This window comes from Dermacentor variabilis, chromosome 9 (genome assembly GCF_050947875.1).
Source record: "Dermacentor variabilis isolate Ectoservices chromosome 9, ASM5094787v1, whole genome shotgun sequence".
Lineage (NCBI taxonomy): Eukaryota > Metazoa > Arthropoda > Arachnida > Ixodida > Ixodidae > Dermacentor > Dermacentor variabilis.
The window spans coordinates 43,022,797-43,094,885 of NC_134576.1; the positions used below are offsets into that span (position 1 = coordinate 43,022,797).

Genomic DNA, 72,089 nt, shown 5'->3' on the forward strand with positions numbered 1-72,089 from the left:
ATGTTTGCCTTTAGCCGTGTCCCCTAAGACAATCTGTTCATTGTCTTAAATAAATCAATAAAGAAAGAAAGAAAGAAAGAAAGAAAATGCGATGCTGACCACAAAATACTTTCACATTTCCCAAAAAATATTTCACGACACCTTTATGACTTGCTTTAGACTTCTGGTTTCTCTTTCTTCCTCATTAATAATGAACTTCCTGCAAGGCACACACTAGTGTCTCATAAAGGGCTTAGGGCTTTTTTAGGACACCTATTTATGCTAAAAAAATGTGCGTGCATGAATTTTTTATTCTCTGAAACACAGGTGCCTTAGGAAAAGCACATAGCAGCTCCCAAAGTGTGGCTCTCACTAAGATGTCTAAAGCAGAACAAGCTGATAAGATTACAGACACACAGCCTCCGACCATGGCAGAATAGCTAAGAGTGTGCACTATTTAAAAAGAAAGTCGTTGACTGTGCCAATTAAAAATGTCCAATTATATACTGTACTAAACCGGAAAAGTAACTGGTTTTATTCTAGAGCAAGGCCGCATGACTCAAAACTCGCAAGGACCAAAATCAAGTTCTCTCGGAGCCACACACCTGCACTTCAGTGAAAAACACTACACATCATGCTTGCAACAGAGCAGTTGCATGTTTAATGTCACTACACTGCCTGCTATTCTCAGCAAATTTTATGTGGCAAATACAGAAGGCTGCTCTTGTTTAGAGAGATTGAACAAAATATCTGGTCACTGACGTAGGTGCTCTCACAGAGATGAACTTAGGCAATTTTTTTTTTACAAAATTAAATATGTGGCTGCTTGTGCAGCTCTAGCTGGCGAGAAAGGGCGCAAAAAGAGAGGGTCACTATATTTATGATCCTCAAACGAAGTGAGACGCTTTTGAAACTATACACGGATGTCTACACACTCTGAGGAAGAAAGCCATTCTCATTCAAGTTTTCCAATATATGGACCAAAGCCTTCAACCTTTCGTTGTTACATTGGATAATAAGTGGCTATGTCTACATTTTAATCCTGACAAGTCAGGTTACAATGATGTCAATAGCCTTGGCCACTTAATATACAGCTCACTGAAGTCTGTAGAGGGGGACATTATTTGTATTGGCCTAGCACAAAGCCTTGAGTGATGTTTGCACCACTATTGCTACATTAAAATAACCTTTGTTTGAAGGTTAACCCTGGTGTGTGGATGTGGGAGCAATTATTCGGAAAGGCTGAAAAGAAAGCACATGTTGAATTATGGATGCTGTCAATAACAGTCTCGACGCTGGTAGTTTGAGCACCACTTCTGATGATTGCATGCCATCCTTATGCGTTCCCGAAAGATTCAATACTCCCACATAATTTTTTAAAAATTTCATTGGCTCTGCCAGTGGTTTGTAACACATATCATGCCAAGAGACAAAAGTATCATTTTTCTCATCATATGGCTTTGTTTTAATTGTGGCACCAGTACAACATAGAGTCTGAACTTAGGTGTAGGTTGCTAAAAATCTGTTCATGAACTCTAGGCGACCTAAGGGCCATATGTTGTGCAGCTATGTTCTAGAACAAAATATATACAGTCAAACTCGGCCTATATCGAACTTGCGAAAAATGCCCATGAGTTCGATATAGGGCATAATTCGATATAAACATGCTAAAAAATTGGATGTCATAAAAGCACATAACATTTATAAAATCACTTTACTGATGAAACTAGCTTAGCTTTGCATAAAATAGTTCTGTATTTTCTTCTGCTTGGGCAATTTCGCTACCTGCGACGCACGTACTTCGCCACATTGTCTGAAGAGTCGGATCAGCTAAGGCCGCAATCTTCCGCATTCGCGCATAAGCACCGGACTAGTGCGAGTGTACCAATCACCTCGGAGGATGTGGGCAAAGAACCATCGTTGCTTTCCCCATTGTGCCCACTTTCACTTGTGCTCGGTACAATGTCGGCAATGTAGTCTTCGTCTTTGAGCGGCTCTCCCGTGGTCGCTACACCATTATCTGCACTCAAAGACTGGTCGACTGTTGATTCGTCAACGGCTTCTGGAAATACGGACAGCTCGCTCCAAACTTCGGCGACATTGGCAACGGCTTCATCGCACTCATCAGTATTCAGAGTCATTAATGGGCACGCGGAAGCCATTCTGAAGCAATTTCGGATGAACCACTTGTACATAGCCGCGTGTACGCGTCGGGTGCCACGGGCACCGGGTCATGAGTTTGTACGCTTTAGCCCTAATCTCCCCCTCATTCTTCAAGATCGTGCTGAGAGTGCTCCTCGGAATCTTGCACGCTGTGGGGACATTCGACCTCTCACCGCGGTTGACCCAGTTTATGATTTCAAGCTTCACGGCGAAACGCAAATTCTGCCACTTCATCACGGCAACACTGCGGGAGAAGGCCTACAAGGCACAAACACGGTGAACCAGAAAAGTAGTGAGGCAACTCGCACTTGTGCCATCTTGCACGACGAGGGCGCAAGAGCCTCTCATTAGCTGTCCGAACAAGCGCTGCGGGCAAACCAAGATCATTTTTTCTAGGGGGGTGTCGACGGCTCGCCCCACGCTGCGCGGTCAGAGTGAAGAGAGTGGTTGGTTGGAACTGCGCCACTGGGGGGAAAGCCAGCTTCTGGTGGCAATTTCGCGCCGCTTGTCCTTCGATATATCGGGAGCCACTGCAATTTTTGTTCGATGTAAGCATAATTTTTGTTATATATGTTTACTTTAACTATACCGTTCGGAAATTTTTCGATATACAGAATAATTCAATGTAAACGGGTTCGATATAGTCGGGTTCGACTGTATACAGTACAGCATTTCAGTTTAGCTTTTCCAAGCTTATGATCCTTCAGTTTGACGCCCCTACTAGAAGCTTACACAGATTCTATAACCAAGTTTTCATGCATTGAACACAAGTAAACAGACTGTTTATCATTTAAGACAATGCATTTCTTCGGGATTCTTGCGCTCATGACACAACGCTCCATAGCAGGAACCACCTCCACAAAATGCAGAAATTTGACTTGCAGAAATGCAGAAATTTTCTCAATGACTTGAGAAAGATTTGTTCACAATTCTGATTTCATTGTGAAAACCTCCAGACAGACTTGTACGTCATGACTATTTCCACTTGTTGAGCAATTACGCCTTTAAAAAAATTCGATTATGCGACCAAAAATACCGTTAGCTTGTGCATAAGAGTTATTTCTCTTAGACTTATCAAGATGAGCTGCGCAGAACGTAAATGGCCCGACCATCATTTTTTGAAATTATGTTCTGTCCGCTTTCTCAACCCCTTTGCCTATGTGCAGTACAGACCCTACAGAGCAAACATTTTTCCGTAGGGAGTAGCCTTTCATGAGAGTCTTAAAAGAAGACCCTAAAGTGCGATGGATGGGTTCCACACATCTTGACGCCCAAAGCTTTCAGAGAGCTTGCAAAATCGCAAACTTGTTGGCAATCTGAGACTGTGGCTATATGGTGCCATTGACATATCGTCCAAGTGTACCATTCATAGATTCAAATGGAGAAAGGGAGTAACCCCACAAAGGACCCCAGTTTATGGCACTGTCAACAACATGCACAAGGAGGTGAGCATTATATGTCATGTACTCGATACCGTACAATTCCTGGTACTCAAGAAGAAATTTTTTCATATCTCTCCTAATTGTGGCGAGCTGCTGAACGCAGATGCAAGGGCCAAGAAGGTAATGGATGATCTCAACAAATTTCAACCAATGATTGTAATGTCTTTCTGGAATGCGGTCTTTTAATACGACTGGGGAGTAAAACAGCAGCCAGTTCCTCCAATCAGCAGCCTTCCATTCCTTTATGTCCATTAAAGACCTCGGCAGCCCCGAGTGCTCCCATGTGGGGGTGAGACTCAGAAGACATTCGTCTGCATCAGCAAGATGTCGGTGTAGATGAAATCGGTGGCACTGTGTGGACTTCAGCCACATAAACATTAATGCCCGAACAAAACCAGAACACACGGCATGCGTGTAGTCCACTACAAAGCCCTCACCAAATGAAAAATGTGAAAGAAGTTTCAGCACACTTGCTCATTTGATGCCACAACTAGGGGCCTGCATCGCCTTGGCCTTACGAGCATGGTGCAAAAATGACTCATGCGTTCTGAGCTTGTTTGTAGAAGCACTTGGCGGATATACACGACAAAATCCATTTCCTTTTGGAACAACCTGCCCAGAGTCCTCACACCATGCACAACCATGAGCACCGTTGAACTGTGTCATGCTAGTTAGTTGACATCTGGCAACACTGTCTACTGTACAGGGACCAGGAAATGCCTTTGACGGGTGCGATATACCACTGCTGTCCCTCTAAACAACTCCAGTGGATGATAGTTCATTCATTGTTTCCACAAACGGTATTAAAAAGGTGTTCATTGATGGTTTCCCTCTGCCAAACCACAGCCAACAAAAGAGTTTGCACACGTTCTTTGTATGGAAGCTCATTCACCATCAAAAGAAGAGGCCACATGCTCGCATTAGAACTTTCAAAGAGGGGCACACCGTCAGTATTAAATGTCAGTGTAATGTCATTCAGTGTCACAGGCAACTTGTTGTGCTGATAGCTTTTTGTGATGTCGCACACATCAAAGGAAGTGCCTGTTCTACTGCACTGCAGCTTTCCTGACTCTAGCACATATTGAATTTGGCCCTTCAGGTCCATTACAAGAAAAAATGAGCTTTTCAGTAACCTGCCACTTGCATGGTTCACATTGCACAAACTGCAGACCACATCATTTCCTGGTAATTCTGGTAGTTCACCAATATACCAGAGCACACACTACAGTAGAAGTGCTTAGCATACTGCTTTTCGGCTCCAGCAAAGTGTCGAAAAAAAGTATACTTTGATGATGGCTATGCCACACCTTTTGGCAAGTGAGCACTAAAAAGCTGGAGTAGGCTCTCGGTGGCTTCTTTTGAGCAGCCATGGCGCAAGCTGTGCGCCATGACCATTAGGAGGCTTTCAGCTTTCGTAAGCTTGGCTTCAGGAAACAGGTCTTCATCCTAAGCAGAGAGGAATGGTAGTAAACATTGGTTGTGTTAGAAAAAGTACAACAGTACAATCATACACTTGTAGATGCCTGTTTTGTTGCCTACACAAAAAGCTGACAGGAAATCCTGCCATGACAAGGGCTTCATGAGTAATTTTCTGGCGCAGGCTTTATACTGGCTAACCTGTTACTTAACCTGGCAACCAACTTTAATGCACCATTTTAAGCTACCCCTTTTACATTGCGAACCTGCCTCAAGATAATGCAGATGCCAACTCTGCATGGTGAACACCAGATGGCCACCAAAGAAACCTCTTTAAAGTAGTCATTGTACTTGCAGCACAGTGAGACCGAGCGCTGTCTTGCCATGAAATGTGTGCTTTGGGACAGCAAATATTTTTAACATGTACTTTTGGAGCACTATTCATCATCATCAACCTGGCTTTACCCACTGCAGGGCGAAGGCCTCTCCCATATTTCTCCAACTACCCCGGTCATCTGCCAATTGTGGCCATGTTGTCCCTGCAAACTTCTTAATCTCATCCAGCCACCTAACTTTCTGCCGCTCCCTGCCACGCTTCGCTTCTCTTGGATTTCAGTGCATAACCCTTGGGCCCAAACAACGAAACGTTCCTTTCCTTCGAGCGCTTCCTAACCTTACGTGAGGCCTCCTTGCAGCGAAAGACCGATGGAGGAAGCAAGCGTACTCTGAAAGCGCCCTTCACCCGCCCTCACGTAAGGAGCGGTTGCCGCATGCCTGGGTTCGAGATTATCTCTTAAAAGCTTTACGCGAACACCATTATTCAATAAGAATATGTCGTATCGTCGCACAATCTTTAAATTGAAGAGCTAATATAGAGACGCGTGGACGCTTTCTTCTAGTTTTGTTTACTAAACTTTAAAAAAGTAACACATTACGGTGCAAAACTTGATGTGCTCCATCAACGCTGGCACGCCGGCGTCGTGCAACGCCTAGCGACGACTAGCAACGCTTTGATGCCGCACGCGTGACTGAAACGAACATGCCTGGCAAGACATACCGTGCTGGCGCTTCTCCGCAGGTGGGCGACAGCGCGCATGCGCAAGCAAACGTCACGTGGTTAAGGAGTGAGGTGAAGCGCTCGTTCAGGGCCAGGAGCGGAGTAAGGAAGCATGAAGGTAGCTTTGGAGCTACCTTATGCTGAGGAAGCACCAAGGAAGCCTTCACCGAGGGCCCCTCAGTAAGGAAGCTTTCAGAGTGACATAAGGCAGCCTCACCGCAATGAAGGCTTCCTTACCTCAATAAGGAAGATTTCATTGTTTGGCCCTTAGTGACCATCGGTTATGTTCCCTGCTCAATACATGCCCTGCCCATACGCATTTATTTTTCTTGATTTCAACTACGATGTCATTAACTCGCGTTTGTTCTCTCACCCAGTCTGCTCTCTTCTTATCACTTAACGTTACACCCATAATTTTTCTTTCCATAGCTCATAGCGTCGTCCTCAGTTCAAGTAGAACCCTTTTCGTAAGCCTCCAGGTTTGCCCCGTACGTGAGTACTGGTAAGACACAGCTGTTATACACTTTTCTCTAGACGGATAACGGCAACCTGCTGTTCATGATCGGAGAATGCCTGCCAAATGCACCCCCGCCCATTTTTATTCTTCTGAAGTTTCCAGTCTCATGATCCGGATCCGCGGTCACTACCTGCCCTAAGTAGATGTATTCCCTTACCGCTTCCAGTGCCTCGCTACCTATCGTAATCTGCTATTCTTTTCCAAGACTGTTAAACAGTACTTTAGTTTTCTGCAGATTAATGTTTACACCCAGCCTTGTATTTTGCCTGTCCAGGTCAGTGAGCATGCATTGCAATTGGTCCCCTGAGTTACTAAGCAAGGCAATATCATCAGCGAATCGCAAGTTACTAAGGTATTCTCCATTAACTCTTATCCCCAATTTTTCCCAATCCAGCAACTATTAGCACTATTAAGTTACAACAAATGTTCAAGGAAGATTTGTGAACTTCATTTGCAAATGACACAAAAAAGCTGGCTTTCGCCCTATCATACTGCGTTACAGCACAGGGTCTCACTCCTGTGTTCTGTTTCGATGTCGATGTCGCAGGCGCCCTTACCTGCAGCAGCGGTTGGTGTTCGCGGCTGGAATCGAGCATCGTCTGCGCGCCGCCGTTGGCAGAGTGCGCCCGTGACGCCAGCAGAGACGAGGTGCCATCTCGCCGCGGGCCCACGGATGCGGGGTGGCCCTCTTCCGCACGACTGCAGGGGAGGCATTCACCAGCAGGGCTCGCCACAAGTGTTGCTCCATGAATGCCGGCGAATGTCCTAGACAGCGGTGCGGGCCGTTGGGTGCCAGCAGCAGTTGACGGCGACGTTGGCCGCGGCTTAGACGTACGCAGGGGGCTTTGGAAGGACTCCGTCGCCATCTTGTCTTGTCTTGTGTCCCAGACAGTGGCGCGTACTCAGTATGGGGGATTGGCCAAGAAGCAGGCGGTTTTCCGTAAGGTTAGAAGCATACAGAAACTAGATTTGAATAGTGGAGCGTGGGACGATAGAACTGTAATTTAGACTTGCAGTGAAAATATTGTTAAGATTTTTGATCAAATATTTTAACGTAAAGATATGAAATAATAGAAACTACGGATAATTGTACAAATTTCTGCAAGGTACTCTATTTGTCTCTCTAATAAAATTGTAAACTTCAAGAAAAGCATCCCTGTGGCTGGATCCCAGTGAAGTCGCCCCAAAAGAAAGAATGTTTGTCGAGGTTAGCGATAGGCCAAGTTTGGTAAATGAGTATTCTAATATTTTTCTTTGTCTTAGAAAGCGGAGGCATGAGAGAAAATAATGTTCGATAGTTTCAGGTGCACTGCAAAAAGAACATAGAGGGGACATAGCGAGACCAGGCCTGTGTAAGTAAAAATTTACAGGAGGTGTACGACATCTCAGTTTTGTAAAAGATACTTCCAATTGCCTTGAAGGACACCAATTACTATTCCGTGGGAAGCCAAGATGGTGGAATTCAGAATACGGTGTTAGCATGGATATTGCAGAATTTTGAGATATAGCGAAATTTCGGTACCTAGCCGCGGTGACATAAGCTGATGTCGGCAAAACATATGATAGAGCCGTTCAGGGATGCTCGTGCAAGTGAATCGGCCATTTCATTCAAGTGAAAACCATGACTTCCCGGTACTCAAAGCCAACATACTTTTCGTAAGTACGGAGGCACCATCGAACGGAATGTTCTTTGAATTGCTGAATTTAAAGATGCAGTTAGTGCTGTGCATACAGATAGCGAGTCTGTCACGATAACAGCTAATGGGTCTTTTTGGAGGAGTTTTCGTAATGCTAATATAATCGCTAATAATTCTGCCTGAAATATCGGTGTGAAGTCGGGAAGGCGAAGGGAGTAGGACCATTGAAGAGATTCAGAGAGGATCCCCACTCATGCCTTCTCATTGCAAAGAGAAGCGTCAGTAGCTATTACGTTGTCAGTGGTTAGCTGTTGTAGATGGCCGTGTAAGATATTAATTAAATCTCGCCTTGGTAATAGTTTAGCATTATTAGGAAATATGTCCTCGAACTCAATTTTGAGGTCTGTAAAGGCATCATTTGAATGGTAAACTTGGCATATGGATACATCCAATTTTTGCAACTGTGCTTGTACGAATACTATCTGGGGACTGTGGATTCTCGACCACGATACTCGGAAAAACTCAGCAGGTTTGGTGATAAAAGCATATTGCGTACGTCTTTTTAAATTGTCATAAATTTTTAAAAATGTCTGAACCGTAAGTAAACGGAATCTGCAATCCAGGGTGGGTATATGAGCTTCCTGATATAAAACAGCGTTGGCAACAAATCTAGGTAGCCCAAGGCATGACCGTAGAGCTTCTCTTTCTAAAAGTATAAGAGGTTTTATTTTGTAAGCGGGGCCACCGGAAAATATCACGCAGCCGAATTCCAATATGGGCCGAACATACATTTTATAAATCATCTGTAAGGTATGCCTGCGTAGTCCGGAGCGACGGTGGCTGAGCCGGCGGAGCATAGCTACGGCTCGTTCTGCCTTTGTTTTAATGTGTTCAATGTGGCTGCGCCAGGTGAGTTTGCCATCGCAAATGACATCAAGGTACTTGACTTCCTCAACTTGAGGAATGATTTCCTGTCGGTATTGTAAAGATATAAGCACCTGTGCAGTTAATGGGAATACTAATACCGCACTTTTGCTAATATTTAACGACATGCATAACCCCTCTAGCCATGTCTCCAGCATTCCTAAGTAATTCTACAATGACTGTTGTAGTGAATGTATATTATTTGCGGACGTAAAAAATGCGATATCGTCCGCGTAAACATAAACATGTACTTCCGGACATAAAGGAATTGTGCTTAGCAAAATGTTAAATAATATAGGGGAAAGAACGGAACCCTGCGGTACACCTCTTGTCTGCTTGTGTTTGGACGTCGAAATACCGTGTTGGTAACAATAAAACTCTCTATCTCTTATAAATTCATAGATCCAAGCGGTTATATATTTTGGGAAATTCGTAGACTGAAGTTTATCGAGTAGAATACAATGTTCTACAGAGTCGTATGCTTTTGTTACATCTAGCGCCACCAAAGCTGCGTACTCTCATTTGCGGCGAGCAAGTTGAACGCAGCTCTCTAAGTCTACATGGGCGCACCATATGAAGTGGCCGGGACGAAATCCAATCTGGCAAGGACTGAGAAGGGTGTCATCCTGCATAAAATTTGTTATGCGGCCGTGAAGAACTCTTTCTATTAATTTGACGACATTGGAAGAAAGAGAAATTGGACTTATGTTGTCTAAGTCAAGTCCAGCTGATTTTTTCTTTAACAGTGGGATAATTTTAGCTACTCTCCACTCTCTTGGAACCCATGCATTCTTGAGAGAGAAATTTATTATGTTTAGGAGGTCCTGAGGCGCATAATCAAATAAAATTTTTAGCATTCCTGCTGTAATTCCATCTGGACCGGGGGCTGACGCTGGCAACGAACTAATAATGCGTTCAATCTCTGTTGCTGTTACTGTTTCAAAGTCGTCTGCCAAGGGAGGTTTCCTTGGGCCTAAGGGCTATTTATGTTTGAAACGTCGCGCAAGTCCTTGAGCAATTTTCTCAAGTGATTCTGATACTTCGTTTGTTGATAGAACGACAGAATCGACATTCACGGGCGCCGGTATAACTTTACGAGATCTAAGAAATTTAAACAGGGCCTTTTTATTGCAAGACTTCGAAAGGTATGTGTAGTGCTTGGAATCATAATCCTCCTTAGCTTTTGAGACTGTTCGTTTAAATGTAGTAGCTATATATGTATAATCAGCCCAAATAACAGGACTTTGGTTGAATAAGAGTTTCTTCACGCTGCTTTTCTACGTCTAAAATCTCGCTCGCAGTCAAAATTCCACCAGGGACAATATGATCCACCCTTAGTAGAATACACAACAAATTGAGCTTTCTTTGATGGCTGTTTTAGAATGGAACATAGGCTCATTGCTTTAATATCCCTCTCCATGCCCTCCTGGGCGTGTAAAGTTGATTTTAATGCATTTTTAAATTTTTCGTAATTAACAAAATTCCGCACATTACTATCTAAACTAGTTAACGGATGAGCAGTTCAAAAAGTATAGGGAGGTGATCACTCTTAGCTCCGGAGTCTACAGTCATCCAAGAGGTGACAGACATGCTCGAGGTAGCAAACGTAAGATCTAGGGCAGATCGCGACTGACCCCGAACGAAAGTATGTGCTCTCGAATTTAAGCAAGAGAACTGATTCGTTAAGACCCAATCGCACAAGCGTTTGCCACAAGTGTCCGTTTGGAAACCCCACGATACATGATGAGAATTAAAATCTCCCACCAGTAGGATGTTCTTCTGACTGCGTGCAATAGAGGTATCCAGATAGCGGGTATCTTGTACTGCAGCGGGGAAGTACGTGTTAATTATATAAAAAGGTGTGCAACCAGGGAGGATTATATCCAGTGCTAAGATTTCACAGTCTGGGGACATTATCTGGTATGTTATAGTAGCTCTATGACAGATTTTTGATGAGACAAACAAAACTAAATCGCCGCCTCGGGAAAGGCGATCCAATCGAAAACATCGGAATTTTTTTTGGATGAAAAGCCTGACCAGCATCAAGCCAAGTTTCCTGTAAAACAATGATATCTGGAGAATATTTAGAAATAAGATATAATAAATCTGTTGCAGCGGAAAGTATGGAGCGACAGTTCCACTGAATTACTGTTAAAGTTCCTATGGTGAATAAATCTGAGCAGTAGAAACTGCTTGGTCTAAAACGCTCTCTTTTAAGAAGTTCTTCTTAGTAGAAACCCCGCTATCTTACTTTTTTGCCTTGGACTTGGTGGGAGCTCTAGGTTTTTTCTCTCTCGGTGACCTTGTTCGTTTAAGAGATCGGGGGTCCATATCTACAACTTGATTTTTCATCCCATCTGTGTCAGAAAGACAGATTTGGTCGATTTTCCTAGAAGTTGATGGCTTTGGTGAATCATTATTTGTGGATGACTGCGCGGTCAATATTTCAATTGGTCGACTCCGCGGCAGATCTGACACCTGGTCCTCAATATTTGCTTTATTAGTTAGTTGAAGCCATGGAGCTAGTTGTGAGGACAGCACCTGAACAAGGGAGTCGGTGAGATTTGTCATGATGCGCTCCATTGCTTTCTCCAGCGCCTTTTCTACGGAAGCTGCCACAGCCTCAGAGATAGAGCTTTCCATACACATCATTTGACGGGCCGTTATACCCGCATACCCCTGAGTCCTACTCTGAATTTCTCCAATGGACTCACGACGAGAGCATCGACGTCTATCAATTATTTCAAGGATTTGAACTTTTCTTGACCTTGCAGGGCAATTAGGCTCATCTGCGGGGTGGGGACCACTGCAAAGGCACAGAACTCATTTCAGGAAGAACAGTCATTTGAGTGATGGCCTTCTCCACAAATTCGGCATCGTGTGTTGGATCTGCAGCCTTTTATGGAGTGCCCGAACCGCCAGCACTTTAGACACTGAAGTGCGCGAGGTGATAGACTCTCAACTCGGTACATTAGTGGCCATGCCTTGATTTCCGATGGGCGGTTCATTCCAGCGAAAGTAGCAATGACTGTTTCAGTGGGCATGCGCTTATTGTCAACGACACGGCTGCAACGATACACAGAAATCACACCTGCCGCTGAAAATATTTCCAAAATTTCTGCCGGACATAGACTTATGTCGACACCGCGGACTAGGCCTTTGGTACATGCAAGGTGATGAGGAATGAAACTGCTCACCGGATGTGTCGCGAAAACATTGCACTTCAGTAAATCTTGAACACAAGCATGGTCTGACGAGCAGCAAAGAATCCCCCCTCAGCCGAACTGTCGAACCTCGGTGATTTGTTGAAAATTGGCCGAGACCATCCGGAGTTCGGTTTGAATTGCTTTGGGATTCTTCATCGAATCACAGCGCCATCACTCGGAACAAAAGCCTCAGGTACGCTGCTCGTCCAACTGCATAAGAAAAGCTCCACCAGCAAATCAGAGTTAGGAACAGAAGCCGACGAGGAGGAAGCCTCCTGGCCTGGCGATGAGAGTGACAGTGCAAAGAAACAGGAAATTACTCTGGAAGGTTAGCAGATATTGAAAGAAAAGGTCAAAAACAAATACGTAAAAGACACAGATTAAATGAAAATTGGAGGACGCTTAAGCTTCGCCTTCAAGAGTGGAACGCGACAGCGTTCCCGTCGACCCGCCAAGGGGTATTGGGCTACGGCGCAGCGACTACGCGCCCCGCATCGGACGCAGTGAGCGTCGAGCAACGCAGCGTTCGGCGCGACAACGAAATGTGCGCCTCAGCAAGCGACGCACGCCTGAGCCTTAGAAACAGCTCGTTTCTAAGGTAACAAGGCGTTCACTAGAGGCGCTTTTGTACCGCTTTGAAGCATCGAACTCGTGGCTCACTGGTAATAAAGAAAAAAAAACTCGTGGCTCAGTGGTAACGTCTCCGTCTCACACTCCGGAGACCCTGGTTCGATTCCCACCGAGCCCATCTTGGAAGTTGCTTTTTATGTATGAAGTGCCTGCCATGATTTATCGCTCACGGCCAACGCCGCGGACGCCGACACCGACGCCGACGACACCGGCTTTTCTGCGACACGAGCTCCTTAACGCTATCGCGTTAAAACCGCCAGCTACTTGACCAGAACAAGTGTTCGGGAGCTCAGGAGCCAGGCCACCTCGAACTGCGTGACCACTTCTATGGCTCGCGGGCATGGGCGACACGAGCTTTGCCTTAAGCCCGATATTTTGCGGGTTCGTATAGTATTCGAATAGCGCGAGACACGGGACAAGGAAGCAGTAAATTAGTCGTCTGCTTTCTTGTCACGCGTGTCTGCTGCTGTTGAAGTACTATGAGTCTGCGCAACCTAGCCGAAATAAAACGGTACTTGCTGCATCGCAGTTTTGAATAATTTAATTTAAATGAACTGTAGCGTATTGAAGCCGTCGTACAAGTTAATGAAAAAGACGAAAGAATAATGTGGAGTTCATTTTCTCAAGTTGATTGTAACCTCTTCGACAGTTCACCTTTCAGTAATTCTCACTGCTCACTGACATACTAGTCTAGTTATTGCCAAATCTTCTGTGTTTTTTTACACTGCGGTTATCATATTTAAATAAGTTTCTATAGCTGCCTACGGGGGTTGCCCGATTCTTGGTCTATCCCCCTTACTGGCTACGAAGAATGAAGAGGTTCGCCACCACCACCATCATCATCATAATCAACATCATCATCAAGATAACTACGTACAGCCCTCTCATTTTTAGGTCACTTTCCATTGTAGGTACGTGCGAAGTTTTAAAGCCGCATAATCATTATCATTGTCATAAGTAGTGCATGCCTCAGTATACAGACAGCGCCAATGATCTCAGCGTCAGCACATGCTCACGATGGATGCAAAGCTTATCAGCGCTTGCACGCAATCGTCTGATGCTGCATTCAAAGCGTGCGTTGAGTCAGCTCACCCACGAAGCAACTACCGAGTGCAAGAGTGCAAAGCGTGTCTTCAACACGGCTAATATATATCTGCACTTTTTTACGGAGTGCAGCATTTTTCATTCTCGGTTGGACTATTCAGCGTCCACTGCCTCCAGCACGCCCTTCATTTTCAATTTGTGCAGAAGTAAAATAACTGCTAGATTCCGTGTCTCCTGAAGTCGCATGGAGGCATGACGATAACTGTGGTATGACGCCGATGCAGTGACGATGTAATCAGCAAGAAGGAATGATATCGATAGAACGACAATAGCATATAACGACTATCCGATATGACTACGGCGCTTGCACCTTTTTTAAGTGCAAGCGCTGTGAGCAAATCGAAACTTGATTCGTGATGCGGCAATATAACTATTACCGCGTTGTTTGACGCGGGGTTTACTGATTGCTCAGACATAAAGCGGTTACAACTTACCTGCTTTATGCTTGGGCAAAGTGCTACAAATCATGTGGTTGTGCCCGAAATAGCGGCTTCATTTCAACTTGTTGAGGATTCAAGTAAAATAGATTACATTTCTCCTGAACTCGCACATGGGCCTGGAGGCATCACGAGAACTCTAGTATGACGCCGGTGCAGTGACAATGTACGGAAGAAGAAGGAACTCTATCGATAGAACGACAAAGGCATATAACGTATTAATGGCAATATATTACATGACGACGGCATGGCGACAACGCTAGCATATTATAAATACAAGCTCTGTGAGCAAACTGAAAGTCTATTCGTGAAGCGGCAATGTAACTAACGCAGGTTTGCAAATTGCACGGACCTACGGCGGTTACAATTTACCTGCTTTATGCCTTGCCAAAGGGTTGCAAATCATGTGAATGGGACGGAAATAGCGGCTCACGCATGTTTTTTTTGCTTTCTTTAAGCCTAGGCTGCTTTGTATATTTTCCACGTTTCCTACGTAAGTGGGCTACCACGGATGTGAATCACGGTCTCGCCATTTATTTTATCCAGACTGCGCGCATAGCTTGTTCCGTAGCCTCACATTCACTCACCGCACGAGTCCTGCCATATTCATGGGCAACATTCCTGATACTGTTGTCCCGTTGTAGTGATGGTGAGAACCCACAGTTGCACAGCGCAAATCCCGAAAAATGTTTATTAGGAGAACGTCTGCCCATGACAGCTATGTACGCACACACGTTGATCGTCGAAATATGATCTGCGGGTCAAGCGCGTCTATTTTTATACATAACTTGTTGAAGGTTCCAGCATAATCGTGGTGCTGCCATGGCTTCCAGAAAGTACAACACTATTCGCCTCGCGAATACAATTTCATTACAAAAAGTTCGGTGCAAACATAGCCAACAGGTAGCATCAAAAATGAGTTTAAAATCATGCAGCCACGCGTACTGCGCTGAGTTGTAACTTTATTTATTTATTTATTTATTTAGCTTAATTATAAGGCCCGAAGGCATTACAAGGAGTGGTAAATAAAAATAGTTGCAGATTAAAAGGGAGAAAGAATACAGTTATAACAAGTTAGGAAAGACATATTAGCAAAAGGCTTCATGAATGGCACTCTTGAAGCTGCCGATGTTTGTGAGCGGAAGTAATGCGGTCCCCGAAAATATGACAGACGAGTACACATGTCAATGCCCCCCTTTTAAAGAGCACTTTCCCGATGCTGCGAATAACTGAAGAGTTAAAAGCCAGAGCCCTGGTGGTAAAAAGAAGAAAATGTGGGCTTTCCCGTAATTGAGAGTATATGTAGTCATGAAATGGCTACCGGGAAAGCAGATTGGTTCGAGTAATTATTACGATCACTCACGAACATTTACGGCGCACCGAACACTGCCGGCCTGGTCGCGCAGCGTGGCGCCATCTCTCGAAGAGGCGGCGCAAAATCCACGCCGGGCAACTTGCGGACTGCTGGCTTTGAAAAGGGCACAGGCAACACAGCGCCAACAGATGACAATCAAGTGTATGGTGCACTGTATCTGCATTCTGAACGTCGCTATTGGAAATGACAAATTAAACTTCAGCGTACAAGAAGTTAGAACTTGAGGGATATTGTGAACTGCCATTAGGAAGAAATCGGAAACAGTATCTTTTTTTAACTTGTTTGGCAGTAACTAGCGTATGTAATGCGGTCCTGTAGAAGAGGTTGGGGGCGAGAGACCGCGTTTTCCTCAGGTTATACTGGTTGCCCGGAAGCTTTCGTTTCGTTCTCGCCCAATTCTCGTCCCGTTCTCGTCATGAGTGGCCGGATAACGGCTCTGATTTTGGCTCAAGTTGTCTTGAAGGTTGCCGACAACTGGAACTAAGAGCATTTGATGCTTGAACTTACAAAGCAGTAAGAAAATGCAGTCGCAAATGTCTTAGCGTGCGTAGAATGGCTTTGGACGCACCACGTGGACATCACGACGCTCTCAGCGACCTCGTCATTGCGTATTGCCGACTGGCATTATTCATAAGCAGAACACTCTTCCGCAACCGAATTTCGCGAAATTTCATATTGCGTTCGAAACACACTGTTTAAAATACGTACAAAGCTGGTTATTCTACAGCCATGCCTTGCCGTCATCAGATGCGTGAGCTAGGAGTCCGCTCAAACAAGAGGTAGCAGTACGTGCCATAGCCCCTTTCGAAGGCAATCAGCGCTAGCAAGGCGTATAGCGGTGGCGCATATGTGACGTCATGGTCCAGTTGCGGGCTAAATTACCCATCGCGACTTGCATTCTCCATCAGGTACTTTATGCGTTGCATATTGCAATCACTCAGTTCAGCCCTTGGGCGCGGTCGGGCAGCCACCATTGAGGGTATGAGCCATTGTTCATTGCAGCGCGTCTCATATGTGTGTCTATTCTCTTTTAAGTTTGCTATGTTTCTTATTAGGTTCCTTCAATTTTTATGCGTTGCATATTGCAATCACTCAGTTCAGCCCTTGGGCGCGGCCGGGCAGCCACCATTGACCTTTAGCGCAACCACGTGACGTGACGTCACGACAGCCGGAGGAAAAGCTGGGCCCCAACTCGCGCAATATGCAACGCATTCTTGGCTTAACCAAGCTAAGCCTGGCCATTTTTTCTTCCGCTTTTTCCTAAATAGTTTCTTCGAAAGTCTTTTAGACGAGCGAAAAACAATTTCGCCACTTCAATCTGATAGTTGCAAATGACTGCAAGCAACGCGTCCTCATGGCCGCTCGACAGGCACTTCTAACGCGCCGTAGGATCATTCGTATAAGGACATTTACTGCGCTGTTTTTTACGTGCGCTCTGCAGCACATCTAAGAACAGCGCAAGAAACTTAACGCGCTGCCGCGATTTTTTAACGCATGTGGCAGTGCGGCAGCAGTGATAACCCACTGCTTCCTGCCTTCTTGCCCTGTCAGAGGTAAGTGGAATAAGGGCTTTTGCCACGTAAGGCCAACTGCTGAATAGGGGGGAAAGCTGAATTACTATGCTGCTCAACCATCCAGCACAGCAATCAGATTTTAGCGCAACGCTAACACTGCAGCCGACTTGCGAAAGTTTCTGTGCTTGTAGTTTTAACCAGTCCCTAAAAACTCTTCACCAAGCTTGCGTCCTTATGGTATTTTTTTTTATTTCAGCTTTTCTAAAAGCCGATTCTTGCGCTACTTACGCACCTTGCAATCCAATTTTTACTGTATACCGTACGGAACATAAACTTCCACGGCTTCTTTCGTTGGAAAAGCAAGCCATGAGCCGCGTTGGCACTGTATACCACCACAGCAAGCTACTGCAAGTGACTGTAGACTAACTGCTTGTGCAGAAACCCGTGCATACAGCATTGAGTCCTTCAAGCAGACGAAACCGCACCAAAGCATTAGTGTGTATTTTCTAGTGACATGCCCGAAAATGCTCTTAAAGGCATGCAGAACCGACATGACTTATGTGACGCCCTGCATCGCGCTACCGATTTTTATGGTTTCTTAGCGGTCTGCCTGGGGATATAATGCATGAAATCTCCCGAAGAAGAGCCAAAAAAACTTCAAGAGACAAAGCCAGCGGTACGAGTGGGGTCACTCGCGCCAGTTGACGAGCGATAACCGAAGGCGACATAAGTCGTCAACGGAGTTAACCATAGGAAAAAAAGTTACGCTTCTCTGCTTTCGTTTGTTAAAGATTTTGTTAATTTGTGGATAACAGTTTCGAGTTCAACATATTTGTCAAACGCCGAAGCTCGAACGGATTTCCACCGATCGCTTAGTGGATAAATAGCGAAGGCTAACTGCAGCGTTACTCTATCTGCGATACGCACACATTGTCATTGTAGCCCGTGGAGGGACACAGAATTAAATGAAGTTTTCTTGCTGTGAAAGCGTGCAATCACGCAAAGGAAGAAGACGTAACAGTTGTCACAATGATGAGCACACCGATCTACGCGGGCTGCGCCCAAACAAGCATGCTGCACCATAACACACACACAGTAAGTTCTGACGCGGGGGAAAAATTATTGACCTGTTCAGTATACATATGCCCGACATAAACTAACGTGAAACCTAAAAATACCAACCAGGATCGTCGGACGTACTTCTACAGAAATACTGCAGCCTCCGTATAACGTACCTGTATATCAAGTTGAAGGGAGGAGTCGGACATACCTGAAGAGATAGCCTTTTTTATTAACGTGTGTGAAAAATTTCGTCCTAAACTAAACAGAATATTGCCCTAATATTTCGGCCTCAATATATCATTGGCCTCTACGCTGGCCGCGAGTGGGTGGAAAGGGGTGGATCCAACGAGGCAACGCCGGCAAAAAGTGTCACGGAAAAGGTGTTGACACACCTCGCCCTGCCTTCTGCCTGTGCACCCAAAAGAAAAGGACTTGGCAGGTGCTTCCGGCGGCATGCTTCGGCTTCCAGTATACTCCGGAACACTTGATGTCGAGGACCACGGCCAGACTCGATTCCTTCCCAACGAAGCGCGAATTCGTGGTACGTCTTGCAGACGCCACAATGTGTCCATGGGCTGTTCTCGGCGAGAGATGAATCGGGGCTGTCACGCGCCCCAGCCGAAGAACCACATGATGGTGGTGAGGTCTCGCCTGCAAAAGGAAGCGGGGCTTCTGTGTGTCCGGTTATAACTTACATCGACGTGTTTTGCTTGGCCGAATTCACAAGCCATGATGATTGAAGTATGATCTCGAACATCTTAGAGCACATAGTTCATGGTCTACAGCGCGAAGATGCACATTCTACAGAAAGGGGAAAAAAACATTTATACGCCGAGCATGGCCCACAAAATCTGCACAGAGAAAGGACACGCAAACACATTTTCTCGCGTGCCACTGGACCTATGCTTACGATGAGGTTTTTTTCAAACCCTCTAAAGTAACTTCTCTTTTATCGCTGTTCGCACGTTATAAAAAAAGAGAAAATTCGGGAGAGGAGCCCGGTTGGCGAATGTAGCGTTTCTCAGCGTTCGCACGCACCCTACGTGCCATGCATTTCGCAGGCCACGCACCCGATTCGCAGTGGCTGCGCTAGAAGAAGCCGCATGTTAATCGGGAAGCGCGAAAGAGAAAGCCCACTGTAGTACACGCCCAATACTTAACTCGTTTCGACAGTGGAAATACGTTGTGCTTCTCTGTTAATTTAATGCTATAGGCATTACCATTGATAGTAAACGTGAAATAGGTTTCACCACTGCCACGAAAGTGCGCATAATCAAAGCACGCGCAGCGTACCACCCAAGCCAGCAAAGCAACGCGTCGGCCCCGCGACAGCTTCGACAGAGGGAGACAGCGCATGCGCCACAGACAGCTGAAGCGATCGTTCAATGGAGACTAGAAGCTTTGACAAGATACGCGATGGTTACGATCTCGAAACGGAGAGGAGAGAGAAGGAGCACGTCGAAACACCCTCTCACACCTCGACACACGGCTAGTAGAGGGAAAGGAGGTGACAGCCCCTGCGTGCACGAACGGTAGAGTCAGCACCCCTCTCGGAGACGTTTCAGTGGTCGCGGCCAAAAACGCGAGAAATTTCTGGAAGATTCGCAGGCTTTGTTCATGCTTTGGGAGCACAACTCCATCAGAAAGTTCCAGAAACGAGGTAAAGGCAATAAAAGCGCCGTGCTGGAATCAGTGGAGATCAGACCGCGCCGGTGAAAAGATGTAACGCGAAGGCCGGCCGTCTACAGAAGGAGATACCCCGGCAAGCTAGCCGATGAATTCATGCGGCGTCTGCATTTCTGGAATAAGTCCGTTCTTAGAGATCTGCCTCTAGTTACGCCGAGGACATCTAGCAGCACGGATAAATACGAGCGGACATTGCTACTCCTCTTCATTCTGCATTGTACGTGAACTCTCAGTGCTTGTCGTTGATTATTTTCTATAGTTTTGTGAACACCCTACTGAATTGCATTCCGATGTGCCTATAGTCGAGGTGTGCATGTGCGAATGTAACCACCTCATTTCAAGAATGTATTTCCTTCAGTTTCGACAACTTTGGTTTGTGACTTGGTCTTTGGACTGCAACCAGCGTTTCCTGGCGCCCCAGAAGGCCTATTAAACGTCCGTGCTTTGGTAGTGTTATTTTCGGATGCTGATATGACGGCATCTTAATTTGACCCCGCCTTGGCGCCTCGTTCACGGTGTGTATGACAACCACTTGTTACATTTCTTTTGTAAATGAGCTAAAACATTCAGGCCGTATGCGAGCGATTTAGGTAGTAGCCGTCATAAAGTTCCCTACGTAATTTACTTATGGGAACTCTGGCAATATGGGTCTCAGGGAGCAGCAATAATGGCTTTTCAGCCAGCAGGAGTATCAACATTGGCAAATACATTTGCTAGAATTTCGTCCTTCTCGCTTGCAACGAATTTGTAAATGAGGAAATTAGTCATTAAACAAAATATTGCCTGATAGGTCCAACCATCTTCAATGATGACGTGGGCGCACTGACCCTTGTTGCCTGCTGCAATTAAACAAGATAGCATTGCCCCAGATCTCAATCCAATAAATGCAGCACAAGTGTATAAAATACAGCCACAAGAACGTTTGAAGCGCCCAGCACACAATAACCACTTTACGTGCTATGCCTTACTCCCATGCTAGCTGAACGATCCCCGCGCCCCAGTTCTCTCTAATAATTAAGAAAAAAGTTACCGGCGATTACGATACTCCCTAAAACAAAATTTGAGCGCAACCCTCTGCGTGTTTTGATTCCGTGATTTCAAATTTTCCAAGCTTCCAAAATCTTCTGGTACCACTGGGATCAGCGGAATATATTTCTAAACATCAAGGGGATTCTACGGGACCGAACTTCGGTGAGCCGCAGTTCTAAGACCAACGAGAGCCCTATTCGTTCGGCCACGCCGACGGTAGGGTTAGCCCTAACACCGAACGCTGGCGCGCGGGAGCTCGGAGACCCGAAAGCAGCCACCGTTTCTACGGTGAGCTGTGGGGGCGACCCAGCCCAGAACGCTACGATCGCGGGAAACCCAGGCACCATTGCCCACCAACCCACCGACACTGAAACCATGGAAGTCGTATCCGAGAGTCACCCGAGACCCCTGCCTGACGATACCTTGCCTGGGCCGTCTCCCGTCCTCTCGGAGCAGCTCCACAATCAAGAATCTCAGTGGCAAACGGTCGTTTCCTTTCATCGGAAACGCCATCTTCAAAAACAACAATCCACTGGTGAGCAAGACCCAGTCGGGCAAACCCCGCCATCGAAAGCCACACCGTTAGGGCTAGCTCTAACCCAGGCGCCAGCCGCCGCCGCGAAAGCCACGTCGCAAGCTACCTGCGAAGAGCGCGGAGCCGGAACACCTATTTCTGAAGACGCGGCTGCAAGGAGCAGGCCTCGCCGACGCGCGCCTCCACTCCCGCGCACTGACATGAAAATCATTATCCGCCCGATTCCGGGCCTCATTGTTCGAAAACTACAGACCCACCAGGTGGCCAAGGCGATCGTCCAAGCCACCGGAGGTGCGCCGACCTGCAAGGGGGATGATTTCATCGTCCGCCTGCGACACGGCTCGAACATCATCATCGTGAGCACCCCTCACGAGGCCACGGCGGCCACCCTCATGAAAATTGTAAGCCTCACCTTTCACGGACGATCACACCCTGTGAAGGTGTATCTCTCAACACCCGAGGGCCTGCTTAAAGGTGTCGTACACGGCATCGACGCAGGCACCGCCGAAGAAGAGCTTATGGCGAATCTTCGGGTCCGCACACATGGAGTCCGCATCGTGCGGGCCCGTATGCTCGAACAATCCCAGACAGCCCTACTCCACTTCGAAGGACCTCAGGTGCCTAGATTTGTGTATTACTACGGAGGGGAGATGCCTTGCCGAGACTACCAGCCGACAAGGCAGTTCTGCTCCATCTGTAGAATCACCGGACACCGACCAGACGTCTGCCCCAACCCAACGGTTCGTGCGTGCAACGTTTGCAACCACATTAACCCAGGCGCCGGACACACTTGTGTTCCGAAGTGCGCCCTGTGCGGAGGGGCCCATCTCACGGCCGCAACAGAGTGCAACAACAAGCTCAAGCGCATTCCACCCAGATGGAAGCCTACCTCCACGACCACACCCAAAACCCAACGACAGCCCGCCCGGTCACTCAGTCGACCAAGGCGGCTGACCTTCGCCCGCGATGGTTCAGCTCCAAGCGGGAAGACTCCGACTACTCGGAGTCTCCGAGCATCTACGGATCCCGGTCCGGTTCCAACCCAAGGTCCAGGTCCCGCTCCTGCTCTCGCCCCCGGTCTCACTTTCGATCGCCCAGACAGCGATCTCGGTCGACGCCCAAACAAGGAGAGCAGGCAGCACCAGCCACCGCGGCACTCAAAGACAAGAGGTCCCAGCAGCACCACGGAAAGACCAAGGAAGCCTCACCCAAGAGGACTATCACCAAAGTACACGAGGTAAGCTGGGCAGCAGTAGCCTCCCCCCCTATAAAAAACCACAGACGCCACTATCTGTTAAATTGGAACAGGAACTCGCCACCATGCGCGCACAGATACAAACACTCACACAAGAAAACACACAACTCAAACAACAAGTGATACAGCTCACACAAATACCACAAGAGATGGCTCCGCACAAGGACATCATCGACCTACAAACCCATGTCGATGCCATCCGCAACCAGATGCAAGCCTTCATGGACGCTACACGCGCCCAGTTGGAACAAATAACACAGACTGCAATACAACGCACAGATGCAGCAATAAAACACATGGAATCCACTGTAGATAGCAAGCTTAGGAAACAGCTTCACTCCATAAAACTACGAAAGACGCTACGACAGAACTTTTACAAGGCCACACCTGTAGCAGCACCGAACCAAATCGTAACGTCACCGACCACAACGTCCAACAATGCCTAGACCATACAGGCAAGTCAAAAAAAACTTAGAAATTTGGCAATGGAACTGCCGTGGGTTCCGGAGGAAGAAAGGGCTGCTGACACAATTGATCGCCCATTCCTCAAAGCCACCGGGGGTCATAGCCCTACAAGAGCCCGGTACCCGACCAACACTACATGGCTACGAAGAATACCACACAAGTCAAGACGACAAGTGGAAGGTAGCCACACTAGTAGACAGAAACATCACAACCATACAACACAAACCCATAAACGACGTGGACATACTACATGTACTGCTCGAAATAATATACAAAGGCAACCAGAAACAGAGCGCCTTCATCCTCAACATTTATTGCCCCCCCCCAGCCAAAGGCGGGCAAACATAGGAAAACTCTTTGGGGACACCCTCCGCCTTGCTAAAGACAGTCCCCTGGTAATCATAGGCGACTTCAACGCTCAGAACACGCTATGGGGGTACCAGAGGCAGGATTGGAAGGGTCTCCAGCTACAAACACTAATTGAGCAGTGTCACCTCACACTCATCACAGACCCGAACATACCAACGAGGGAAGGGAACAGCGTAACACGCTACACCACTCCCGACCTCGCCTTCATCACTCAAACCACGCGAGCCGAATGGCTCAACACACTCGAAAACCTAGGCAGCGATCACTACATACTAGACATAACACTACAGACTGGACGCCTACGCAGGCAGATCGGCACAGCTAAACTCACTGACTGGCGCAAAATCAGGGAAGCCCAAGAACAGGATGTCGACACAATCACGAACCTGGAAGACTGGTGCGACAATCTCCGTCGACATAAACAACGCCACGCAAAGGAAATCGCCAGAACGGCAAAGACCCCAGAGGTGGATCCCCACTTACTACACCTGTGGGATGCCAAAAGGGGCCTTACCCGCCGCTGGAAAAAAACAGAAATATAACAGGAAACTGAAGACGCGCATAGCACAAATAACACCGGAAGCAGAAGAATATGCCATGCAACTCGCCTCAGCGAACTCGTATAGATTCTGTGACTCCTTCTGTGGCACGCTGGACACGGCCAAGACGTGGCACATCCTCAAAGCCATCCTGGACCCCACCAAAACCAAAGGAGAAGGACACAGGGCTCTGGAACGGTTACTACACACCTACCCAGGCAGCCAACAAGACCTCATCGATGCCATCAAGACCAAGTGCTATGTAGATCCCACTCCCACACAACCATGTAGAACACCCTACACAGGACAACCCAACCCACTAATGGACGAACCGATCACCGAAAACGAATTGAGAGCAGTCATCGCAGCCACCACCGGTAACACAGCGGCGGGCACGGACCAAATCACGAATTCGATTATCAGAAACCTGAGCGACAAGTCTCTCCGCGCTCACGGCCTTTCTCAACCAACACTGGGAACAAGGTACGGCACCGGCGATGTGGAAACACGCACGAATAATCATGATCCCTAAACCGGACAAGAAATTGGCAATTGAAAACCTTAGACCCATATCGCTCACGTCCTGCCTCGGCAAGGTGTACGAAAAAATTATAAACACGAGACTACAGAGACACTTGGAAGATAACAAACACCTACCAGACACCATGTTGGGTTTCCGCGCAGGCCTGTCCACACAAGATGTGCTACTTCAAATCAAGGAAGAAGTCCTCAGTAACCTTTCCCGCAGCGGCGAGCACGTCATCCTAGCAATCGACATCAAAGGGGCTTTCGACAACGTCCGCCACCAAGGAATCCTAGAAGGGCTGGCCAACACCAAATGCGGCTAGCGAACGTACAAGTATGTTCAGAGCTTCCTGCGCCACCGCACGGCGGAGCTGAAGATGGGAGAGATCCAGACTCCAGTGTACCACCCTCCCAACAAGGGCACACCACAAGGTGCTGTCATCTCTCCCACGCTGTTCAACGTCGCCATGATCAGTCTCGCAAGCAAACTGCAGGACGTAGCAGGTCTTCGGCACGCAATCTACGCAGACGATATAACGCTCTGGACCACAACAGGGTCCCTCGTTGAAAAAGAACGGCTGCAAACTGCAGCAAATCTCATCCAAGATTAAGTCAGCCAACGGGGTCTACAATGCTCCCCCGAGAAATCTGAGCTTCTACGAGTCTGGGGAGGCCGGGGTAACCACACAGTCCCCACAGACCCAACAAGGAGACTCGAGGTACGCCTCAACGGGGGCCTCATACCAGAGAAGCCATTGCTGAGGGTGCTGGGCATGTGGCTGCAGTCCAACCAGCGGGCCACACACACCCTTGCGCTCCTTAAAACCAGTGTCAAGGTGGTATCACGCATGATCTCCCGCGTAACATCCAAGAACAGAGGCATGAAGGAAAGGGACACCCTCCGACTGGTCAGTAGCCTGGTGGTGAGCAGAATCACATACAGCCTGCCTTACTACCACCTCACACATTCCGAGACAAAGCAGGCCGACACACTTTTAAGGATGGCTTTGAAGACCGCTCTCCGCCTGCCGATGAGTACATCGACTGAAAAATTATTGGCGCTAGGGTTGCACAACACCCTCAGCGAACTGACAGCAGCCCATTACGTCTCGCAACAACAGAGACTTGCGCGGACTCGCACGGGCCGGCAGGTCCTACGAACCTTGGGGTTCCCAGCAATAACAACACGAACCCAAGAAACCTGCTTGATACCTCGTCACGTCCAGGACAGGTTTCACGTTGCCCCGATACCACGCAACATGGACCCTAACCTACACTCCGGCAGGAGGAGAGCAAGGGCCCAGTACATGGAGAAAGCGTTCAGGTTCAGTACAACGGCCCGGTTTACGGACGCCGCCATGTATGGGACGAAAAACAAGGGCGCAGTTGCAGTGGCATGCGACCACCGAGGCCACGTTACCTCCGCGGCATCGACCCGCCCCTGCACGATTACGGAAGCCGAAGAGCTGGCCATCGCGTTAGCCATCCGCGAAGGCCTACACGCAAATCAACCATTGACGATCCTCACGGATTCCCAGCAGTCCTGCCGCAACTTCCTACAGGGTAGAATTGGAAGACCTGCTGCACAAGTCCTAGCCGGAATACTCAAGGAGGACTCTGAGGACTTCGCCACCCAAACTATTATCTGGATACCGGGTCACACTGGCATCACGGGCAACCAGCAAGCCGACGGAGCAGCTCGAGGATTCGTACATAACCGAGCACTCATCACGCCGGCTGCAGAATACCTGGACCCTGTCGACCTCGAGTACTCAGCCATCGTGAACTACCACAGAGGGCGTCGCTTGCGATATCCACCACCCCATCGAAACCTAAAGACAGAAGATGCCGCTGCCTGGCGTAGGCTCCAGACAGGCACTTACACGAACCTACACATATTAGATCGGATACACCCCACAGCCTACAGGGACGAATGCCCATGGTGTGGGGCCACACCAACCCTATACCACATTACGTGGGAGTGCACACTACACAACTTAGAACACCCAGACACGAACATAACGAGGGAGCAATGGGAGGCACTGCTGTCCAGCTCGGCCCTCGACGACCAGCTCAAGCTGATTAAGAGAGCTGAGAAGATGGCAAGAGCCAGCGGAGCCCTGTACTAAGGGCCCCGACCATTAGCGGTTTTTCTGATTATTCTTTTAATAAAGTTTATCTATCTATCTATCTATCTGCAAACGGAGTGAAGTGTGACGCGACTGCCTCGCTAATCGGGAGATCACGACACGCAGCGAATGGGTGATGCGCTGCCTAAAACTGTGCACTATCGACGAGGACCACTCCATGGCCTCTTTCAACGTGAAATTTATGTTCGCGTGCGTTGCTGCATATTTCGTGGTTCAGTGTTGTAAGGAAGCCCTGGAACAGGATCCCACTGTGCTCTCCCGTACACCTATTTGCATAGACGCCCTATGCCGCCTGTTGAAACTTTGCCTAAAAAACATGTACTTCTATAACAAATATTTCCAAAGGCAAGTCTTTGGAATGGCCATGGGTGCTTCTGTTTTCACTGCGTGCGCCAACATCGCCTTGTAGGCCACAGAAGGTTCAGCGTCGTTGTCACTCCACCCTGTCCTCAAATTCGTGCGATATGTTGGCGGCTGTTTTTGTATAATTCGCAGCAGAGACGTTGCAAGGTCACCTGAATTCATTCAAGCCGAGCATCCACTTCACAGTGGAGCATGCAGAAAGTAGCGGCATCGCATTCCTTGATGTTTTCGTGGAACGAACTGCCAAGCATCTGCGACACCGGATTATCGTAAGAATACAGGAACTGGAATACACTCCAATTATTCTTCCGTGCACCCGATTGTATTCAAACACTCGCCTACTTCATTCCCATTCAACCGCGCTTTCCGGCTTTGCTCGAGTCCTTCAAGGAGGAAAGCACAGTTGATGGATGTATGGGAGGACATGACCTGTAATGACTACCCAATCAGTCAATTAAGTCAACGGCTAAGGGACCAAGAGTGTCATGCTTCAGCGCCCGACAATCACGGAGCATGCAAGAAAAACAAAAGCACTGTCATTCCGTATGCACGAGTCGTGAGAGTCGCTTTGCCCAGAGAGCTTAATGACTGTGGCGCTTGGATGGCACATGTCCTTGCCGCAAGTTACGTGGTCAACTGGTGCGCGGAAAGGACCCCTTGAAAAGATCCAACTACCCGTGTGTCGTGTATAAAGCCCTGTGAAAAGAATGTGACGCAGCGTACGTGGGCGAGGCTGGAAACTTCAAAAGGCGCCTAAAGCAGCATAAATACGACGTCGCGAAAGGGAGCTCTGTTTCCGAGTCATTTTCTGAACACCATGAGAAAACAGGGCATTCGATGAACGGGCAGTCGTCGTCCATTATCACCTCGGAGAGCTATTACCTTCGGGATTACTACTAGAATCACTCCACATTCAGACTCATATTCAGCTCTTTATTCTGTGTTGTCTCTTCGTACTCGTCTTTGTGCCCTTTTACAGTTTCGAGATGCAAGTAAACCAACTAGCCCAGCTGTCCATTCGGTTCCATATTCAAACGAAGCGCCAAGGGATTAACAGGACTAGTGGCAGTGTGCCCGAAATCTACGCACACGCACTTGTCCATCTCGCCTAAACTTAATGAAGAGTCATGGCGCTTGCTCTAATTGCGAAGGGACCCGTACGGGCCGCGAAACGCAAAGCTTTTGCATTGTTATTATGCACTTGGCGAGTATTTGTTTTAATTTCGTTACCTTGAGCAGAATGTCAACGCAATGAGGCCAACAGAAAACAACCGACATCATTTAAAAAAAAGAATCACTGACGGTTATGATACTTTGTAACGCAAAATATGAGCGCCGATGTGCAGGTGTTTTGAAGTGGCGTTATACTCCGCCAAAGAATTTGAAATCTGTACGGGTGGGTGCTCCTGGCGGCGGCACTGAGCCTCCGCTTTGGCAGCTTGTTCAGCAGTGGCGGCAGATGAAGGCCTTCCATTTGTTCCGCGGCTCATTATTCAGAAACACTGAATACGGGTGTGCCTGGCGCGCGCAGTGCTCAATCTTTAGCGGTTGCAGCGGTGGCGAAGTGTCGCATGCGCACCGGGTCGCCATCGCGGAGCATATATCGTTCGGCTCTCTCCTATCCTCCTAAGCCTTCGGCCATACTCTCCTCCTTCGCTTTTCTCATCATGGTAGCGCTGCACCCTCTTCCTTAGCTTTCCTCGTGGTGCCATCCTGGCTATCGCCTCTCTTTCATCCCCCGCTGCGCTCACTCTTTCATGCTTCCCTGTGCTCGTTCGCTCTCTTACGAGGGACGCCGAGACACTCCATCGCTCAACGCAGGAACGCGCGCCAAAGAGCTGCGGCCTGAAGATTCCGGTAGAAGTCACCGTACGCTGAGTGCTCATGCTAATGCTACTAACACTGAAGGACTGTAGCAATATGCCTTACTGCCACCGCCAAAACGTGCCATATGTGAGGCCTGTATACAGCTGGGCTTCCCTCTCGTGTTTCCCACTGGACACGCGGAGCTATCTCGCAGCTAGGCCATGAAGTACGTGCGAGGCGCGTGCGTAGTTATATATTTTCACAGTGTCTCATTATTGTCTCATTATAAATGAGTGAGTTTGATTCCGCCTCGCACCATAAAATGTCAAAGCGTTTTCATGGTCATTGAAGAGCGGCACATATCCAGTAACCCAATTTGGCGTCGCCCGTTGAAAAGCGCCACATACCAAGTGGCACATAACCAGCGACCCAAGCTGAAGTTAAAGAAAAGGTTAATTGAAAAGCGTTAATACCCAGCTGGACATATCCCGTCACCATACCTAGTGGCACATGCCCAGTGACCGAAGAGTACGAAGTTCATATACGAACAGCTAATAGCCAATGTCATATATTAATTTCATTTAACTTCATTTATTATACCTCAAAGGACACATTTGGCGTATTACATGAGGGATGGGTTTTAATTACAGGGACAATCTGATTCCAGTGCCGCCTTGAATTTATGTGGATCAGAGTGGTGCACGACAACTGCAGGTAAATTGTTCCAGTCTCATGCGGCCGTCAGAAAAAAGGAGTGAAGATGAGTCGTAGTTTGCTCTAGGGGAGGGTACACTGCTGTGGGATGGTTTGTGCAGCTGGACAAGCGATGAAATGTCAAGTTATCGGGAACTTCGAAGGGAGGATTCATTACCCAAGTTGGCAGGACGGTTAATTTTGAACATGGTTCCCTCATCACGGCAGACCAATGCTATACAGATTAGACCATGGACTGCCCTGTGACCTAAGTTGGCGGGACAACGGTTAGAGGCATAGATATATAGCCAGCCCACGCAATATGCGTGAATAAGGATATCGATGGCATTAGAAATTGGTGGTGGTGCGAAAGTGAAGTCGCGCAGCACAAAAAAAAAACGGTGGCTTAGATAGGCGAGTTTCTATGGCAGAAGGTCAGGGCTTCGTTCCCAACGAGGTCCCGAGCTCATTAAGCAGGAAACCCAGTAAAGTACTTAAGGGGCACGAAGCTTCCCGCAGCACTTGAACGTGTATTGGAGAAGGGCCCGAAGTGCAGCTTCCAGCCATATTCCACGCGTCCAGCTCTTTTAGTTCAAGTGCGACTTATTTAACTATGCTCGAAGGAACAAGACCAACAATGGGCTACCGGGGATGAAGTTGGCTACTTGGTGTGCACTGCAAAGGAGATGCCGGTTCCCAAGACTCCTTTATGTTTTGTTGTCCACGAATCTAAGAAAAAAAAGTATGATGGTTCTGACTTCACATGAGAAGAGCGGCTTAGCTGTTTCCCAACAAGGGATATTGTAGGGCAAGGTGCTAGAAGCCGTGCGGACCAAAATTCTCGCGTTCCCGTAGTCGAGAATAGATGCAAGCATGAAATGTATACCGGCAAAGTAGATTGGTTAGAGATGACACTAGGCACATTCTTAAAATGGGTGTAGTACATGTTCACCACGGTACTCCCTACCACAAAACACCGCACCACATCTCACTATGCCATACTGCACACTCGTTCATATGGACGCAATAGTTTCTTGTCACAGGCAGAACCTCATTGCAAGATTCGTCTCGGTCAAACAGCCATTCGCGCTGCGCCGGACGCTAGCGGCTTGGAGGCTGCCATACGCTACCGGCACTGCCGGCGTGCCAGAAGCGTTGCGGAACTCAAGGATCGCTGGTGTTCAAAAGATCACAGGCAACTGTGTCTCAGCCTCACAAGATGACTATCAAGTGTATAGTGCCCAATGTCGGCCTTTGGAACGTCCCTACTGAAATGACAAATAAAACTCCAGCCTGCAAGAAGTTACAGCTTCAGTGATACTGTGAACAAACAGGAAGAATTTGGAAGCATTATTTTTTTGTAATTTATTTGGAAAGTAATTAGCGTATGTAACGCGGTCTTGACTGGTTGTCCGGATGATCTCGATTTGGTCTCGCAACTTGCCCGGATGTTCTCGTTCGAGTACCAGGATAACGGCTCTGGCTTTTGGCTCAAGGTGACTTGAAGGTCACCAACAACGGGAGCTAAATGCATTTCGTGCTTAAAACCATGGACGCAGGAAAACATAGGAGGAAACAGTAGGCCACGCAGCCAGCCTCGGTAAGCGAACGCTCCCTGAAGCTAGAGTGGTGGCCCAACATGTGACCTCTTGTGTCGAGATCACGGAACAAGGATTGAGATCTGCTGAAACGTTTTGTTCCCAGTAGCTATGCCAGTAGTCTTTGTTCGGTGCGCGTTTGTTCGCCTGCCCTGCCGTCGTTCTGCCTCACAAGTGGCAACACTAAAACCAACCGCGTACTTTGACGTACGATCACGTGTTAGGCCGACATGTTTGGCTTTAATTGCATTGCGGTATGCTCTCTCCTACCGTTTTCTTTCCTACATGCCTAAAACTCTGCATGAAAGTCAAACGATGCAACTACCCTTCAACGGCGCTTGAAAAACACTTGGTTCGGAAAAGGTTCGTTGTCGCTTGCCTGAGACGCCTCTCAGACCAGCTGTGCCGCTCCCCCGAAGGTCACTCTCAAAGCAGCTTGGACTCGAGCTCGTGAGTCCGAGGAAGCTCATAGGTAACACTCACTCGCGCAGGCTACTTCGCAAGCCGCGATCCACACTGCTGCCACAAAAGGTCGAAAATTTCCTTCGTGACAGCGTATGGACACCACAACAGCTCACTCAATCGACGTGAAGTCAGAACGCTGCCAGCGCGAAGCTCAAATTTGTCCCTTCGGTGGTCGCACGTTTCATGCACGATCTGAGTGCCCAGCACGGAACTCGGTCTGGAATTCTTGCGGTAGAAAAGGTAATTTCGCTAAACTTTGTCGTTCCAGAATATCTAAGCACACGGAACTCGGTGCCATCAAGCTGCACGCTATGGAGTCAGCTGCCAAAGCCATGTTCATGGATGTCAGTCGACAAATATACAAACAAATTCAAAGTAGATTTAGGAGTTGATGCAGTCCCAAGTCACTGGCTTTGAGTCCTGGCCGAGCTCGACAACGACAACAATGACGCAGTCTTGACGGGACTCCCAGGTCAACCGCTCGGTTCGCGGGGCTCGTATCTAGAACGTCCATATTGGCAAGGGAAAAGAAGCTCTCACCATCTTTTCGTCCTTGAATCTCTTTGCGCACCATTGCTTTGTACCATTGCTACCAGCTGTCCAGGCCCTTTAGGTCGTCAAATTCCTTAATGCCGTGAACACTCCTGAGTCAACTCTTCGTGCCAAACTGCTGTGTGGCCTGGGCACTGCGAGGTGAGTACACAATTATCTTAAAGCAAAATGCTCTAGTATTCTCACTCAATGCTCTTCGACGGATACCTATCCCTCTGAGGGAAGTTGTTCGACAATAACCGGAGAACCTTGAATGCGAAGGCGTCACTTGTCGGATTGATAAGTCAACTGTGTTGTCTACCGGTCTGGTAGTGTACCTAAGCAGAATGGGAAGTATCGTCTGAGCGATGACCTCCCTTTACTGAATGAGGTGGTTCTCAGAGAGCGTGACATTCTGCCTACTGTTGAGCAATTCTGCTCTCCTCGGCGATGCAGCTGGTTTTTCGAAGCTGCATGCGATCGCAGGGTTTCACCAAGTGAAGTTGTCGGCGGACTCTCATGAACTGACAAATTTCATCACACCTTTCGGTCACTGTTGTTACTCACGACTGCACCTCGGTATCACGTGTCCTGGAGTACATTAAAAAACAAATGGCACAGATTCTAGAAGGTCAGGGTGGTGTGGTTCATATGACTGATGATGTTGTTCTGTTTCAAAGTGATAAGCAGGAACATGGTGCAAGGCTTGAGCAAGTGCTGACTCTGCAGGCAGGCAGGCATCACTTTAAAAAAGGAGAGGAGTTCCTTTGTGGTCTCCGAAGTCTCATTCCCAGACGTTATTGTCTCACCACAAGGCATCAAGCCAGATCCAGGCAAGGTTGAAGCAATCCGTGCAAAGGCATCTGCCGCATGTCTTAAAGCTCTCAGACATCTACTCGGAATGGTAAATCATCTTGGCAGGTTTATACCACGTATCTGAAATCAGTCCACCTATGCCCAGCCTACTAAACAAAAATACTAGTTGGACTTGGCAGCACCAACATGAAGCAGCATTCACAAAAGTCAAGGCACCTCTGACGTAGGACCGCTGCTTGTCCTAGTACTAGTCATATGCTACCACAATCTCGGCTGCTAACAGCTCTTTTCGACTTCGAATAGTCCTGTTGCAATCACAACCATTTGGTGAGTGCAGGCCTGTAGCCTTTGCCTCAAAATTAATGCTCACCATAGCCTGGATCATCATACCGCGTGGATCATACAACATGGGCCATCCACAGGTTTGACGAGTTCATCAGAGGGATCACCTTCACTGTAAAAACTAATCACCTTCCTCTCGTGTCATTACCTGTTTTGCAAGATGGAAGTTGTGCTTCCTCCGTTGGTGCAAAGATTCAAGCTAAAGGCAATGCCTTATCTGTTCAGCTGATGCTCGTCCCAGGAAAATTGTGGCCTATGGCTGATTTACTGTCTCGCGCCCCTCGTAATGTAAATTCAGTAAACACTGTGGAATGCTTTGTTACAGAATTCGTTACTTCTGCTACAGATGTGCTGCCTGTGAAGATAGGGGATATCAGGAAAGGGCAGAGTTGTGATAGACAGTGCATCGCGCTGATTTCGTTCTGCCAGCGCGCCATGCCAAACAAGTCAACGATGCCTCCTCACGGATCAAAGTATTTGTCAGTGAAGGATGAACTTTCCTTTGTGATTGCCTTCTCCTCAAGGGCATTCGCCTCATTATCGATTCGTCACTGAGGCCAGCAGTCCTAATGCGTCTACACGAAGGACATCAAGACATAAGTCGCAACAAAGGCTCTCGATCGTGAGTCTGTATAGTGGCCGTGTATGGCGGCTGAGATCACTTCTCTCGTCGCCAATTGTGAAAAATGCGCCCATAGGCGAGTGAATCCAGAGGAACAATTCCTCCCTACCAACGTGCCTGGCCGCTCCTGGAACATCTGTGCCTGGACTTGTTTCACCTTAACGGCCAAATCTTCTTTATGGCACCATCTTCATGGCAGTTAAGAAGGTTTAAGAAGAACCTTCTTAAGGTCATGACGCTGAAGAGGACAACGATTCTAGTGGTCATTTATCTGCCGAAGACCCTGTTTGCGCGACACGGGATACCGCAATAGATAAGGTCGGAGAATGGTCCACCGTTCTCTTCACGCGAATTTGCCGCATTTGCTGCCACCTATGACTTCGACCAAATCACCGTAGCCCCTATTGCCCACCGTCTATTGGGGAGGAAAAAAGGATGATGCGCACTGTGAAAGACCTCCTCCGCAAGGCGTAAGATCTTCACATGACTCTTAGCTATAGGAACACACCCGGCGTGAGTGGCTTTAGCACTGCTCAACTACTAATGGGAAGGCGATTATGAACTCGACTCCTAAAGATGGACGAGCAGCTTCGTCCGCCCTGACCAGTAAAGGAGGAGGTAGTAGTTAGAGACGAACCTTACGAAGAAAAAGACTGCTTAGGAGTTCGACCGACGTCATCTGGTAACAGATGTGCCATCACTGGAAGCGGGCGAAGAGGCCTGGACTTGTACATATCAGGTTCGTGCCACAGTTTTGAGCAGCGCTCAGCGTCCAAGGTCATTTGTAGTCGAAACAGAGCATGGAACAATTCCGCACCGAAATCACAGACATCTAGTTTCTTTCGAACTAATGTGAGTGGAGACTCCATTGCTTCAACCTCACCACCCAATACAAATGGCAGCAACACCTGAGCGAACCTCTCAGACGGCAGCACCTGCTCCTTCACGTGATGCTGGTGATAGTGTTGTGTGCACTCGTAGCGGCTATCGTGTGGTTTCACCCGACCATTTTAACTTGTGACTTGAGCGGGCAGATGTAGTGGTCCACACACCAGTGGTGACTGCCGGGCAGGAGCAACGGGGCACGCGCCAAATAAAGCACTTTGGAGTTCGGTTTTGAAAGGGTGTGCTTGTGGTCTCGCATGCTCCGCTGCGTCGTGGCTTTCCTGCACTGCCTGACAGGAACGCCACACGAAACGCTGGATATAATGCGCTATTACAGTGTGAAGGGTGCTGTGAAGGCTGCTTTAGATGCTTTCTTCAGGCATTCAAATCGCCAGAAATCGCCCATAATTTTCTTGTCACAAAAATTCAATTCTTGGATTTGAGGCTTCATTTCACCAAGATACTTATCAGCTGCCTTCTGTACTTATACCTCAAGGACCAAGAAGAACCTGTTACGACAGGAAAGTGCCGATTCTACGTTCATAAGAATAAATATTGTTCTGACTACCCGTTTAAAATCCCTCCAAACATCCTCTCCGAACCAGACATAGGGGCCTAGTTGGATCGACTGCGTGCAGTCAGATATCCCTTGCAGCTAGTCCTGAGTACCTCTGAGGGCCTACTACAAAAGTAGAAGTAATATAAACCCAAAGCAGAAAGAAAGAGCTGAGTCGCTAATGCAGGTATCCCGTACATGCAATAAATCTCCCGCAGCGTGAATGAGGAAGTAATCTGGCACTGGGTGAACATCGTGTTCTGGCACTGGGGGAACATCGTGTTCTCGTCTTGGCAAGTTCTGACAAATTTAGTCACTATTATCCAAACAACAGAAGGCATTGCGCACAGAAGAATGTAAAAATATATACGAAATCGGTCTCAATACAGTTTGCCGTGTTCTTTTACCTTGTGGGAGCTTGTACTACGCTAAACCAGTCGTTGCAATAATGATCGCGCAACAGAACGCCGTCTCACTGTAACAACGATGGGCATTAAGCCTTAACGGAACTAGGGCTGCTCACTTGATTTAGATAAAATTCAGGTTCTGACAAGAACACGGGATAAAGCACAGTGAGAAATTCTTAACACTGTTGCCAAGAGCGACGAAGTCACATGAGCGAGAAAACAACACACAACACTTGAGCGCACCTTAGCGCCCCTGTCCTGTCCCTTTGTCGTTCTGCGCAACGGTGTTAAGTATGTCCAACCAACTAGCCCGCTGCGGAATTTTCCTGAATCGCAGTAAGAAATCATGGAAAGATTAACAGACTGCCGCTGCTCACGGCATTTAGATCAAATTGAGGTCACGACAAGAACACGTGTTAAAGCACAGTTAGAACTTACGGAAACTTTATTTGTCCGACGAAATATTGCCAAGTGCATAAGTACGCCTTCAATTTTCCATTTAGACAAGAAGTTGCCTTTTGCGATGGTATTGCACAAGTTCTTCCAGGCTTTCGATCCTCCTCCTGCGTGTTGTTTTCATGAAGATGTGTGGCTTGTTTTTATTGGTGTCGTTTTTTTATTGTCATCACCCCCACTTTTTTGCTTTGTTCTTTTCATTGTCGCTTGTTATTGCTGGGTTTTCTGCTTTGTTTTGTAATGACGTAAACAATTATTGATGAAGCGTGTATGCGCTGTTCTTCCTCCAGTCTAGGCGTCCGGAATGCACCGTCAGAGACAGCCTGCACATGTAGGCTAATGGGTGACTGCGGCAAGAAGGGCGCTGACGCTTATGTGTGGACGAAGAAAACTTGTATTTGCAAATAAATTACAAAAAATGCGTGGTTACAAGGTTCTATCGGATACAAAAAGTTACAGCGTTAGTTTGCATGACATAATCTAACCCCACCTCGGCAGAGCGGTCCACAGTGAGGTCCACGACAACGGTCGGAAAACTGGAGCCACCTTCTTTATACCCAATACCCCGCACCAATTACTTACTAATCAATTATCGTTGGTTGGATTTGTGACTGGAAAATCAGCTCACCAATTAATATGTTTCTTAGAATTTCCTTGCGTAATGGTTTAGTCAACCAACCAAACATTTCAGAAACATTTTAAAGCGTTCACAGTGCAGAATCCGCACCAATTTTACACATTATACAACAGGAAAGTAGCAGGGGCTACCAAACACATTTTCTTCAGAAGTTCGAAGAAACGACATATAAACGTAGCGTATGCAATAAAATACCCACGGGCCAAGCACATGTGGAGAATGTGGAGGCGGGGAACCGTCAAAATTATGTTTCCAGTCCTGTAACTCTTTCGCGAAGCGACGAAGAAGACGAATGCCGTGTGGCGCCATACAAGAACACTGGTTTTAGAGTAAACCTGCCAGGGAGGTGCACGGGGCAACCGTTTCCCAGCAAAACGTCGACCATGACTCTTAAGCACAATAAGAAAAAGAAAAAGAAAACACTCCCAGAGGCGCCGGAGATCCGACTGAAAACCGGTGTTTCTCATGCGGCTCTATGAAACCGCGGCTCCATGAAATGCCAACACATATAAGTAATAGTGGCAGCGCTACGCCGGCATCGCGGAATTCACACCACCCGTGCAGAGACCCCAAGGACGCACATTCGTATCTTACACGCCAGATCAGCGGTACAGAAGTCACACGCGGAAGAGGTTCTTTTGCTACGCGTCCGGAGAGGCCACCTGTTAACTAATCGGCACAACATAATGCTCTCAATCTCTTCACACCCGCCCTATTGCTGCGCGCGTGGACAATAACTGCAGCGGTTCCTGGAAGATGGCAACGCCGAAGGAGGCTTAAAGCCCCTCGCCACTGTTATGTGCGATCGCTCATGTGGCGCCGGTGGTTCCCTCCGCTCCCTGCGCTCTGTGGTATTTAGGGGAGCGCCAAGTGCGTGTCTATTCGGCTTTCGTTGAGGGTCTCGGTCCGTGGGCGCCGTCGATGACGATTACTCAAGTGGCATCGGTGGCCAACGAGCTCGTCGAGACGAATGTACCCCGCCCAGATGGGCCATGCCACGCTTTTCAGTTTGTTTTACTAATGTCTGGCGCGGTGGGCTTACAATGGTCGTGTCATTAGCTTTCCCTTGTCCCACACTCGCATGTTCATTTGCTTATGAAATAAAAACGTGTAGTACATCTTGTGTGGTTGTGGTTGTAAAAGAACTGTGAAAGTTCTTGCGCTTCCGGGGGGGGGGGGGAAGTAATATGATTATTTTGTCTGTATATTGGATTTCTGGCGCTTCATGCAGTAAACTGTTGAAAGTCCGGACTGTGTCCCGTCTCTCTTTCTGCCCTTATATTGTGTGCAGTGCATCACTTGCTTGGTAGCCGTAAATTAGCCTCGCGTACAATGTTTCTGGGACCCTTTCTGGTACTGACAGAAAGAGCGTACACCGCAGAGTCGCAAAGTTGCGTTTGCTTACCCGGCGTACGGCTGCAGGAGGGCATTGTCAAAGAATATGTCGTAGACACGGTCGCGCCGCAGGCAGCTCTCCAGGCACGGTTGCCCGATGCCGAACAGGTTGGAGTCGTGGTTGCATAGCTGGCCGCTGTTGCTGGAACGCGCGCGCTCTCTTTTGTTTCGTAGTTGAACAACATCGCCCGGGGAGTGCAGTACGTGTAGTAGTGGCGAATGCACTCGGTCCACATCTGCGTAAAATTCGGTAATGTACGCCTTATTGTTTTGCACTGAAATATGGCTGTTATTGGATCGTATCTAAGGATGCGCAGCAAAGAATGCATTTTTATCTTTTAGTATATTTTTGCGAAATATTCAATCTGTAACAATATTTACTGAGAGACATGAAGTCGGTCGAAAGCGAGGACGCGGAAGCTGGAATTTACGTAAGTACGAGCTGAATTGCCACGGTCAGTTAAATTACAGGAGCGTCTGCTTCACTAACGAAGTAACGATCGCGTGTTTTATTTTAGCGGTAACAGAATTTTTAAATTCCTCCAGTGGCATATAGCACAAATGTACTTGTTAAGCGGGATTACTCAAAGGCAAGCATTACTTACACTAATAATCAAGATGCATCATTGACCAACTAAATTTTATGAATGAAAATTAAAACTAATTACTTTCCTGATACATTGCAATATACGAAAGGAATACAGTTAATTCAAAAGGCTCATTCATTTGTAAGTAATTTTGAATCCGGCACCAGCTTTCATATACGCGCTGTGCAAATAGCGTCAAAAACGCTCTGCGCATCCATTGAGTTTTCAGCAAAACTCGTTGTTATGTATTCAAGCCCGAAAATTCTAACATCAATGCACTTCGTCACCAAATTTGGGAACACAATTGCCGGAAGTGGTTTCATCCTCAGAGCTCGTTCAAGGTGGATATCCCTTTCGAAATGACGGGCTACAATTGGTAAATTGGAATATCTGTCATAAAGTACGTAGCTTGAATGTTTGTTAGCGAAAATTTGTAAATTTTGTTATCTTCGTTTTGATTTTCTGTGAATATAATGTCAGCCTCTGCGAGTAACCTATTTCAAGGCTGATTCATCTGAGGGAAAGGGCTGACTGTTAATAATTCTGTTCACGATAAAAAAATACCCGGCATATTTCGTAAAGGATAATATTAGCAGGCTGATGAACATATTTCGTGCACACTCACGGTTTTTTTGCTCACCGCAATTCACTTTATATAGAAAATGAGACCAGTGGTTTAAGAGTGTCTGCGTTTCAGGTTAACAGACACGACAAATAAATTGCCCTTCGTGCAGGGTCACTGGGCAGGGACTTTTAAGCCATCTGACCTACAGGAACTGCACCTCCGCCTACAGTCACTGTGAGGACTTTGAAAGCCATCCTGCGATTGAATACATCATTACATCACCCTTCTGCATAAAAAGACAATATTGCTCTCCATTTACAAGTTTTAACACATACCCAGCATTTCAGAAAGCTTTGGGGTCGCAGATTGTCGCGAATTTAAAGGTCCACCCCCAAGTCTACTTAGAAGCATAGTCCATTTCAAACGAGTGGAATGTGTGGTTCATACTACCAAAGTGCACCGAATGCGCATTAGTTTTTCACCTTTCTGCTATTGAGGCTTGAAAATTTCCGTCCAGTATATTCTTTAAACTTTTCGTAGAAACCAGCTGGGTAGAATATGTAGAATACAAAAAAGCAATGGACTCGGCAGACACATTGCTTAGAGACATTCTATCAATTCAGTGTTGAGTAAATCATGACGAATGCTAATTTATATTTGAATTCATTTCAATGCGGGCCAGCGACAACTAGTCACGTAGTCTTCTTAAGCTCATTAGGTTTCGTTACAACTATTGCAGTCTGGCAGTTTTGCTCGCTTTCCTAGTTAGCTTGCGTATTTTAGCCAAGCAGCTTTTATTACACCTGTTACAGTGTAGGAATTTGCCTACATATCCTTGATCATTGCTCTCTTCGGTAAAACATCAATCGATGATGTTCTAGAGTCACCTAAGCCTGTAATGACCCTGGTTATATCGATTTCTTCTCTTCTTTTTCAATAACTACTCCAAACACCTTAACTCGATAGGTCCGTTCTGAATATCAATGCATCCGCAAAGTGGGCCTTCCCAACGGAGTTCTGGTTGGGTGATTATCTAGCGACTTTCAACATGGTGATGATAGCGGTTATGACTTATTGGCACCCCCTTTGAAAGAGGGTGCTGAGAAACGGTCAACCAGCTTGCTTGAATTAATCTCGTATGTTATACGTGCCTTTTATTCTTGCATTTTACCCGCGTGGTTTATTAGTGGCTATGGTGTTGGTCTCCTGACGCCGCAGGACCGAATCCTGGCCATGGCCGCCGCATTTCGATGGAGGCCAAATGGGAAAACACTCGTGTACTTAGATCTAGGCGCACGTTATTGAACCACAGGTGGTCCATATTTCTGGAGTCCCCCATTACACCGTGCCGCACAATTATATCGTGGTTATCACACGTAAGCCCCATAATTTTAATATTGTGCTTGCACTTTTTCTACAACTCCTTAATTTTTGTTCCTCTTATTTTTTTGTTCTTCCTTAAAACTGTTATATCGACCTACTATCGCTTCCTATGCCTGACACAGATCTTGTCTTGTCAGAATATCGCCTGATTTTTCTCCGCCAATATTTCAAGCGTCTCCTGCTCATTTCGACTGCTGTCTGGTTGATCATTCCATTCACTTTAGATCAAAGCGCTTTCGGAACGTGTACGTTACCTACGGGTTCCAAGGCGTGCATAACTTCGCATTTCATTAGGATGTGCTGGATGGTTTCCAGATTTTAGCTGCAGCAGACGCGTGCATCATCTTGTTGCGAATATTTGCTGATGTACGTTTTGTCCTCTCCGATTTACCCATGTATAAGCGTTGGAAGAGCTGACACAAATGTCTTAAGCTCTCTGCAAAGCTTCACGACACTTTAGTCTATGCCACATTAGGTATATCTGGGCAATTGATAAGTTCTTCCAAAGCACCTATATAACCGGCGAAACGTTTTGGTCGTCGTAGGCAACGAGTACAAAACAGTTAAGAGGCAGTGGAATTGACATGGAAGAGTTGATAGAGAGCACAAAAAGGAATTGTGTTAAAAATATAATCCGCTGAGAACAGCCCAAGCAGGGTGGCAGTACCTAAATAATAGATAATTTTGTCCCTCTTTTTCTTCACTATAGCTTTAAGGGCCTCGTATCACAGAAAATCCGGCGTTGCTGTCGGTGTCGGTGAAGTCGTCCAAAAGCGAAAGTTTCGGTATATATCTAGGTATATGTGTATGCCGCGCCTTGCTTTATGAAATGCGGTATGCGCTGGTTATCTTGCCACGTCATTCCATCGCTAAAGTAGCTCATACCTTGTCTTACATTCCTGACACAGTTATTTCTCGGCATTTTGAGAATGACAGCCCACACACAAAAAAATACCCTGATACAAAACACACACAGCGCACGCCTTTTGTCTTAAATTGCCCGTTCGTCTACATTTTGCAGGTGAGAAAACGGTTTGGGAAATGCCTCCGTTCAAGTGACCGTTTCTTGCTGGTGTTGCCGTGCCCATGGCAGTATATGGCTGTGTGTGTTAATCATGCATGACATACTTTAAGAAGCTATTGTTGATGGGCGGAGATATTGAAAGCAACCCCGGCCCTGACCTCGAGCAAATCGCCAAACAACTTACCGAAATTGCTTCCGACATTAAAGATATCAAAGAAAAGCGACTAGGGGATATAGAGAGCAAGCTTGACCTCATTACGAAACTCGAAGCTGAAGTGACCGCGTGTCATACAGAAATGGCTTCTATGAATAAGGTAATTAAGAGTCTTGAAGAAAAAATGGACGACATCGAAAACCGTACCAGAAGGTCAAACTTAATTGTTTATGGCCTACCAGAAATGGAAGAAGAAACAAGCGAAGCGCTAGAAGAGGCCGTAAATGAGGAAATAATCACAAAAATCCTTGAACTCGAACCTGTGGCCATTGAGCGCATACATCGTTTAGGAAGACGAGGACCGAACAAGACGAGGCCTGTGATATTTAAATTACTAGACGCAAGAGATAAAAGTGTCATACTAAAGAACTGCTTTAAACTAAAGAAATCAGACCTCTCAATAGGGGAAGATTTTTCGCGAAAAGTTGGAGAGACCCGAAAGAAATTCTGGAACAGTGCACAGGCAAACCGCGAAAATAAAGACAAGGTGTCGTTAGCGTACAACAAACTATTCATTAACAACCGCATTTTCATCTGGGATGACGAAAAGAATGACAGGGTAGAAATAAAGAAGCACGACAAAATGGAGCAAAAAAACAACGCGAACGTGGAAAAAAGAAAAAAACGAAGTAAACCGCCCGGCAACACGCCAATACCAGCGCAAGAAAAAATAACGTTGTTAAACGTCAACGCTCGAAGTATCTTAAATAAGGTGCAGCCATTTGAAAACTTATTGCTCAATCGTGAACCAGATATAGTGGCAGTCACCGAAACATGGTTATCATTGTCAGTCTCAAGTCATGAAGTCACTCCCCCAAACTATGTACTGGTTCGCAAAGACAGGCAATCACGGGGTGGAGGCGTGGCGCTAGCAATAAAGAAATCAATCCCACTGGTCATTCTTCCAGAGGTAGCTGATGCCGAGGCAATCTTTTGTAAGATTAACACTAAAGGCACAAGTATAGTTGTTGGTTGCCTATATCGAAGCCCCGTATGTGGACACGAATGCATAATTGCCATACAAGAATATTTGCAGCAACATGCTCGTAATTGTCCTGTTATTCTTATGGGTGATTTTAACCTTGCCGACCTTAACTGGTCTACCATGCAGTACACAACAAAGGCTTCAGAAGCCCTTCTCGATATGATGTTAAATTTCAACTTGCGCCAAATTGTGGAATACCCCACAAGGGTGCAAAACGAGTCTCGGAGTATACTTGACCTGATCTTACTAAGTAGTAACTTTCTCTTAGAACAAGTGAAGTTAGAAGTAATAGAAGGAATATCCGATCACAATATTCCGATGTGTATCTTACCACTAGATTACAAAATATCAGTGCAAACCACAGCCCAAACTATAATCAATTTCGACAAAGCAGATGACGCCCACATACAAACCTATTTATCTCACGAATTCCAAGAGTTTTCGGCATTGGCCTCAGATCCTTTGTCAGATATAAATGTTGTCTGGATGCGTTTAAAGACATAGTGTCCCACTGTGTAACCCATTTTATTCCTGTTAGATCGAAAAAACCCTTGAAAAATGACCCATGGATTACTCGGGAAGTAATACATGCAAAACGCCAACTAAAAAGGTTACGCACAGCTAGCAAGACAACAGGCAATACTCCATCTAAGACCCCTAGGCTAGCGCTTGCAGCAAAAAATTTCAAACAGAAATCGAAAGAAGCGAAACACCATTACTTCAACACCGTACTCCCCAGCTTTATAAAGAACAATCCACATAGATTCTGGAACCACTTTCGCCAAAAAAACACACTCATAACTCAGCTCTCGTCAAGTGAAAAAGCGGATGAAGCCAACAGATATAACCAATTCTTTCGTTCGGTCTTCACAAACGATAATGGCGTCATGCCGGACTTAGTTCCACGGACTGTTTCCACTATCGACCCACTCGTTATCACAGACGCTGGTGTTCTTAACCTTCTTCTTGCCCTAGACACTAAAAAAGCATGTGGTCCGGACAATATACCCAACCAACTTCTTGAAAGGTACGCACAGTGGTGCAGCAGATACCTCGGCCTTATTTTCCGTAAATCCCTATCGACATCAAAACTACCCAAAGATTGGAAAATATCTAAAATTATTCCGATCTACAAGTCGGGAGATAAATCCGTTGAATCAAACTTCAGACCAATATCGTTAACGAGCACGGCATGCAAACTACTCGAACATATAATTCTAAAACATTTAACAATTTTTTTTGAAAACGAAGGCATCCTGTCCCCTAACCAGCATGGTTTTCGCAGGGGTTTATCGACCATAACTCAATCAACAGAAGTCATACACGAACTCGCGCTGGGTATTGACAATCACGGCCAAACGGACCTAATCCTACTTGATTTTTCTAAAGCGTTTGATTGTGTTTGTCACACCAAACTAATAAATAAACTAAAAAGCATTATCGGAGACACAGAAATTGTTGCTTGGGTTCGTGGGTTTTTGTTTAATAGGTGTCAGTTTGTTATTTTCGAACATACAACATCGGATATAGTACCAGTTACGTCAGGAGTACCACAGGGCTCCGTGCTTGGGCCCTTGTTATTTCTCGTGTATATTAATGATATAACCACTAACATAGACTGTAAAATAAAGTTATTCGCGGATGACTGTATCATTTATAGAGAAATTAAAAATGATCAAGATCACTACTCCCTTAACAAATCACTTAGTAGTATTACGAAATGGTGCTCAGACTGGCAGATGATAATCAATGTAAAAAAATCAGCATGTATGACCATAACGAGGAAAAAAGAACCTTCAGACTTCTGCTACACCATAAATGGTACAGTTTTGACTAAAGTACAAAAATATAAATATCTAGGCTTAACAATAACGTCAGACCTAAGGTGGGACGAGCATATTCACCACATTACCTCATCTGCTATGCAAAATTAATTTTTTCTTCGCAGATCACTTCAACTCGCACCCTTGTCAACAAAACTCCTAGCATACAAAACATTTGTTAGGCCGATCCTCGAATACGGAAACACTGTATGGTTCCCTCACACCCAAACTAACATAAAGAAAATAGAAACAGTACAAAGGAAGGCCATTCGATTTATCCATAACAAATTTAGACGTGAATGCTCTCCCTCTAACCTTCTAGCAATTTCTGGGCTCCTTACGCTCGAAGCACGAGCGAAACAGGCACGTTTGAAATTTCTTTATCAACTTCTGCATAATTCTTTCAAAATTGACATTTCAAATTACATTTCTTATTCACAAACACGACCTACCAGGCACAAACACGCAAACACCTTAGTAGAATATAAATGTACTAATAATGCGTTTAAATATTCCTTTTTTCCGGTTGCCATCCGTGAATGGAATATGTTATCGCCTCTCACCACTAACACAGAGTCACTGTCTCAGTTTGAATTAGAAATTGAAAAAATTGTTTAGCAAGTTAAAAATGCTAGTGCTATTATTGATCGTGCAAACCACCATGTACTTGTGTCCTGTGTATGTAGTCGGGTATGCACTGTAGAATACCTCAATTGCCATTTCTTACTTTTTTTTTTAAAGTTCGCATGTACTTTTGTTTGGTGTATACATTTTGTAGTAAAAATTGTTCATGTTTTAAAGTGCAAAACTGACGTTATACATGTATTCATACTTAACATTATCAGTGTTCTTTGTTTATGTGCATATATATAGTGCCCTCCTGCTATGGTCTCAGTAGAGACTGGCAGTATTGTAAATAAATAAATAAAAATCTTCTCTGGCTTAAATGTTAAAAGTGCGAAACAATAACAAACCTCCGGGCTCGGCACACCTCAGAGGCCGCGTTTCGGCCAGAAAGCTCGCCTTTGTGCATAGGGTTTACAGTCAGCGTTTCCAGCTAAACACTACGGTTACATAGGCTCGAAATCGGAGTCAAAGAGTTTCTCAGAACAGTGGTGCCTACCCAGACTATCGCCAAAAGTGACCAATGTCAGCGTGAAACACGTTCGATGAAGTACGGCACCTATTTACACGTTCGCATAGACTCAGCCAATCGACTTGGTCAGAGTGTTTCTAACGCTGTTACCTTCGCCTGGCCACCCCGTGACAACCATTGACAACCCAGTGACACAGGAAGGCGTGACAGCGGTTAGGTACAAACATACAAAAAAAAAATTACCTCGATAGATTCCAGTCGGAAAGTGCTTAAATTGTCGATCGAATGCTAGGGCAATGAAAATGTTGACCGACACTTTAGTGTACGTTAAAGAGGATGAGGACAAAAGCGTACGCGCATACGGGACAATAATGAATTTAACTTGACATTCTCATTCCACTGCGTCGTTACAGAGGTCGTTGGTTCGAGTGCCTTAATTAACTGTACCTTAAATAACTGTGCCTTAAGAAATTCATTCTAACACCAAGGGTGGTAGGAGTCGAATTCACAAACTTTGGTGTTAACGAGGACGAAGTTAATTAATGCGCAGTTAATTTAAAGGGAGTTACTTAAGGCAAACGAAACCATGGTCTTTAGTGGGAGTCGACCCCATGACCTTTGGTTTTAATGAGAGCGAAGTTCATTAACGGAGAGTTAGATTACAGATAGTTAATTGCGGCATTCGAACAAACGACCTTTGGTGGGAGTCCAAACCACGAATTAAGGTGATAATTAAACCGAAGCAAGTTAAGGTCCATGTAATTTAGAGGTAAATAATGCACGCGAACCCACGATTTGGTGGGAGTCGAAACTGCGACATCTGTTATTAATCCGGGCGATGTTAACGAAGGCAAAGGCAACCAAGATATGGTGAATTAGATGACGCGAAGCCAAAACCTTTGGTGGGAATTCAAACCGCGACTTTAGGTGGCGATTAGGCCGAATGTCATTGAGGCACAGGTAGTCAAGATGGCGTTAATAACAAAATTTGAGCCGACGAGCTTTCTTGCCAGTCGTACCCTCGACGATTCGTGTTAATTAGGGCGAAGTAAATTAAGGCAATTAATTGACATAGAGGTAATTAATGTCCACGAACCAATGACCTTCGGTTTGAGTCAAAACTGCGACATTTGGTAATTATCCGGATGATGTTAACAAAGGCAAAGGTAACCAAGACATGGTTACTTAGATCACGTGCACCCAAGACCTTTGGCGAGAATCCAAACCGCGACCTTAAGTGTCGATTAAGCCGACGGTAATTAAGGGACAGGTAATCAAGATGGCGTTCATTAAAGTACGCGTACCCACGAACTTTCGTGGGAGTCGAAGCATCGACCATTATGGTTAATTAGGGTGAAGTAAATTAAAGCGCTGGTAATTGAGATAGCGGTGACTAGGCACCTGAACACACGACCTTTGGTGGGAGTCGAAACTACGACATTTGGGATTAATCCGGGCGATGTTAACGAAGGTAAAGGCAACAAGATATTGACACGTGTACTTATATTTATCGGGCGACCACGTTTCGCCGCCTAACAAATCTTATCGCACAGCGCGAAACGCGCCTGCATTTACTGTGTTCATTAACGTCACTACCACGTGACAATATAGTTTATTATATAACGCGAACCTTTGGTGGGAATCGGAACCGCGACCTTAGTATCGGTTAAACAGATGGTCATTACGGCAAACGTATTTAAGATGGCATTAATTAGAGCACGCGAACTCACGAGCTTTTATGGGAGTCGGACCCTCGACCATTGGTGTTAATTAGGGCGAAGTAAATTAAGGCGCACGTAATTGAGACAGAGGTGATTAAGGTACGCGAACCCACGACCTTCGGTGGGAGTCGAGACTACGACATTTGGTTTTAATGAAGGAATAGTTAACACACAGTAACTGAAGTTAGAGTTAAGGCTCCTCGATAGATGAGGTTACGTCCGATAAAACAGTAAGAAGAATTAACGTCGCGTTCAAACGAGAACTTGAAGTAAAGCAATGAATGTCTCTAGAGCAGGTAGGCTTTCGCCTTCATCCTCTGTAAGGTAGGCTAATGTGACTGTCGACACGCCTGATTACCAAGTTGGCATCGAGGACGTTAATTGAAGAACGGCGCGCACCTTTTCACAATATACTCATTGGCGAAGTTTGGCATCACAGATGTTCATTGCATAAGATAACGGATAGAATCCCAAAATGTGTAAAGATATAACCGCGCTTAAATCTAAGCTCACTCACGCGAACCGTGGGTGCGTGCATAAAGCATCAGCCGTTGGCTCGGTATGTAGCACTTGCTAAGAAAAAAATAGCACTCACCATTGGTGGCTTGTGTAGCCAATGTTGGCCGAAGTAAAGGTCAGGGCGCGAGTTTCGCACAGGTTCGCAAAAGACAGGGTCAGTGGGTGAGCTTTACTCATCGGTCGCGTGGTTTAATTCGTTCGTACAGTGGGTTTGGGTCGAAACGATGCCACTTGTTTTCTTCTCTTTTCACAGCGTTTGTGTGAGCTAAATGCCAAAACAGTTGGCACACACAGCGTTGCTCGTTGTTGACCAAGTGGAGTGGCTTGCTCTTTATAATAAACACAACCTTAAGTTTACGTTGCATCAGATAACAGTGCCCATTATGCATTCTAAGGGCAGTGCCACTTTTAAAGGATGGGCGACATAACATCCTCGACCAGTTTTTCTTGCGACAAATGACAGTCTTAGACCTCTAAAGCCCAGAAAAAATACTGGCGCACCCCAGACCCCCTACACAATTTCATGTAATTGCTTTTTTATAGCCAGCTTCGGTATTGTTGCACGGGACCACCATCTGTGTCGTGACGTCACGACACAGACGGTGGTCGCGTGGCTCCACGATATCCTGCCCTTCTGGCATTCGCTCTGACACGTTCGGTCACCTGTTTTACAGGTCAATAGATTTTGGCAAAGTATAGCAGCATAGGAGGCAACGAATGAGCCGGAGTGAGTCAGAATATCGCGATGACCCGCTCACGATTGACCATCTTCTCCAGCACGAACTCACAGTTCAGTCAATTTCTGGAAAGTAAACCGAAAGTGGTTGTGGAAATGACTTTTTTAATTATTCAAGGCGGTCTGAGCCCTGCCATTATTTTTTAATGATTCACATAAAACGGAATATTATGAAGAATAAAAAATATATGTCAGTGTTCTTTATCGCCTACATTGCATAATGTCTGGAAATTACGTGTAATATCTACATAAATGTGAGTAACAATGATTTGTAAGGCACAGGTTAGAATTTTTCTGAGCAGACGATAATTCGGTACCCACGTGCAGTTAGGACGAACGCCTGTTCCCTGAAGCAAGATCTAATACGCTCTTGTCCAGCCAATGCCAGAAGCATACATCCTGCAAGCAAATCTCAACATTCCTACTGCGTTTTAGAAGGTGTCATATTCTTTCTTTTTTTTTTCTTTTGAGCGCTAGCATTTTACGGTTGGTGTAGAGACATGCCCACTGCTGTTACCTCTCTGCTGTTGGCCTTTTACCGCAAATACGTTTTATCCCCTGTTCTGCTCGCTTCACGCAAAGTACGTCAACGCATATGATTGATCAACACAGGACTGTACACATATAACAAGTCGACGTACATGTATGACCCTCTGTACTGTGACATCAAAGTGCCACTCACCGGCACTGTTTTCTGTGGCATTACGCCACGGAACAAGAAACTTTATATAAATCAATCGTCACTTATAGCGCATACATAGGCGACTGACAAAAGGACGACGAAGACAAGCGCTGTTGTCATCCTTTTTGTCCCTCGTCTATGTGTGCGATGTAAGTGACGATTGATACCATGGGATACCAACTAGCCCGTACCCAAAACTTTGCTTTATATAAATATCTTCAGTGTTCAATGCCACATTCTGGCAAATGTATTTGGCATTGGTTTTGTTGTTGCTATATAATGCCGCAGCTTCGTTTGTAACATTGTTCGGACCCGCCATGGTTGCTTAGTGGCTATGGTGTTAGGCTGCTAAGCACGTGATCGGGGGATCTCATCCCGGCCACGGCGGCCGCATTTCGATGGGGGCGTAATGCGAGCTCACCCATGTACTTAGATTTAGGTGTACGTTAGAATACTCTAGGTGGTTTAAATTTCCGGGGTTCCCCACTACGGCGTACCTCAGTCAGAAAGGGGTTTTGGCATATAAAATCCTATAATTTAATTCAACATTGTTCGGTGCGAAAATCGGAAAGTAATATTTTTTTCTTTTCACTGCTGTGACCCTGCTCTAATATGAACTAGCAAAACCCAGGCGATTACGTTTGAGTGTTATACAGGGCGCACTTTAGGATTCCGCGAGTTGGCATTCAAGTCAGCGTTTGTTTCATTTTTTTTTTATTTTTGTAGCGACCAAAGAGCAAACTTGTTCCAAATTAAGGCATCTGTTACGGTAGAAGGTTTTTTTTTATAGCATTGGCATACGTTAGCTACTCTGGAGCGCGTTTCCATACGTGTCTTTGGCGCCTTATTTTTTCCGGTAAAAGATTAGCATAATTCGTAGATTTCTCGCAACGCAAAGTAAAGGCGATGTAAACAAGAAGACTTTTACCTACCAGGGAAACATTTTAGTAGTGTTTTGGTCGTCCTAAATGTACATTCTTTATCAATGGTACACAGGCTCTTTCGCGCCTTCATCATACATGCGGTTTGACAGTGTAGTGCGGTTAGCGCTGCGTTCCTGACACTCCTGGCGTCTGAATGAAGAGGATGAGGGTTTTATGCGTTCCCCAGTGCGTTTGAGCTGATGACGTACAATTGAAACTCCATGAAAGAGCTCGTACGCCGACAGAGCGCAGCGAAGCAGAACAAGTGCTGCATCGAGGAAAAAACTACCGGAAACCGAACATTATCGGCCAGTACGCTTAGCGTCAGTGGTCCGGTGTCGGGCCAAATTTCAGAGGAAAAAAAGAGAAGTAAATGGCTTCATGGACAGTTGGCTTGCAAATACAGGCTTTATGACATAACGTCGACTCATATTCTATTTCCCTTCTCGATGACCGACAGCTGCATCACCGATAGGCCAAACAGATTGCTTACGGATCGCCGTGTCCCCGGTGAGTCAAATGACATAACGTCGACTCATATTCGATTTCCCTTCTCGATAACCGACAGCTGCATCACCGATAGGCCAAACAGATTGCTTACGGATCGCCGTGTCCCCGGTGAGTCAAACAAGGCCCAACTGTGCGCCACATTGCTCCAGGCGATGGATCCTGCCGCAATATTCAGGCGTCCATCGCGAGCATCGTCACCCGATGGTGCCGTAGCCACTGTGCGCGGCTGCTGGTCGCAGAAGCACGGGTCTTCGATCAACACTCCTCCGTCCGAGACATGCGGAGGGGCGTTGTAGAGTGGCTCCGGTTGACGCCATCCAGACGATAGCTCCTGGTCCGGTAGGAGGTCGTGAGGAGCCAGGCGACCGCCTGCAGCGCCGACCATTGCTGGCACCGCCGCAGTTACGAGACCCGCGAACAGGACGCCGATGAGAGAAGGGTGCAATATGCTGGTCTTGCTGCGTGGGCGGCTCCGAGTAGGTTCAGCACCGGCTTCCAGCTGGGAGTATGTAGGGTTGTCAACATTCGTGTGAAGGATGAACAGGGACTTTCAATTACGATGGTATAATTAATGAAAAATGGTATTCGCGTAGAAATACTACATTTGTTGCCCAGAATTCACTACAAAAGCGTACGAAGGAAAGCTCCCAGCCATGTTATTATTGCGATAGCAATTATATGGACTCCCCAGGGGAATCGCAGCCACGGCGTGGTCATGAGGTTTCGTATAAAGTCCAAGGGTGATAATATCGTCCACGCGCCGCATGCTTTATATGCGTGTGAAAGCGTGCGAGGGTAAGCAGGCGATCGCGACACAATCTCGCGCACAAAACGGAGGAAAGTGAGGGGAAAGCGTGTCGCCTTCCGTCGCGCGCATGGCTTCAAGGGGAGGGTGGGAAGGGGTGACGCGTTCTACTCCGCACACGCCCAGCTGGACCGCTTTATATTGAAAGCTATCTGGGGCGGCTCCAGAGTCCACGGTGCCGCTCTGTTTTTCCAACATAGTTCGTACTTATGCGTGCGGCCGCACGAAGGACAATTCGCTCACAGTTGCTGCCACGTTTCCTCAGTGCAGCGTGTTGACAGCGAGTTTCCGCGGTCATCGATTAAGATGTGTTGATGTTTCTGTGTACACGCGTGACAGCATGGCTGGTAATTTAGTTCGTATGCCTATGCTTGTAAGGCCGATTGGTACTTCATATAGCTGTCCAATAATATGCAATCGGAATCGATGCTTCACCTTTCGGGCGAAACTGACAGTCATTTGTGAGTAACCGTAAGGCCAAAGTTACACTGTTATATTGCTGCTTACAAAAACTCACATGCCGCAATAAAGTTTATGTCGCTACACACCACACTTAAGTGATGCCGCTTCCGATGAGAAATGACAACATTGCGGAAGATTATAGGAATACGCAAACCTCGAATTGATCATTTAGTGCCTGTATACTACATAATAATTCTTATCTAGACATAGCAGCTCAGGTTGGCTCCAAGTACGTTATCGTCGTGAAGTGTGTCATGCTCAATTATATTTTCTTTACATGTATGTCACTTTATTTCACTGCGAGAATTATATGGGCGCTCCAGGCGCATTTCGGTCATCGGCGTCGCCGTGATAATCCTTATAAAATCATAGCGGGATAACACCGTCGCCGCGCTCCGTATGCTGTATATGTGAGTGAGAGCGTGCGAGGTTGAGCCGACGATGGCGGCTCAATCTCGCGTGCGCAAGGGAGGGATTGGTGAGGAAGGGCGCCGCCTTCCTTCGTCCGCAAAGAACCGGAGGGAGGGGATGGAAGGGGAGCTTAAAAAGGCTGGTACTTGGGCTAGTTGGTAGGGTTTATTCATAATGGCAAATATGAATAAACTGTACCATCAAAAATTCATAATAGCGCAATTCAAGAAGACAAGGACGTGACAGAGACACAGGACAGCGCTACTTCGGCGGTTGCTGCGTATTGCGCAGCCACGTGGGCCCTATCTTGAAAGCTATCTGCAGTGGCAAGATGTTGCGCCGGGGGCTGACAGCTTCGTGTGCCCCCGTTTACACCCCGTAGTTTGCGCTGAAGCCGTCGCAGAACGAAGGTCAATTTTCTTGTTGCTGGAGCCCCGCTTCCTCACTCCAGCGTTTCGACCGCGAGTTTCTGCTGTCGAGTGAGAAGTTTCCCGTTTGCTTGTGCGCACGTGACACCATGCTTGTTAATTTTGTTAGTAAGCGAAATTTCCTACCGAATCGACGTTTCGCCTTTCGGGCGAAACTGCGACGTTTTATTTTGTTTCAATTAATTGCCCCGAGGGGCTACCACGTAAGGGGTGGTCTTGTGCGAAGAAATAAAGGGTGGAATTGCCAAAAAGATTCAACGTGAAAACATCGTTGTTACGCTGTGCATGACGCTTTCCGGGCAGGTAATAGTAGCGGTGTTGTGGGAAAGGTCATTCGAGTCTTTCTGTACTCTTCAAAAAAATGAAGCAGAAGAATCACAAAGAGTACGTATCAGGTATTTTCATAGTGGCGCCCCGTTTTAATCATGCACATAATCTTTCTATAACTGGTACAGCGCAACATACAAAGGAAGAAACAAGCCGAGCCGGTCAGATAAAGCTGGCCAGGTTGGAAGTCAGCGCTCTGTTCCTCTATCTGGCCGGCTCGGCTTGTTTCTTCCTGTGTGTGTTGCGCTGTACCAGTTCTAGAGTGCAATACCAACTCGCCGAAGCCTCAACCCTAGTGAACCACATAGTCTTTGCTGTAGCAAGTGGTCTAATACTGTCCTATATCATTCCTCAGGACAGCGCTGGCCTTGCGTCCTTTTCTTTGTGTTGCTGTTATTTCTCACGCCGAAATATAGACCTTTTTCATCCGCGGTGTGGCAGCAGTGCGTGCATGACCCCACAGAACTTCCGGTCAGTCATTTTCTAAAGTCCAGTTAGCCAAGAAAAAAAGAAGTATTTTGCCGCATAGTATAATGTAGGCACATGTTCTTGATGTTTTCAGATATAAAGAAAGTGCGCCCTATGTCGAGCTCATGTATACGCGTTTTTTTTGTTGCATTTAACACTGCAATTCACTTGTCAAACACTCCTACACTGCAACAAAACTGGTGCCAGATGTAAGGTCCTATAAATTTTTAGGCTATTGTAACTTACGTTTCTCCGGACTGTTTAACCGGAAGTCTTCTGGGAACTATGTTTGTAAGCATGAAAAGGGTCTATAGTGTGTAATAATTATAACAAGAGAAACTTCATATACTCCATATAGTAATGCTTGGCGTACTGAATTTATAGTCATGAGCAAAAGCTAGCAGACTGATGGTGCGAAGGAAATGTTTTATTCTTTTTTTTTAGCAGTTTGAACATGGCGCCCGAAACAACGTGCCACAGCCTACGTGTCCGTAGGATAAGAAATGTACTGAGGGCATTCTACGGAAGATGTTTGGGAAAGGAAAGAAAAAAAGCATTGAAAGAGCTACAAATGCGTTTGAACATAGGTCTTAGGGCAACATAGTAAACGATAAGAATGGGCACTCGAGCTAATTCGTAGCCGAGCATGCAGTTTGCAGATTCCGGCAGATGGCTCTACGTGTTTCCCAAGGTAGTGGCTCCGGCCATTGTCACGGCTGCGGCTATAGCTAGCAGCTTGACAGGCGGCACGGTCCAGCACGTGCGAAGCCCAGTAAGACCTTGTCGCCGGCGTCCGGACGACCTTACTCTGTAAAATGCACCCGGGGATCGGTTTTTGGTTCCTTTGCCAGCGTCTGAACCTACTGCTTTGTCGCCATTTCATAGTAAGGCAGCATGAAGTTCTCTTACACGTTGTTGAAAACATTCTCTTCGTATTTATTTATGTCGCCGTTAGCCGCGTGAACGAGTGATGGAGGGGGCATGACAGCCTTGAAGTCATAACGAGCTGCTGCCCCTTTTTAACGTAGAATTACATTTTGCGCTCTTTCCTTTTTTTTTACCTTTTTTACCACTGACAACAGCGATGAGGCAGCGTTTGACATGCGAGGCACGTTCGAAACAATGAAGCTCGAAAAGAAAGAAAAATGATATCGTTCGTTAAGAAATGTGTCCTATGAACACATGGCGTTTGGTGGAGAGAGCTTTGTGTTGATTTATTCAAGTCGGTTGTGCTCAGCAGCTTCTGAAACAGTAGATTGCGGCAGTTTTGCAAAACATGCTATTTCTAAAGCCGCGCATGTGCAATGTTTGCAGTTTGGATAATGTGCGCTTTATAAATCTTTCTACCATATGTGCGCTTGAGCTTTAACTATTTTGCATTGGGCTGAAGATACGTGTTTTCCTTTTTTAATTGCGTATGGTGTCCTTGCAGTAGAAAGCTTCTTGTTTCTTAGCATTTAAAACAGTCCTTCCTTAATAGCAATTCTTTTTGATGACATGCCTTACTACCAGGGACATTTGTTTTGCTAGGTAAGAAAAATACGCATTGCACCAAGGAGCATCTATATTCAAAAGCTTTGAAGGTTCCATTATGACTCACCTTCTGGCATCCTACGAATTGCAGGAATATTCACTGTTCTTTTCTGACAATAGACTCTGCAGCCAAAGGACATCATGGATATTCAAGGGCGAATTTCTAAGTGTAAGAAGACGATTACATGGCTTCAAAGACAACAGGTGAACAACCCCCGCGAAGTCGAAGTGTGTAATTGGCTAAGATCGCAATATCTTGCAGCTGTTTAAGGAAGGACTCACTGGAGTGCAGATTAGAGACGATCATGCTGGTGCGTAATCAATGGTTTATGCACAAAAGTTATTTTGGCACGCAACCGGTTCCATTATCTTGATAGCTTTATCGACCCTTCTTCGTAGAAATGTCAGAAACAGCATCATATTTTTTCCTTCTAGCACAACCCCATTTTCAGCAAATTAAATGCTGGGTCGTTAATGTAGTTTTTTTCACCTGGATACCTGCAACATGTGTAGTGCTGGTTATTAAGCTTGTGTGAAGTTTGTTGCTATCACGATATTTATGTACCAGTGTTTTCTTTTACTTGTATTTCGCAGTTTCTTCACGTTTTCCTGCGTCTGCCACTTTTCGCACAATATTGCTTCAAAAAAATGATTGTCTAATATTTTCGTGTTCTTGGCTGTTCAGCCAGGTGACTGATAGTTAGATAACATGGCAAATCAATTTACAATACACCCTTTGGTGTCAGTTATTAGAAATATCATATCACAAACGATACAGTTCTATTGCCTCATTGACAGCTGGCATTATTGTTGGGCTAAGTTACAGCTTGATAGATAAACAATGTGAATTTAAACAAAAGAGACAAACGAAACAAAAGCTTTGTGCACTCATCGTCGCAATATATAAAGAGCGGCTCAAGCACCAGTATGAAATCACTCGATGATACATGTAATGTTACTGCAGTGGTCACAAAACAAAGAAAAAAAGCTGAAAAAAAAAATAGGAAAATGAAGTCGTGACTTCCCAGGCTTGGAGGCGCGTGGCAGCCTTCGCGGTGGAGGACGCGTATCATCTAATCCGCTGGGTGCGCGAAGAGCCAAAGTCTGCCCCAAGAGCCTACGGGGGTGTCCTTTATTATCGTTTACTATATTACTCCATGGACAAGCTTCATAGGATCTAGAGATGGTAGCATTAAACCTAAACGAGCCAGAACGTCTTGGAGCACTACAACTTTACTGAGGCAATATCGAATGAACCTCGCGTGGCACGAGGCAGATGCAACTAAACGCACTAAGTCCTGTGGTTGGGTGCTCGGCAGGGATAACGCGAAACGTCCCACTGTGGAAGAAATGCAGTTTAGCAAAATACGTGTGAAGTCCAAGTTGGTGCCTGGCTGGCGATGTTAATGGTGCAGAAGTTAAGGAAAGGAAGGTCAGGAAGATTTATATTTGCAAGCCGTGCCATTCTTTTGCTCACGATTGTGATCTAGAGATCTTTATGAAAGAAAATATAAATGCCTAGCAAAGATGCCTGTCGGTGGCATGTTGTGCGGAAGAACCGTCACATAAGCGAATAAAGGGGGAGGCCGCTGCTCTGCCTTCTTGCAGCCCTTCCTGCAAGTTGTCTTCTTGCTGTGTTGATAGGGTTTACGAGCGGAAAATAGTGATTGACTTTAATGGACGACCATGACACCAAATGGGCTAAAGGCTTACTGTGATAGTTTACGAAGCTGCCACATGAATAATGAATCAATACCAAATTCGAATAAGACCTTTTTTTGTTCGACCACGAGCAACAAGGAAAGCTGAGATAAATAAACGTTGGTAACTTGTCTGCAAGCGTAAAAAGCACTGGTGTTCGTTTCTTCATTTTTAACGCGATAACATTAAGGGCCCCGTCTTGCAGAAAATCCGAGGTCGACAGAGTTGTCCGTGAGCGAAAATCGCCGTATGTATTTAAATATATGCCTATGCCACGCCTCGCTATATGACACGCGGTATATGCGGGTTACATTGCCACAATATCCCATCACTAAAGTCTCTCATACCTTGTCTTACATTATTGAAAAAAATTTGCTCGGAATATTGAGAAAGACAGCCTGCAAACAAATGTGATGAAACAAGACCCCGAGAGCACATGCCTTTTATGTTGAGCCTTCTCCGGCTTACATAAAAGTGTGAATCAATAATAAAAATCTGAAAATGATGTAATTACATGGCGCGCTCTTCCGCTATCTCCGGGATTGGCCGACGTAAGAGGCAGCGTTTCTACGAGAAAGCCCGCCTTCGTGCATACCGTTCCACACCGGCGTTTCCCGGTAAACATTACGGTTACCTAAGCTGCAGTTGCCGCGAAGTGCGAGAAAACACTTTGGGATCTTTGAGTGCTATCGAGTTCCACTCTTAAAGGCGAAGGTTTAGCCTTTTATTTTCGCTTGTCGCAGCGGAACCGCGCAACATGTTACCCACGGGGCTATTTGTGACGTGCTCACGTGTTTCATTTTAAACGTATTACGATAGTATGCCTCTTCACGCATGTGTAATAAAGCTATTATAACTTTGTTGTTGTTGTTGACATACTTTATTGCTGCTCCCACTTCACTGCAGAGTGGGACAGAATAGAACACTGGCTGAAATGAATCACATAGATCGCGTCTCAGCATAAAGGCTACGCGTGGATACGCTTGTGCCGCCTCTCTTTTCCGAGTACACGTCAGTTCTTCGCGCTGCTGCGCCGTGTACACTGGGCGCAGAGGCTTCATCGAGCAATGATTCATCAGTGCCCTCTCTATTTCCGTCAAAAAGAAAAGAAGAAGCAAATTTCATTTTTCAAAGTTTGGTGAGACACGAAAGAGGGGTGCTGGCCTGGACATGGAAAAGCCACACTTTCGCAAAGCCAGCGGTTAAAATTTATGTAACGCATTGTAGGGCACCTGCCTGGCAAGTCCTTCTTGTAAAAGACGCTCCTAATTAGACTAAATGTCAAAGTCGCCGCATAGTATACTAACACATCGAATCCTAAACACCACCGTAGCCCCTCCAGAACATTGCGGGCATCCTCCACGCATGTATTCCATCACCAAGAACGCACCGGCCACAAATATCGCATGACAGCAGGCGTATTTAATTTGCGACATTTTGGAATTGTGCGCATCGGCAGCACTTGAGCTATGGAGAGATGTATCTGTCTCGTCGAAATCTATACCTCTCAAGACGCCATCATCACAAGGCACGTTCGCGATGGCGAATTATTCACATTATGCGGTGGACCTCAGAGTGTGCCAGCTACGTGGTTGTCTTGTTCAAGAAAGAGAGTGCACTCCGAAGGGCACACAGGTTTTAATGGAAGAGCGAACGGCCGCATTTATCTTTCTGTGCGGCAGCTCGTGAGAAGCAGATAAGATAATGAAGAATTTTCTGTTATGCGAATGAAAGGAGTTCGAACAACGTGCGGTGATAGATCGCTGCTTTGTTTAAGTCCAGTGGAGGTCAAATGCCTCTGCCGTCAATCCCTACTCAACGAACCCCTTTTATCAGCGCGGCGCTAATACTGAACTGCATTTCTCCAGAACCTCACTGCAGCAGACATTCTGCTCATTTCCATCCCCTCTTCTTTAAGCCACCCGTTCTAATACCCGTAATCTAGTCTACGCAACACATTACCCTTTAAGGCTTGACTTTCTCTAAATCGCAACGATATATTAGTTACCTGTATTTTCTATCTCCAGGCCGCCTTTCTAACTGTTGGCGCCACGCCTATCATATTCCGTTCCGGGAAACGTTGCATGATCCTGAGCTTTCTTTCGTTGTCAATGTAGCAATCGCCCTCACCTGCAGCAGCGGTTGGGGTTCGCGGCTGGAATCGAGCGTCGTCTGCGCGCCGCCGTCGGCAGAGTGCGTCCGTGACGCCAGCAGAGACGAGGTGTCGTCTCGCCGCGGGTCGACGGATGCGGGGTGGCCCTCTTCCGCACGGCTGCAGGGGAGGTATTCACCAGCAGGGCTCGCCACAAGCGTCGCTACACGAACGCCGGCGAATGTTCTGGACAGCGGCGCGGGCCGTTGGGTGCCGGCTGCAGGTGACGGCCACAATAGCCGGGGCTCAGACGCACGAAGGGGGCTTGGAAAGGACACCGTCGCCATCACTCTCGAACTGCGTGACCACTTCTTCTTCTATGGCTCGTGGGCACGGGCGACACGAGGCTTGCCTTAATCACGATATTTGGCATGAATAGCACGAGACACGCGACAAGAAAGCAGCTGACAAGTCGTCTACATTCTGCAAGGGGCTACGTTAAGAACCTTGTTTACGTACTCCCACCCTACTACCGCAATCCTTAGTCGAGCTCAAATAACGCATCCGTGCTGCAGTGCAGACAATTGACAAGACTATGGTACAAAACGCATCCGTGCTGCAGTGCAGACAATTGACAAGACTATGGTACAAAATGTATGGAATGAGCTCATTATTGTCTGCACGTGTGTTGTGTCGCCAAAGGGGCACACATTGATCATTTGTAGAGGGTGTACAAACTTAGTGAGTTTGTGGTTCTTTTAATATATTTTTCATGTGTTTACGACTAATAATTTTGAAGATATAGCCTTTTCAAGACTATTGAATCATTTATGCTTCCCTGTACTATGAGTCTGCGCAATCTAGCCGAAATCAAAAGGTACTCGCTGCCTTGTAGTATTCAATAACTGAATTGAGGTAAATTATAGCGTATGGAAGCCGTCTGACGTGTTAACGAAACAGAAGATGAAATGATACAATGCAGGTAATTTTCTCAACTTTCCTGTAACCTCTTTGAAAGTTCAGCCTTCATTTAGTTTAACTGCTTACCAGCTTACTTTTCTAGTTATTACAAAGTCTTTTTTTTATTCCTTTCACCTTGGGTTTATGATATTAAACAATGATTTTCTTTAGCTACTGCCACCGGCCGATTCTTGCCTATCCCCCTTATAGGGTACAAACCATGATAGAGGCTCATCATCATTATCATCAGGACAACTATGCATAACCATCTGATTTTTAGGTCATCTACCATGATCGGCGCGGGAAAAGCTTTAAAGCGCATCATCATTATCATAAGCGGTGCATGTCTCGTTACAGACAGTGCAAATGGTATAAGTGTCAACACATACTCACGATGGGCACTAAGCTTATCAGCTCTCGTTCAAGCGTGCGTTGAATCAGCACGCCAACGAAACAACTATCGAGTGCAAACCTATCTTGAATTCGGCTGCTATATTTCCACTTGTTCACGGCGGACAGCATTTTTCATTCTCCATCAATTCAGCGTCAACTGCATCCTGCATGCCCTTCATATTCAAATTGTACAGGAGATAAAAAAAATAGATCACATTTTTCCTGAACTCGCACACGAGCATGGAGGTATCACGAGAACTGTAGCATGACGCCGGCGCAGTGACCATGTACGGAAGAAGGAACTATATCGATGGAGCGACAAAGGCATATAACGACTACGGCGTGGGGACAGCGCTAGCACATTATAAATGCAAGCTCTGTGAGCAAATTCAACGTTGATTCGCGATGCGGCAACGTAACTATCACCGCTTGGTTTTACGCAGGTTTCCTAATTGCATGGACCTACGGCGGTTGCAATTTAGCTGCTTTATGTCTCACATGAGTGAAAAGGGTTGCAAATCTTGTGGAAGTGAGAGAAATAGCGGCTCATAGATATTTTTATTTTATTCGAGCCTTGGCTGGTTCAAATATTTGGAAGTTTCCTACGAGAGTGGCCTACCACGGATGTTAATTCACGGCTTCGCAATTTGTTTTATCCAGAGGGTTCTCATAGCTTGGGTGCTATGATGTTCATGTTCTCATGTTCCGTAGCCTCACATTTACTCGCAGCATGAGTCCTGCCAGATTCATGGGCCACATTCCTGATAATATGGTCCCGTTGTCGTGACGGGGGCACAGCGCAAATCGCGAAAATAAATGTTTATTGGGCGAACCTCTGCCCATGACAGCAGTAAGCACACCCGTCGATCGTCGAAATATGATCTGCGGTTCTAGCGTGTCTGCCGTTATATATAGCTCCTCGAAGGCTCCACTATAGTAGGTGGCGCTCCCATGGCTTCCAGAAAGCGCGACAATATTCGCCTCGCGCATAAAATTTGATTACAAGAAGCTCTGTGAGAGCATGGACAACAGATAGCATTAAAGATGAAGTTTTCATTCATGCAGTCGCGTACTGCACCGAGTTATCACTTGATGTGGTGAGCGGGTGTTACGCGGTACCCGAAAAAAAATGATGAACAAGTATACGTGTCAACGTTCCCCTTTTAATGAGCACGTTCCCGATGCTGCGAATAACTGAAGAGTTAAAACTAGGGAACTGGTGCTAGTGAGTGAGTGAAAACTTTTGAGTCTTTGAAGAGTTTCGCGGTTACGAGGTCTCCGTCGTCTTCATCTTCTTGGCGCTGGCGACTTGAGACTTCTCTTCAGCAAGGGTGGGCCCCTATTCCAAGGCTCCACCGAGTCGCGCTGCATCGCTCGAGTGCTGCACTAGGGCCCTTTGGGCCGTGAGCTCGCTGCTGATGAGCCGACTCTCCCATTGCTCCGCACTCGGGTGTTCGTGTTTGTGGAGTGCTTTGTTGCGTTCACACTCCCAGGTGATGTGGTGAAGTGTAGGCTTGGCACCGCACCAAGGGCAGGTGGCCCTGTGTTGTGTCGGAAACATCTTATTGAGCACGTGTAAGTTGGGGAAGGAGTTTGTTTGTAGTCTGCGCCAGCTGGTCGCTTCCTCCTTTGAGAGGTCTTTGTGTGGTGGCGGATATCTAATTCTTGTTCCTCTATGTAAGTTCACGGTCTCTGCGTATCCCCCTTCGCAAGCCTGTAAGTGGGTCTCCGGGGCATTCGACCGCCCAGCTCGGAACGCTTCGCCTCGAGGTAAACTTTCTGCCCTTTCGTTCCCCACTATGCCTACGTGACCCGGGATCCAGATTAGTTTGTGCCTGGGCTTTTCCTTCTTGGTGGAGGTGGCTCCGCTGAGTATTCTGAGGGCAGTTTTGCTGATTCTGCCTCTTGTGTAGTTCCTGCACACCTCTTTTGAGTCCGTCGGTATGTTGAGAGATCGGCCTGTTCCATAAAATTCCGCTGCCGCCAGCGCTACGGCAATCTCCTCGGCCTTCGCTGTGCCAGCGTCCTTTGCCGTGGCATACGTGATCGCGTTTCCTTCCTTGTTAACCACTACCGTCGCGGCCACGCGTTCTCTTTCGTGTGGATATACGGCGGCGTCCGTGTATACTGTATTGTCTAGCTGGGCTAGCGTTCTCTCAAGGTATTCGGCCCTAGCTTTTCGCCTGTTTTCGCGTAGGTTGGGATCCATATTTTTTGGCAGTGGTCCCACATTAATGGTTTTCCTTAGGTGGTCCGGTACGTCCGCGTATCTGTCTATCAGTCCGCTCGTATGCCGACCCAACGTCCTCAGGAGCGCTCGTCCCGTAGGGGTGCCTTTGAGTCTCGCGGTTTGCGTACCCAGCAGAGCCTCGGCGAGCTCGCTGAAGGTGTTGCTGATGCCCAGCTGGAGCAACTTCTCGTTCGACGTGTTTCTCGGTAGACGCAGAGCCGTCTTGTACACCTTCCTGAGGATGGTGTCTGCTTGTTCTCTTTCTGCCTTGGTCGTCACGTGGTACGGCAGGGAGTACGTGACTCGGCTGACAATGAGGCTGTTGACTAGCTTGAGAGTGTCTTCTTCTTTCATTCCGTATTTCTTTTCGGATACCCTATTGATCATGCGGCCCACCTGTTCCGCCGCCTTGCTCAGCAATCTAATGGTGTGGCTGCACTTCCGGCTGCGTTGTAGCCACATGCCCAGGATCCTAATCATGTTCTTCTCCGGGATGTTGTGTCCCTCGAGGGTCACCTCCAGTGTCGCTTGCGTTGGGTGCTTGCCGACCCTGAGGAGCTCCGACTTCTCCGTGGAGCATCGCAGTCCCCTTTCGCTGGTGTAGTTTTGCACGCAGGTCGCCGCTTCCTGCAGTTTTTCTTGCTTCTCTCCGAGGGATCCTTGGGTGACCCAGATTGTGACTGGTGCTAAAGAAAATGGTAGCTCTGCCGTAATCGAGAGTAGATGTAAGCATGAGATGGCTGCCGCCAAAGCAGATTGGTTGGAGTAATTACGACGATTACTGACAACCTTCATCGGCGCACGGGACGCTGCCGGTCTAATCACGCAGCGTGGCACCATCTGTCGAAGAAGGCGGTGGACAATCCGCGCAGCGTAACTCACGGACCGCTGGCGTTGAAAAGAGCACAGGCAACCTTGTCTCAGCGCCAAAAGGTGACAATCAAGTATATCGTGCACTGTGCCTGCCTTCTGAACGTCGCTATTGTAAATGACAAATTAAACTTCAGCGTGCAAGAAGTTACAACTTGAGTTATTTTGTGAACAGACATTATGAATAAATCGGAAACAGTATTTTTCAACTTCTTTGGTAGTAACTAGCTTATGTAATGCGACCTTGTACAACAGGCTGGGGACCAGAGACCGCATTTTCTTGCATTTTTACTGGTTGCCCAGATGTTTTCGTTTCGTTCTCACCCCATTCTCGTCCCTTTCTCGTCGTGATTGCCCGGATAACTGCTCTCGATTTTGTCTCAAGTTGTCTTGAAGGTCGCCCAGAGACTGGAGCTAAGAGCATTTCATGCTTAACCTTACAAAGCAGTAACAAAAAAAAGTCACAAATGTCGTTCGTGCGCGTAGAATAGCTTCATACGCACCACGTGAACAACAGGACGCGCGCAGCGACGTCGTGATTGCGTAATGCCGACTCCAGCAAGCGAGTCCTTGAAGCATCCTGAGTGCTTACGGAATAACGTCGAAGTAGCTTTCCACTAAATCCTCATTGGCGCATACGCCGTTTTTTTTCGTGGGCGCCGCCATATTGTGAAGTCAATGGCGCCGCCTATGAGCAACGTCATACTGGCTTGGGTGAAAGCGGTGTTTAGCATGGTAGGTATAGGATCGGCTACAGTTGCAAGCGTTTTTTTTTCATACTGGTGTGCTGTATTTCGCATGACGTGCTGTGTTCTACAGCGGAAGTGATTCTGTGTGACGTCCAGAATTCATTTAACCGATTTAACCGGAGACGGCCGGAGTTTCTGCTGCCGGTAAAGGAAAGATTGCGCCCGTGTTCGACCCTACGATCAGCCTCGGAAGTGAGTTGTTTATTTGTTTCTTTTTAAGAATTCGTCTATAAATTGCGCTGTTGCTAAAGTTTCCCTGTATTTCTCGAACTTCAGCAGGAAATGACCAGTTGAAGAAATGCTAGACAATAGTAACAGCGTGTGCGCCGTTTTATTGTCCACTTCGACAAGCATTAACTATGTTGTAGACACATTGCGCGACTGCTAGATTAGTTAGACGCCACTCTTGATCCCGCTTTTGATTAGGTAGTCACAGGATGTCGCACAAGGTGCAGGCCGTTAAAAAGCTATCTTTATGTTCGACCTTCGTATCGCTGGTCATCGTCCATGCGCCCACCTGCGTTACGGAAATCGCGTCCTGACAAGGAGCCACCGCATCCTTTTTATGCAGTGTCCATTAGATATTACTTATTACTGGGCAAGGAACCGTTTCTGAAGCAAAATTCTTATGAAACATGTCTGTTAGAAACTGCAGCGATCACCATGTTGAGCCAAGCCATCGGCCTCGTAGACGGCATCGGCCCAGTGTAGACGTAGCACCGTAGATTTGAGAAAGCGAGAACAGTGTCGTTGGTTTACGCAGGTATGCTCACAAGTGACATTCACATGCTTGACGGTTTTTCAGACAGGCCTTTCCTTCAGACTGCATAGAGTTGGCACTACGCGAGTACTGTTATATACTGGTACTGTTATACGAGAGTGCTGGTTATTGTGAAAATGTTGCGGCACGTGCGTATTTGTAACGTGCGCCAAAACAAACAGTGGCCTGCTGAGCAATTTGTTATTATTCATCGACTGCAGTATCTGCATGCGTTCCATTCTCGCTGCCATATGGTTTCCTTGCCCCCTTTTTCTGTTTGATGGACACATGCTTCAGTACTAACCGTAGCACTTGTATTCATAATTTCTGCTTTTGTCCCTGCCACAGAACTGTGCTTCTGGCCCCTAAAATCCCAGAATCTCATTTTTCAACACCCAGATAACGATATCATTGTAACTGACATTGCTAAAGCTGCAGAACTAATCTACGTAACACGAAATCATTTTGTAGACGCACACTAATCGAGTGATCATGACTAAATCCTTCCTGACCCTGCACTGTGCCATGATGGCCTAAACAGTGTTAGTTCTCAATGAGTTACCTTCATGCCCTGTTACTAGCGTGTTAAGCCAGCAACTTCTGAAATGTATGCATGACAGTGCACAGTAATGCATGAACACGGTAGCAAACAATAAACACCGGAAGAACCACCTAATTTTGAGAAGTAGTTAAAGGAGCGAATGGTCCTGGTGTAACCTAAACTGCAATGTAAAGTCTTCGTGTTACTGCCGAGCGTTTCTGTTAGGAAATGCAAACATCTGATATTTTACTACGAACTACTCGTCGTGAGCAAAGCTGTTTCAGCTGAATAAAGTCAAAGTAACTTTTGTAGAAATCATATGTAGCCAGCGTTTGTGACATACTTGTTGCACCGCGGCAGGTATGGTATCACAACTGGATTCCTATGTGCTATGTTATTGCGCTTGTCGATCCGCGCATGAGAAACCAGAAATGGGCTGGTCTGCGCTAGTTCAGCTGGCACTGTAGCGTTGCCTTTAAGAACTGTATTGTCGTCTAAGGACTAAGCTTTTTGAATGAATTTTCGCCAACGAAGACGTCGCAAAAATATATTTGAGATGACCGCCGTAAGTACACAAGCAGAGGGAACGCGAGCAAACAAACGAAAACACTGCAGAAGGCGCCCGGACACCGCCCGAACTGCAGCAGACGACAGGCGCGAGTCCGTGCGCTGACGTCACGCGAGCGGCGCTAGCAGCGCCCCTGTAGTTCGTTCTCAGAGTATTCGCTTTTCCCACACCTCTACTAACGTCTAGCAGCAAGTAATCCGCCTGGCGGCTGTGGCCGTGAAGAAGCAACTTCACTAGTCCTTAATCTGCCCTTAAACTGGCTCTCTTAACTACTACACGCACAGACAAAGAAACAGCGCGCGCTTTAGATCCTATAGATGAGATGAATATTTACAATTATTATTAGGGTTATAATTATATTCGAGTACTGATTGCCGTGTTATAGTTTGTTAACGAAGCTTCCCCTCAAGTATAAATATTGTAAGGCAGTTTGTCGTGTGCGTATCATGGACACGCATGCTTATATCGCCTTTCCGTTTCTCTACCACGGTTGCGCTTTAAAAACACGGCGCTGCAAGTTTGCTTCAGAGACTTTTCTTTCCTTCCCTCTTCTCCGCCCTTAAACTGGCTCTCTTAACTACTACACGCACAGACAAAGAAACAGCGCGCGCTTGAGATCCTATAGATGAGATGAATATTTGCAATTATTATTAGGGTTATAATTATATTCGAGAGCTGATTGCCGTGTTATAGTTTGTTAACGAAGCTTCCCCTCAAGTCTAAATATTGTAAGGCAGTTTGTCGTGTGCGTATCATGGACACGCATGCTTATATCGCCTTCCGTTTCCCAGCATTGAAAATCAGCAATGAAAATTGATATTACAATTCTGTGATGTGTACATGACAGTATATCTACAGCGGAGAAAATTGATATGTTACACATGAGTCTTAAAAATTAAGTATTATGGAAATACGGCTCTTGCAGAACCCTTGTACATAACATAACCAATTCATGTAAGATACAAATAGGCATATGGAATTTGTCTGCTTTGAATGGGGTAATGGATGCCGTTGACAGAACCGCGATATCTGCTTTTGATGCAGAGCTATTAATTTGTAAACTTCGTCCTTCTATATTTTCCGAAATTTTGAATTTTTCAAAATATTTTAAACAATGTTCCGGCCCTAAATCAAAATTCCGCTTCCAAAAGACACTAGAATTTAACTTTCTCTCTCAAATGCAACAAATTTCATTAAAATCGATTCAGGAGTTATCTCAGAAAAGCGTTTCTGTGTTTTACATGTATCTGAATAGGCCGCGTCGGAGTTGGGCCAAAGCTAAAGCTTCCTCTTAAACAATTTGCCTAGGGATCAAATACATGAATAATAACTGCGTTGCCATTGCCAAAGATGCTGAAAACAAATTATTGAATGCTACGTACTGTCAATACAAGTAAAATATGTATTTTTCTTAAAATATTACACTCGTATCTGCCAAAAATTGTGCCCAACATAACTGATGTCGATGTTTCCATGTTTTTGGACTATTTAAGAAATAAAGAAGATATCACACGAGCTTTAGAACTACACCAGTTCGAAAGCAGCAAAGCAGTGCAGGCCGCTGATATGAAAAATGTAAAGGCCATGAAATGAACAAGTTCAGGACAAATGTCTTAATGAAACTTTGCCATTCAAGATCCTTGTTTACATACTTGTACATATGCAACGCCCAGTGAAAAATCTCAATGACACTGTCACTTGTTCCAATGTATTACTCAGGAGCAGCTGTCAACGGTCGTGTATCGTGAGTAACTGCCCCGAAATTATAGTCGCAGCAGGGAGCACGTATAAAATGCAGGAGTTCTGCAGAATATACGAGGGCGAGTTAAATGAAAGTGAGCCAATGCGAATAAACCACAAACGGGGCACTTTATTTAAATGTAGCCTCCATGAGCATTTAGACGTTTGTCCCTTTGACTAACGAGCCGCGTAATTGCCGTCTCATAAAGCTCCTTGGGTTGCCGCTTCAAAACGTCTGCAACTGACTTTCACGTCATCGTCCGTGACGAATCTGGTTCCCTTGAGCTGTTTATTCGGTTGCCCCAAAAAGTGGAAGTCGCAAGGCGACAGATTTGAGCCGTATGGCGGTTATTGCTTTCCCACTTGAACTTCGCCAGTTTTATATTAAGCACATCAACGACGTGGGGACGGGCACTGTCGTGGAACAAGATAGCCCCATTCGTGAATTTTTCACGTAGTTTGTTCGTTATTGCGACACGCAGCCGATCCGGCGTTTCACAATATCGGAAACAATTGATAGCCTCTCAAGGTTTAGCAAATTCTATCAGTAATGGCCCCTGACGATCGACAAGTAAAAGTCAACAACACCTTTGCGGCAGAGATGGTGGCCTTTGCTCTCTTTGGGAGTGGTGAATTCAAATGTTTCCATTGTAAGCTTTGCCGTCGTGTTTCAAGCTCGTTGTAGTGGCGCCATGGTTGGTCCCCGATCACAATTGCAGACAAGAAATCGTCACCCTTATTGTGATACCGAATCAAATGAGTGAAGGCAGAGCCGAAATGCTTTGTATTCTGGCGGTGGTTCAAAATCTCGAGCATACATTGCGCACACAAGAGCCGATAACCGAGATGTTCATGAATTATGGTGTGAACGGTGACGGTGAAGCGAAGCGTGACTGATGTTCACACGCTCTGCCAGTTCATCGATGCTTATCCTCCGTTCTTGTGTCATCAGCTCAGGAGCCTTTGCAATTTTGTTAGGGGTGATTGCACGATGGCTTTGGCCTAGTCTGGGATCGTCCTTGCAACTTTCACGTCCTTCTTTGAACCATTTGTTCTAACGCTTCACAGTCCCCAATGAAATGCAATGTTTAATGTACACGGCAGTCATACGGCGACTAATTTCTTTTTGGGAAACACCTTCAGCTGTCAAAAACCACACGGCACCACGCTGCTCAACTTCTGGAGCGTCCATTACGTCACGCAACCATGTCCAACCCAGTGTATGAGCGCATTAAAGAACATTTATCCTCACACCTGCTTGCAACTTTTGTAAATGAGAGATGCCTGCGTGCTACGCGCAGGCCTTGCAGATAATGAACAGAACCATAATTGCGCGAAGTGGGTGGGCTCACTTTCATTTGACTCCCCCTCGTACATTTGAAATGCGAAGATACAATGGATTATACAAATGCGAAGATACAGCTTGATAAAGGGCAAAAAATTGCAACTGGAAACAAAGTTCACTGCACTCCAATAATCTCCAATACACTGTAAAAACTAAGGGAGTGCCGGGCACTCTCTTTGAGGGAGTAGCTGCTTGTCCTATATTTCACTCTCTTTTCGAGAGTAGATCGACCCTCTTTGAGAGAGAGTAGGTCAACTCCTCCTGACAGAGTTTTGTTACTCCATCGCAAAGGATTGCTAGTACTCTTCCGCAGAGTGATAATACTCTTCCCACAGGGAGTGCTAGTACTCTTCCACAGAGTGCTAATACTCTCCCCGCAGGGTTAATAGTACACCGCCAGACCGAGTACTTCTACTCCCCCAAACAGAGTGCTTGTGCTCCTTCAGAACAGAGTGCTAGTACTCTTCCCAATACCCTCTTAGCCAAGTCCTGGTCACGCATGCAGGCAGGAAATCAGATCAAATTAGGGCCGCTGATGCACTGTTCCCTAGGCGGCTCCTCAGAGACACTGGCCCGATTCCAAGCGGCCTTCAGAATAGGCGTGAGCAAAGTTATGCAGGATTTTTTAAAGTCATTTTTTCCTGGCTATTTGCTGCCTACCGTGAGGCGTGACTGCTCTGAAGCGGCCTATGCGTATGCGTCACGAACGCCACTGAGGAGAAAAAAGCGAATTAACACTTAACCTGCAAATATCTTCGCAAATTTCACAATCAGGAGTCACACAATCTAATTAGTATACAATTGTCAAGGGAATTACATACTTATCAAGAATCACAATGCTCTATACATCATGTGAATTCGAACCCGCGTACACTCGCATTTGTACAATTCAAAACACACATCATAACCATTCCACCACAGCGCCGCCACGGCCAGTCGTATTTTTTTAGAGGTTATATATATACCAAACGTATTTGATGAATCGGCTGTGGTGGGTGGGGTTTCTCTGCAGTGTGCTGTGCTGTTGTGTACTGGAATACGTGTGCGTTTGCATCATTTCCATTCCTTGCTACGACTAACGAAGGAAGACAACGTAGACGACAACGTGAGAACTATTCACGGCTTGTCGTCACCGCAGGAAAATAACAAATGTGCCGTTCAGCTCATGATCGAGTGCTTTTCCAGTCCATGCATTATATGTTCTCCAAAATACGCGGATACAAAGTATTGCGCCAACCATCCACGTATGTGAATTTAATTCGCGCGTATACTGGTGAGCAACTGCGACGCCAGTACCAGGCATTTCGACGTGCCTCACGCTGCCGTGTAGGCGTTCTTTTCAAGTGCATTAGTTTAGAGTTTGGTTCAGTCCGCTGTGAGCTGTTGTCCTGCATTAGCAGCGGATCGTTAGCGTTTTGAAGCGCATGCCTTCCAGCATTTGGAGACTGCTTATGCCGATAGCCGCGTCAAATGCATTGGCACGCATGTTTAAATGACTAATGTGTCCACTTGTTACGCGTGCACTGCTCGTATCCTGTGGCAGTGCTCGTTCTAAAAGCTTCGAAGACCATCTACACTCATGCGTGTGTTTAATTTATATATGCACAGGATGGACTTGCCGGCTAGTTGGTTGAGCATTTTAGAAGAAACAGCGCAACACAAGGACGACGCAAAAACATGCCAAACCACGAAGCGCTGGTGTGGTTGATGCTTTTTTTCGTCCTTGTGTTTGCGCTGTTTCTTCTTCCACGATACACGCACACCACAGGTACGCGAATGTTTAGGAGCATAAGTGGTTAACTCTGTTTTCCCCGTTTTCTCTCAGTGTCAATGGCACAGTGCGTTGCCCGGAATTGTGCACGCTTACCCCCATATGCAGAAATGCATCATAACTTGAAGCCCATGCTTGACTTGATCTAAACGACGCAAGTCGTGAACGCACCAAAAGAAAGGCAGTGAGCGTCTTGGGGGACGTTCGCACCAGGCGTCGTTTATATCAAGTCAAGCATGAGCTTTGTATTAAGATACATTTCTGAATACGGGGGCTAGACATCTGCTTCTCGAAGAAACGCCCGCCAAAACCAGGCACATTCGTAAACTTAACTAGGCAATACGAAGCTCCATAGAAAAAAAGAAGAGTGGTATTAAAAGCTTTCAGTATTTTTCTTTACTCCAAAATAGTTGCGCTCTCGTGACTTCACTGTACAGAGATAGTGCAGCGTTAGCTAGAAAGCATGAATTTCCTAACTCCATGCCAAAATAAGCTTGTAAAATTATTTAGGTGCTAGAATCCAGGGTTTGTAGCGAGCCTTGAAAATTCTTTATTTCTAAAATGCCATTTTCAAGGCAT

General features: G+C 46.4%; 1 protein-coding gene across 1 annotated transcript; it reads right to left on the reverse strand.

Annotated features, from left to right (window-relative positions):
• Positions 1 to 18,707: 18,707 nt before the first annotated feature.
• On the reverse strand, positions 18,708 to 59,965 carry LOC142557994 (uncharacterized). Its single transcript, XM_075670166.1, has 4 exons — positions 59,622 to 59,965; positions 51,448 to 51,855; positions 38,599 to 38,824; positions 18,708 to 19,114 (listed from the first exon to the last, which is right to left on the reverse strand). The coding sequence occupies exons 1-4, from the start codon at positions 59,928 to 59,930 to the stop codon at positions 18,771 to 18,773; spliced, it is 1,287 nt and encodes a 428-aa protein (XP_075526281.1). The 5' UTR covers positions 59,931 to 59,965; the 3' UTR covers positions 18,708 to 18,770.
• Positions 59,966 to 72,089: the final 12,124 nt, after the last annotated feature.

Bases quoted from the DNA above. Each gene is read 5' to 3' on its own strand.
- LOC142557994 (XM_075670166.1), bottom strand. From the start codon at position 59,930: ATGGCGACGGTGTCCTTTCCAAGCCCCCTTCGTGCGTCTGAGCCCCGG. The intron at 51,856-59,621 runs GTGAGGGCGATT...ACATACTCCCAG, and splicing joins AACCCCAACCGCTGCTGCAG to CTGGAAGCCGGTGCTGAACC. The intron at 19,115-38,598 runs GTAAGCAAACGC...TTCCTTTTGCAG, and splicing joins CTCCTGCAGCCGTACGCCGG to GCGAGACCTCACCACCATCA.